General features: G+C 45.0%; 3 protein-coding genes and 1 long non-coding RNA gene across 4 annotated transcripts; 1 reads left to right on the top strand and 3 right to left on the bottom strand.

Annotated features, from left to right (window-relative positions):
• Positions 1 to 7,878: 7,878 nt before the first annotated feature.
• LOC125345456 (transcription factor 7-like 2) lies at positions 7,879 to 9,978 on the bottom strand. Its single transcript, XM_048337610.1, is given in 3 exon segments — positions 7,879 to 8,571; positions 8,684 to 9,320; positions 9,322 to 9,978. Coding segments are annotated over 3 exon segments (1,773 nt in total). The 5' UTR covers positions 9,961 to 9,978; the 3' UTR covers positions 7,879 to 8,074.
• A 10,382-nt stretch (positions 9,979 to 20,360) lies between these two features.
• On the bottom strand, positions 20,361 to 45,812 carry LOC125345451 (ecto-ADP-ribosyltransferase 3-like). The gene is given in 7 exon segments (XM_048337607.1): positions 20,361 to 20,618; positions 26,730 to 26,762; positions 31,213 to 31,245; positions 36,978 to 37,090; positions 37,092 to 37,675; positions 44,602 to 44,679; positions 45,726 to 45,812. Coding segments are annotated over 6 exon segments (963 nt in total). The 5' UTR covers positions 44,671 to 44,679; positions 45,726 to 45,812; the 3' UTR covers positions 20,361 to 20,487.
• On the bottom strand, positions 22,907 to 24,770 carry LOC125345452. Its single transcript, XR_007209733.1, has 4 exons — positions 24,728 to 24,770; positions 24,522 to 24,554; positions 24,213 to 24,245; positions 22,907 to 23,035 (listed from the first exon to the last, which is right to left on the bottom strand). It is a non-coding gene; the product is annotated as an uncharacterized LOC125345452 (long non-coding RNA).
• Positions 45,813 to 68,672: 22,860 nt separating the features above from the next.
• On the top strand, positions 68,673 to 70,792 carry LOC125345454 (C-X-C motif chemokine 10-like). Its single transcript, XM_048337608.1, has 4 exons — positions 68,673 to 68,764; positions 69,261 to 69,387; positions 69,594 to 69,680; positions 70,296 to 70,792. The coding sequence occupies exons 1-4, from the start codon at positions 68,704 to 68,706 to the stop codon at positions 70,312 to 70,314; spliced, it is 294 nt and encodes a 97-aa protein (XP_048193565.1). The 5' UTR covers positions 68,673 to 68,703; the 3' UTR covers positions 70,315 to 70,792.
• Positions 70,793 to 71,630: the final 838 nt, after the last annotated feature.

Raw genomic sequence — 71,630 nt, forward strand, 5'->3', positions numbered from 1 at the left:
CTGACATATCTATTAAACTACAAATTATTAAATATGAGAAAAGAATTCAGAATGAGAACAGCTACAAAAACCTTAATGGTGATAAAGTATAAAGAGAAATTCCAGCAGTATAATGGTTAGAAGATGGAGACACAACAAATGAAAGACAAAAATAATAATAATTAGAACTAGGAAAGTGAAAGGGAATATCAAAATCGAGAGACAAAAGATAAAAAGACAAACGACTACAAAAGCAATACTTGCAAAACCATTTGGTGTAAACCAACTGAACAACTCAAGGGGGGAGAGGGAGAGGAGGAGAGGGAGGGGGGAATGAGGGAGGAGGTAACAAACAGTACAAGAAATGTATCCAAGGCCTAACGTATGAAACTGTAACCTCTCTGTACATCACTTTGACAATAAATAAGAAAACAAAAACCAAATAATCAAAACTATAACAGAATTTGTTTTTGTACTTACAAAAGTAAAATACAAAAATCTTCCTAGAAAAAAGCATTGATAGAGTTCTATTAACCCTATGTCATATCTTGAGAAAATGTTGAATTCCAGTGGTAAAGGAGGCATTGTTAAGGAGTACAGGAGGCAAAGATAGTCACATGCACAGGGCCAGGCCAGTGAGGAAGAACCGCATCTCATCTTCGGCTTTCTAGGCAAAAAGGGAAACATTGCGAAGACAATTTGGAAGACAACACAGTCTCAGGAGAAAGTCCAGCTGGGCTATCCTCTAGTCTGCAGGAAGAGGAACACGTTCCAAACTGGGAGGAACTTGAAGGCACAGTTGCTGTGAGAGCCTTTGGTAGAGAGGACCCAGTATTTGCAAACAAAGCCATCCCATCATGAAATAAACACAGGAGCGAAAGCAAGGAGTATGTGAGTTACAGAAGGATGTCAAGCTATGGCAGCAAATGTCCACACTGTGCTGACAGACAGTCAGCACACAAAAACTCCACAGATACTCAAAACCCTTCTTGATGAAGTTTGGTGATCACGCATGATTATTCATGCAAGGAAGGGAAGAAGCAGAAGGTAGAAAGGGAATCAGATGAAATGCTGGATCATGCTCCTGGAGGCTGGAGCAGGGCGGGGACCAGGGGCCCTGAGAGTTACACTTTATGCAAGCTCAACACATTTTTAGTTGAAAGTACCAGCTACTTATTTAGTGTCTTAAATATGAAGTTCTTTTATAAAGTTCTTTCTACTATCTCATTACGGAGAGTCCAACAGTAGCTTCACAGGATTTTGCCTTATCTTACAGAAAGAATTGTGGTTTTTTTTTTTATCTGAACAATGATTCAGTTGATGCTAAAATGGTAACATTGATGCTAAAATGGTAACAGAGTAAAGCTGTGCAAGACATGTTTTGCAAATTAAATTACCCAGACCATTTTGTCCCAATATGTTATATGTAGAAAACACACAAGCAATGATGATAGGTCTGCAATATTATCAATAGCCTGAATTTGAGTAAATCCTTCACAGCTCCTTATCTCAAGGAAACAGAAGCAAATCCTTGTGAAAATAACTGATATGAATCAAACGGTTGCTTATTCAAAACCAGAGACATGTGCACGTCTCATCCTCTCCCTGCTGGTGAGTGTCCTTCCTGCCGCGACCCGCATGCCAGTCAACGATGTCTGAAGTTCAAGTTCAGGAGGAAACAGGAATTGCCATTGCATGCTTGTTACATAGAAATTATCAGTGAAGTGCCAGCTCCTGAGAGAAGCTAACTTGGTTTTTGGCATGTTGAGAGAGGCCAGTTGTTCAAAGAAACATGATAAAGGAAAGCTTTTAGAACAATGTTATGTAAATAAGCAAGAAGACTCTCGGGAGCTTGGGCTGTTCATCTTCGTAATTTCTCTAGCTTGTGATTTTTGCCATGAAACTTCTTGCAGTTCTGAGTGATCCCACAGCTTCTCCTTGGCGCTTCTCTCAGAGAAGCAACAGCTGTGTGATCCTGATAAACTCTAGGAAACTGAAAATGCACCCAGGCTGCTCTAAACTCTGGGTCCACAGTGTTTTTGTGTGAAAACGCCATTGCTCCCTAACCCTGAAAATGCGCGTGTCTAAAAGCCATGAACTGTAATGTCTCAAAGTATCTTAGTATTCTAGCAGTATAATAATCCTCACCTTTACTATACTTCAATTTAATAATAATTTTGGAAAAGCAACAGATAATGAAACTCTCAAGATAGATGAATGGATCAGGAAAATGTGGTACATATACACAATGGAATTCTATGCCTCAATTCGTAAGGAAACGGAAGGACTTGGAAAAAACTCATACTAAGTGAAGTGAGCTAGACCCAAAGAAGCATAGACGCTATGGTTTCCCTCATTGATAATAATTAGTACACTTCTAGGATAGTCCTAGCAGAAGATCACAATAGCTCAATAGCTATGTCCATATGAGCACGTAAGATGATGCTAAATGAAATGAACTTTAAGTTATGGAAATAAATGGTTTACCATTGTTGTTGTTATTTTCAGTATACCATGTGAAATTATGCCACTTTCTTTTGTCTTTCTTCCCCAGGGTTTTACCCCTGGTGTCACTGTAACTGATTTCGGTACCCTGGGTATTGTACATATACTTAATGGAACTAGAGAAGGGAAGGGGAACAGCAAAATGGAGAGACAAGAGGGTAAAAGGCCACAGCAATACTTACAAAACTATATGCCATAATCCAACTGCACAACTCATGGGAAGGGAGGGAGAGGGGTAGGGGGAAGGAGGGAGAAAAATGAGGGGGGAGGTAACAAGTTGGATAAGAAATGCACTCACTCCAGAGTCAGCCATTTAATCCATCCTCTTAGCAGTGACTTGTGTTCCCTTTGTGTGTCTTTGCTAGTGGAGATTGATTCCACACCCAGGTACCTGGATGGGTCTACATGTCCTATACACACCCGGTCCCATTGATTTGCTTTCATTCTCAGTGTATGGGCCAGGTATGAGGGTGTTGCTAAAGAGATTATTACCAGCAAACAAAAGAAAATGGTTCCAAGAGTATGCTTGCGGTTAACCAGGTCTCCAGATGGATCCTTTACAGTGTGGGTGGCAGGGCTGAACCACACGTCTCATGCTGCTTAGCATACCTGGCTGTGTGGAGCTAACTATCTCCACCTTACAGACCCAGAGTGCCCTTCCCAGCACTTTCAAGTTCACCATCAGAGCTACAGCCTGCTCACTTGGCTCCTCGCCTGTGATCCAAAGCAGTTAGTTCCTGGGAGATATTGAGCGATACTCTCTCCCCAGAAAGAATTCTATTGTGAGGAGCAGAAAGGGCTTGCTGCTTCCAATCCCCAACCCAGGAGTTACATGAGGCCAAGGTGTTCCCTTTAAGGATGCGGAACCTATGATCCTCCACACAGTCCTTAGCCACCCAAATCCCTATCTCTCATCTCTACTCATCCATTCCTATTTCTCTGTTGCAGAACCCTGACATGAAATCTGAGGAGACAGAGGCCTGAATTCCGGAACTTGGAGCTGTGTTACTTGCCTTACCCTCCCCCCCCTCCCCTGCCCCCGCCCCATATTTTTAGTTTTTAATTGTTTAGCGTTAGTAGTAGTTGTTAGATCAATATAATAATAAATATAATTTAGTATAAATATATAATACACTAAAATATAATCAAATATCAACACTACATTGAAATATTAATACTGTAATTATTAAATTAATCTTAATAAATCATAAAATATAAATTAATAATATGCAATTGAATATATTAAAATGCAATTAAATACTAATGTTAAAAGGTCATCCTAAAATTGGCAGATATACAGACACACACACCTAATCTATAACAACAAATTATATTTGTAATTAGTTGTCAAGGAAGCAATCTATTATTAAAATGTATCAAAAATAATTTGACAAAATTTAAATAAGATTTGATATAGTAATTTAGTAACATGCAATTGATATATTAAATAGAATTAAACAATGTTAGATTAAAATGCCAATACTAAAATTGTATTAACCTGCATGATTAAATAAGTTAAATATAACATAAATATAACTTAATATAATTAAATGACCAAGTATAAATGATGCTATTAAAATATTACAACTTTGCTAATACTGAATTAAGAGTAATATTAGATATAGTAGAAATATAATTTAATAATATAAATATATATATTTTATATATAAGTATATATAAATATATATTAAAATAATAAATAATGTAATAGGCTTTTTCTGGGTCAGTCAGGAGCCTTGAACTCAGGGTCTGGGTGTTGTCTCTGAGCCTCTTTCTGCTCAAGACTAGCAAATTACTAACTCAGCCACAACTCCACTTCCACATTTTTGAATGGTTATTTGAAGATGAGTCTCATGGGGACTTTTCTGCCCAGACCAGCTTCAAACTAAAATCCTCAAGATCTCAGCCTCCTGAGTATCTTGGCATGAGCCACCAGCATCCAGTTTAGCCATTCTTTTTAATCTTATACATCTGTTCATACATTATTATATTAAGTATTATTCACTTAGTATATTTTCCTATTAAGATCTATTTTATAATATACAGTAGATCATAGGACAAATCTTAAATAGAACTTAGTTCATCACCCGAGTGGTGCCCAACGCCACCAGGTTCTTCCACTCATTCTTTGTCTTCATTGAACATAGTAACTGTGTAGCTGGTACTATCATCTCTCCCCAAGTCAGCGCTTTTCTAGGTGTTTTGTTAACTGAAATCTGTTTTCCAGTGGAAGCCTTCTTAGGATTAATATTCCCAAAGGTCTTGATGCCGTGTATTTCATGACCTTAGTATCTGACGCCAGCTCAGCTGATATCAAATCCTGATCACTTTGTCTTTTTGGGGGGGGGGGGCGGGGGGTGTCTCCTAAGTCCCTTCACCACCTAGCTGTTTTTTCTGAATGCGAGCAATCACTTTCCATCTTCTAGTCATTTGCTCTTGTGTTCTGACATCACAGGTTTTTTTTAAGAGTATATGACTTTCTAGTATCTAACTTAGTAGATAGGATGTGTTATTCTTAAAAATGTGTTATTCATTTGTTATTCATTAGAATTATATTTGAAGATAACAGAAATATCCTAAAGATTAAAATATATATATATAAAACTTCAACCATTGGAACAACTGTAGAAATGGAGATATGTGTCTTGACACTATTAAAGTATAATTGAGATTTGTACCATAGTTTCATAAGATTTACTTTCATCACAAGGATGAGTGTAAAATTTACCTAAGATCTATTTGCATTATTTCTTATAACCACGTATGCATATACTATTATAAAAAACCTAAAAGTATAATTGAAATAAAAAAACCTAACAACTCAAATCTTTTCTTTGGACATACCACCTTCTCTTCTAATGGACAATCCTTCACCAATTCTTTCATTACTGTATTTGTAAAATATGTGCTTGCCATCTCCTGTTGTCATATTTTACTTGATGATGTCCTTCCATGCCTTGGCTCATTTTCTGTAGGGTGTTTTCCTTATTTGAGAAAAAGCGTATTTTCTAGAAATATACCTCACATCAAATCTCAAGAGCTCTCATGATTTCAGTGGCATTGCTGTATCCTCATAGTTTTCTGTTCCATTTTTGACATGAAATCCATCAGAGCTTTTCATAATGAGAACTTGTGCAGATTCTTTTCTTTCTGTGCAATGATTCCACTTTTTTTCCTGCAGTTTTGTCTGTGAACGTATCCCACTGTTTACTAAAACATCTCTCTCATCAGAATTTGTATCTTGTATGTATCATTTTACCTTTTTCTCATATCTTGTCCTTCTGCCCTGATATTTGCTCCTTTACATCAGGCATCTCTTTAAGGAAACAACTACCACTGTAAGACAAAAATCTGTAGTCTATCACTTTGAGTTTACTTATTTCCTGTAATGTCAGTAATTCAGTTGCTATGTACTCTATTCTTGTGTATTACATAGGTACTGAGGTATTTGTTCTTTTAATCAATGGTGCAACTGTACAATTTCAATTTATTTTCACTTGTTTTAGTTACAGAAGTAACTTTCTTCAACATTCCTTGTAGGACATTTGAGTTTACAGAATTATTTCACTTTCATCTTGGTATACTATGTCTCATTTTATGTAAGAAAAACTGTATAGCTACTGAAAGTTATTTAGCCTAGATTTCCTGACAAACAAGGATAGGATTAACTTTGCCTGTGATACAACTCTTTGCAAATGGCTTTTGCTGTGAACACAGATAATTTACTTTAATATCTTAATCTAATAACATTTAATATGTTAGTCTAATAACATTTCCCCTAAATTTATACCTAATTTAATTTTAAAAACACTAAATTGTAAATAAAAAAAATTTTTTTTGCCCATACTAAGTTGCTTTTATTAATCCAGAATGGCATGTTACAGGTACTGTACAGCATGGACATTTATTCATTACAAAAATGGCTTCCAAACCATTCAAAATGAACTTGGAATAAGAGCATAAAATGGAACGGTAACATCACAACTGTTAGGAAACATTCAAAGTATTCACAAAAAAGGAAAAAAAATATTATAGTTAGCATTTTAATAAACCAGAGAAAAATCGGAGACAGTTTTACAATCACTTCATGTCAACTACAATGGCACTGAATTAATAGGTCTTAGCTTTATACAGCATTTGCAACATCAACATGCCTAGTTTTTTTTTGTTGTTGTTAAAGTTTGCTACCTACTTGTATGTAATATAAGTCCATAGAAGCGGCAGCTGGATTTTTCATTTAAGAGTAATCTAATATACAGAATTTTGGCCCTTAAGGGTTTATACCTCTTCATTTAAAATGCTTTCTGGACAATCTGCTATCAAACACATTTTGTTATAGGTGACATTAAAACTACATACAAATCTACCTATGTAACATCACAGCAAAACATGATGAACGGAAAGTACAGCATCAAAGAGGGAGAAAGCTAAAGTCACTGAGAATTTTGGCACATAAAGTTTTGCACACAGTCAGTCCATGTCCTAAGGGTGCAGGGCATCTGACTAGGATTCCAGGGCCGGGATGGAACAAGGGCAGTTCCCACTGCTGCTCAACAGCATCTAGCATTTCCTCGCTACACTTCAAGTCTTGTTTTACTTAATGGCTTTTAAAGCAACGTTTGTGAATGCTACTGATCCTGGATGCAACTATGAATGTCCATTTGGCAGATTCTGGGCTTCAGACAGGAAAAACAAAAGTCAAAAAAGGGAAACAAAAAATATATATACACATTTTTATATATAAACTTAAAAACCTTGTACAAATGAGTTGTTATATATAAGATGCTTATGCTAAGGGAGGGGGAGGAAACTTTATACAGTTCCAAGAAAAAGGAAAAGAAAACATATTTAAAAAGAGACAACATACAAGTACAACAAGCAACCTCTAAAGCAATAAATACTACTGGTCCAACTGCATGATGATTCCATTAATTGTTGAGTAGCAACCCCCTCCCCACAAAAGAACAACACCAAGGAACAAGGTATATTAACACATTTTTAACCCTTTGTTTCTGTACATTTAAACAATAACAAGTAACATCACAATAAAAGTTGTTTCACACAGAGGAAAAAAAAAATAAAGGTAAATGGCACGGCATCCATGGTGCCTCTTGTGGTTCAAAAACCAGGTGTAAAATGATTGGTTCGCAAGCTCGTATTTAATACAAATAATACAGAACCAATGCCTCTGGAGGGCTGCTTCAAAATTGCTTCACTCTCTCTTTTTTTCCTTTTTGTTTTTTAATCAGTCTTTTAAAACTAAGCTATCAGAACTACATAACAGTTATATATATATATTTATTTTTAAATGCTACGAAGACTTTAAACAGCTGTTGATAAAATTTTGGTAGAATCATGAGGTTCTTCTCTCATCTACATATTTAAATGGAGAAATTGAAATAAGAATGGGTCAAATATTGACCAATGAACTCGATAAACATCAACTTATGTAGCCACGTGGCACAAAATTAAAAGAGTACAAAACAAAAGCTTTTCCAAGGAGGGGTGTGGAGGGGGGCGGGGGAAGAGAGGCGCAAATCAAGAACCAGGAAGAAAGCACTCATCTCAGGCAGGGCTGACACAGCTAAATCTATTCTAAAGACTTGGTTACCAGGGACAGAGGCTGGGGCTGGGTCCCAGTCAGCGAGTTGTGGGAATGTAAGGAAGATGTCGATGGCTGTGCAAGTGACGAGGCCGGGAGGATGGGCGGCTGCAGGGCGGGTGGCAGGTCCAGGGCCCCGTTGGGGCAGAGGGAAGAGGCCTTGCCGTGGGCGGCCGCGGCCAGCAGGAGCGCCGGAGGTGGAGGCATCATGGACAGGTGGGCCAGGGGGTCAGGCTTCAGGGAGAGCGAGAGCGGCTGGGTCTGCTCAGTGTGTGACTTGGCGTCTTGGGGAGGGGAGCCTAGCAGGTGTGGTGGGGACGGGGGTGGCGAGTCTAGTAAGCTTCCATCTGAAGAGGGCTGGCTGAGGCAGTTGCCTTCACCTTGTAAGTAGCGAACGCACTTTTTTTTTCTCCTGCAGGGTTTGCACCATAAAGTCTGTCGGTCAAGCCCGAACAGTGCCCGACACTTCTTTAGAGTATTTGCATCTGCAGGGGCCGCACCAGTTATTCTGCTGATCAAGGCCAAAGCGCGCTCGGCATTTCTTAGGAGCGCTCAGGTCTGTAATCGGAGGAAGTGAAAGGCAAGGATTTAGGAAACATTCGCTGTGTTCATTGGTCTCGCCTGGCTGCTTGTCCCTTTTCCTCTTCTTCTTCTTCCCATAGTTATCCCGCGCAGACCAGCCAGGGTACAGCTGCATATGAAGCTCTCGCTCTTTCCGAGCCAGCTCACAGTACTTTGCTTGTTCTTCTCTAGACAGCGCATGCCACCTTCGCCCCAGGATCTGGTTGATGGCTGCGCTTTCTTTCAATGTGCCTTCCGCCACGACCTTTGCCCTCATTTCCTTCATATACAACATGAACGCATTGAGGGGTTTCTTTATGTGGGGTTTCTTCTTTTCCTCTTCCTTTTTGGAGTCCTGATGCTTTGAGCTGTGCAGTGAGCCGACGTCACTCTGGGAGGATTCCTGTTTGACTGTTGGTGTGACTATGGCCGGGTGGGGAATGCCGGTCCTGTGTAAAGTATGATGTGGTGGGACCATGTGGGGAGGGAACCTAGAAGACAGGAAGCTGGACATGGAAGCGTTGACAGTCAGTGCTGTGGGGTAGGGGTGCCTGAATCCTCCCGTCGTGATTGGGTACACTGGTTGACCTTGCTGTGGTACTAACCATCCTAGCGGATGGGGGATCTGTCCTACAGTGCCAGGTGATAGCGGGTAATATGGAGATATATCCGGGAGGGTGTGGAGGCCGTGGGATTCCTGTTTTGGGGTCTACGTCGGCTGGTAAGTGTGGAGGTGGGTTTCCCGGGGTGAAGTGTTCGTTGCTGTAGGTGATGAGAGGCGTGAGCGGGTGGACATGGTGGGGGTGCTGCGCCACCGGCACTTTGTTGGAAACAATGTGTGCAGGCGAGGGGGAGCGGGCATCCTTGAGGGCCTGTCTGCTCTGCAGGCTCCCTGCTTGGACGTCAAGGAGGGGCCATTGCATCTGCAGGTAGGTTCAGGCGGTGGGTGAGAGCGATCCGTTGGGGAGGTAGGGGCTCGTCAGGTCGAGGATCATGATGAAGGGGTAGCCGGGATACGGTGGCCCCTTAAAGAGCCCTCCATCTTGCCTCTTGGCTGCTTCTTCCAAACTTTCCCGGGATTTGTCTTGGAAACTTTCGGATCGAGGCGGAGGCCATCTTTCCGCCTCGGAATCGGAGGAGCTGTTCTGATTGGTTTCTGATTCATTGACTAGCGACGACTTGACATCGGCTAAATCCCTCTCCGCCGAGGAGTTTTCCGAGCTCTTCTTCTCCTGCTCGCCCTCGTCTTTGAAGGAGATCAGTTCGGCGTTGGCGCCTAGGTCATCTCCTCCACCGCCGCTCAGCTGCGGCATTTTTTTTTGTCACCCACCAGCAGCAATTTTGGAAGAAAAATGAAGGAAGAAGAAAGGCCAGAAAAATAGTAACAAACCACCTCCCCCCCCCCAAAAAAAAAAGTTTTGTTTTTTTTCCCACCTCGCCAAAAAAAAAAAATATTGCAAGAAAAAGACGAGTACAAGGTGAACTTTTTTTTTCCCTCCTGCTTTGGGGTCTTTCTCTCCTGGGGAGGGGAAAAGAGGGAGGAGGGGAGGGGAAGGGGGGGAGATCTTCTGCACGGGTGAGTTTGGATTTCTTGTTTTCTCTCGTTCCCAAGGATCCAATCAATGTGCAAAAAAATAATAATAATAAATAAAAAAAGTGGGGTTAAGGGAAAAAAATCACACCACCAACAACAAGAAGTCAGATATAAAGAGCGGGGGGGGGGGGGGGGGGGAAGCCGAAGATACAGGAGGAGCTCGTGCTGCTCTGATTTGAGTGAGTTGAAGTTAGACTGAGAGCTTTTCAGTTCAAAGGCAGCGCTGATTGACAGATAGAAAAAGGGGGATCGAAATCCGGAGGAACGGAGTAGTCTGGGAGCGGAGATTATTGACCTAAATAGTAAATAAAATTTTAAAGAAACATTCTCTAATTTCCCTGAGTTTTTTTTTTAATTCAAGTCCCATACAAACATATCAGTGTTATTATGCCAAAGTGTTATTCCTCTTTAATAACAAGGAAAACATTGGCCTCAGCATTTATGGAGTTAGACAGCATTATGTGGAAGAGAAATAGACTCAGAACAAAGAGATCTCACTTAGAGTGGACACTTACTTAGCTTTATAATCCAAACTATGTGAACTCACAAAGACAAGGAAGAAGCGTAGTTACCAGGGATGTGGGGTTTCAGGAACTGGGAGTTACTGGACCAAGACATTAGGTCTTAGTGGTACAGGAAGAGTAAGTTCTAGAGATGTAATGTTCTTCAAGATTCCAAGTGCAGTATATGGTGCTTGGAATTTGGTGAGAGTAAGTCATAAGAGTTCTCAGCACACATAGAATATGAAGATGTGTGTTAGTGGGGTTCATTAGGTGAACAAACCAATCACAATTTAGTACATTCTTTAAAATATAAAATGTCAATCTTCAATAAAAATGAAAACATTTAAAAGTTAAATCTAGGCTCAGAGAATTTTTAATTAAGTTAAATTATCGCAGAAAGTTGTTTTTCATAAGTGTTAATAATAAAATGTTAATTTTAAAGTCTAAAATGTATTCCATATTGTATTCCGTGTGTGTGTGTGTGTGTGTGTGTGTGTGTGTGTGTGTGTATGGCTGAAACAATAAACGTTTTTCAAAAACATAAATCAGTGGTATTTGGATGATTTTTTTCCATTTGCTGAAGTGTTGCTTTCATATTGCAAATAAATGTCATGGAACATGTTATCTTATATGTAAATTTACTAGTCTTGTTTGCAATTTTATAAGAATAAGCTAGTTTGTAAAAACTGTTCATGATTGAGGGGTTTTAACAGGCTATTTCTCTTTTTTCTTTTTAGAGTAGTAGTCACTGAAGGCAGAGCCTTAGGCTTATTAGGCAAGTGGTTACTGCTTGGTCATCCTTTTGCTTTTAGTTTGTTTTTCAGATAGTCTGTCTTTCCCCAGGATGGCCTGAAGACTCCACCCTCCTCTCTCTTTGTCCTGAATAGCTAAGAAGATTGGAGAAAACCAGCATTCATGGTTAGCCAGACTAACTTACAAAGTGAACTGAAACTTCTTTATGCCTTTCTGTCTCAATCTTTTTGTGTTACTGCAACAGAACTTCCAAGAAATGAATATTTAATACAGAAAATTAGTTTAGTTCCTAGCATTAACAACTGAGAAACCCAATTACAGTGTTGGGCCTTCTTATTAGGTTGTATGTCGGTGATGCCAAGTAGAGAGCAACTGACCACTGAACCAGCCTTCCTACCAAGCTCCTCCTCACAAGAAGTTATCTACTCCCATTGTAATGGCAACAATCCATTGATGACATCTGGTCTCATGAGCATGTTTCTTCTGAAGCCTCCCAATACATCCCATCCCTGTTTCATTCAGGGAGAATGATCTTTGTAACACATGAAGTATATTTAAACCCGAGTGGCCACTCCAGCTTGTAGATTCCTCATAAAACTGAACACACTACTACCCTAGGACCCAGCAATATGACTCTTGAATGTCTATCCAAAAGATTACAAACCAGGATACAGTAAAGCCACTGGCACAACCATGCTTACTGCTACAGTATTCACTGTAATGTTCAATGGACAAATCAAGAAATCGTGACAATAGATGATAGGAATTACACTCATTTCACATTTGGCCTCTGACTACAAAAGATGAGAGCTATGACTACTAACTTTGTGAGGTTTGAGGGCTGTAGTGAACCCAGACATTATAATCCACAACCACTTTCAGGGAGCTGGAGAAAGGGACAATAGTAGTGATAAACATATTCATTCTTATTTCTGAGAACTTCACACTTTCAACCCCTAGAAGAGTGAGAAAACAGGCTTTTCACATCATGCACAATGATGTTTTATTTTAAGGCACTGAACAGAACAGAATGGGCTATGAGTGAATGAATCACATGTGATTCATACCAGTGATTAATATATAGGAAGCAACAAAGTCATTTTGGGGTTACTCATTCAAAAACAAATGCTCAAGACTTGTCTTTATCTGACAAAGAAACCAGATGTGGAACTGTGGTTCAAGTGGTGGAGCATTAGTCTTGAAGAAAGATGCTTAAGGACAGTGTCTAGGCTCAAAGTTAAAGCTGCAGGACTTGTATCAACACACAAAGAAAATGTGCCCCCAAATGTGTGTCCTGGGTTCTCTGAATGTTTCATACACCAGCTTGGGGACAAAACTACTGTGCACACTTTATACTAAACATGTAGTGGTATCTTCCATCATGTTATTATGCACTGAACACATGTACAGTTAGTGGGAGATTTTATGGGAGCCGTGGAGAAACCAATGTTCCGTGGCTCAAATCATGGCTTTTTCTAATTTATCACTCCCCAAACCACCTTGGAGATGATAGGACTCCAGTCTTAAAAAGGGCCAGAACTCTTGGCCTGGGCACTGTCCCTGAGCTCTTCGGCTCCGGGCTAGTGCTCTACCACCAGAGCTACAGCACCACTTCCAGTTTTCTGTTGGTTAATTGGAGAGAAAAGTCTCACAGACTTTCCTGCACTGGTTGGGTTTGAACTGTGACCCTCAGATCTCAGCCTCCTGATTAGCTAGGAAGACAGGCTTGAGTCACCCATGCTTGGCTGGAACTCTTATTGTTGATTAGTTTATCAAATTTCTTCAAGAAACCAACAACTTAACACTCATTACTTGTCAAGCACAGAAGTAACTGATGCCCACCACTTATGTCCAAATCCTTTGGATAATACTCAGGTACATCATTCCCACTCAACACATCAAGAAGATGAGAAACGTTGGGTCAGTGAGTGTCCAAGAGTAAAAAATAATTTCCCATTATACCTAGCTTACCTCTGCCATGAAGGATTTCTCTATAATTTACAGAGGTTTCTGACAAAGACGTTCCTATTGTCTTTTTTCCTGGGTGAGTCCTCTAATGCTTGCTGAAGTTGACTTCTTCTTGAAAGACTTCCTCTGATATACACATTTAGAGATTCTGTTCTGTGTCCAGGTGTCTGATGCCTATAGAAATGTAACTTCGGGCTAAATTTTTTTCTACATTACACTCTGAGTTTCTCTTGTGTATGCTCTCAAGTGCACTGAGAATGAGCTTGTAATTAAAAGTCATTGCACATTTGTTACGTTAGTTTTCTTTTCCATGGATGTCAGTTCTTTGAATACTGAGGTATGCCTTCCAGGTGAAAGATCTTGCATGTTTGCTATATTCATAAAGTTTCTCTCCTGTGTGTGGGCTATAAACACTCAGCCATGCTTTCTTGGTGAAGGACTTATCACATTTGTTACAGTCACACGGTGTCTGTCAGATATATGCTTTCCAATGCAAACCCAAGTATGATTTCTTACAAAACTTTCCACATTTGTTTCATAAATGAAATTTCTCTCCTACGGGTGTTCAAGGATGAAGTATGAGCTGTGATTTCTGGGTAAGACTGCACGTTTGCTACATTCATAATGCTTCCATTCTGTGTGGGTTCTTCCAGGTGACTTTCCACATTTATGCTCCTAAAATTTTTCACGTGCGCGAATTCTCTTATGTGAGCTGAGTTGTAAACTCTGAGTGAAGAACTTCCCACATTTGTCACATTCATAAGGTTTCTCACCTGTGTGAATCCTGTTATGCCTGCCGAGGTATGATCTCTGCGTGAAGGCCTTTCCACATTTGTTGCATTCGTAAGGTTTTTCTCCTGTGTGTATTCTCTGATGCAAAGGAAGTTTGGACTTCTGTCTGAAAAACTTTCCACATTTGTTACATTCATAAGGTTTCTCTCCTGTGTGTGTTCTGTGATGCGAAGTGAGGTATGCCTTCTTTCTGAAAGACTTCCCACATTTTTTCATTCATAAGGTTTTTCACCAGTGTGAGTTCTCTTATGTGATTTGAGGGTTGACATCCGGGTGAAGGTCTTTGCACATTTCTTACATTCATAGGGTTTCTCTCCTGTGTGTGTTCTCTGATGAACCTGAAGGAATTCTTTCCGGGTGAAAGACTTTCCACATTTGTTACACTTATAAGGTTTCTCTCCTGTGTGCATTCTCTGACGGAAAGTAAGGTGTGACTTCTGGCTGAAAGACACTCCACATTTGTTACACTCATACGGTTTCTCTCCTGTGTGTGTTCTCTAATGCACAGTGAGATTTGTCTTCTTGGTGAAAGACTTTCCGCACCTGTTACATTCATAAGATGTCTCTCCAGTGTGTGTTCTGTGATGCAGAGAGAGGGATGACTTATATTTGAAAGACTTCGCACATTTGTTACATTCGTAAGGTTTTTCTCCTGTGTGTCTTATGTGATGCACAGAGAGGCACGAATTATGTCTGAAAGACTTTTCACATATGTTACATTCATAACGTTTCTCTCCTGTGTGTCTTCACTGACGATCTGCCTTCTTGGTGAAAGACTTTTCAAGCCTGTTATAAGGTTTCTCTCCTGTGTGTGTTCTCTGATGTATGGCAAGTTGTGCCTTGCAGTATAAAGTTTTCAGATTTTTTTACATTCATAAGGTTTCTCTCCTGTTTGTGTTCTCTGATACAATGTGAGGTATGAATTCTGTCTGAAAGACTTTCCACATTTGTCACATTTGTAAGGTTTTTTCTCCTGTGTGTATTCTCTGATGTAAAGTGACAAATGACCTCAGTCTGAAAGACTTCCCACATTGATTGCACTCATAATGTTTCTCTCCCATGTGAGTTCTCTGATGTCTGCCGAGGGCTGGCATCTCAGTGGAAAAATTTCTACACTCCTCATATTGATAGGGTTTCTCTTCTGTGGGTGTTTAAAGTTGGAAAGTCAGGTATGACTTCTGAGAGAGAGATTTTGCACATTGTATATATTTATCAGACTTCTTCGGACATTTGCTCTGAGGTTTTTAAGGTGTGTTTCCCTACCTAAAGATTTCTCACATCCACTACCGGTATAAGAATTCTCTCCTGTGTATATTTTCTGATGTGTAGTGGCTATAGGTCTTAAGGCTATAGGTCTTAAGTGGAATGTGGAAATACATTCAGGTGTTTTGCTTTCTCCCAGAAGTATTTCTCCGCCAAGGAAAGCTGACTTAGCACAGTCTTCTCTATATTCATTAGGGCTGTAGGAGGGTTCTCCCAAACAAACTTGATTTTGTCTACAAAATACATTCCTAGAATGTATTTTCTTCTCTACCATATTCAAAATACTGCAGCTCATTTGGATGCTTGTAATTTTGACTAAAATGCCCCGAATATTTGAGGGTTTTTACAACTACAGGAAACACACCAGTCCTATATGCAGCATGGATTTCATCAGGCTTACTAGAGAGAAGCATGTTCCCATACTCAATGAGCTTCTCAGGCCTCATCCCTAAGGAATTCCCATTATTTCTAATTAGTTCTGGCTTATATTTCGAGCTCAAATTAAAAGTTGTCAATAATTTCATTCTTTCCTGCACTGTGTTACTATTTGTGACTGCTACTTCACACAGACATTCATCTGGACTTTCCTGGCAGGTCTTAATCACATCCTCCATTTCTTGGACATCTAAAAAGAGTCAGGAAAAAATATATAAATGAGATCCAAAGATTCATTAATGCAAAGGTAAAGACATTTTCTCCCATCCTAACCATTAGAGATATAAAAATATCAAAGTAGGAACTGATTTATGAGAAATATATACTTTTCTAACACTAATGAATTAAGAAAATAACTGCCATTTTACAATGGAAAATAAAGTTTCTCTGTGTTTCATTTTTTCTCTTTTTATATTAAAGGAAATATTTACTCAACCATATACTGCTAGAGATTCAAGCTGAATACTAACCATCTGCCTTTAGTATTTTTGAGGTTATTTTCCAAATATGGTTTAGTTCTATCATAACTGCTTTCACTTCTTTTTTTGAATAATTTATATATTTTGCTACTTTGTATCTCAACCATTAGGTGAGGAACAGCATTATTTTCTAGATCTGGAGACCACAAGGGAGTTTGGTAAATCCTTTTACCTTTCATCTAAGCAGGAATGGATCCTGACAGTAAGGATTTATACTTAGATCTCTTCAGTTCCAACTTCTAAGAATTACTTTAGGTATCTGTGGGAACTTTGAAATTTGTTTCTCTCCATCTTAGACAAAGTCTCATCAAAATTCCTTTTCTGACACTCCTGCCCCTCAGAACCAAAGATACTCCAGCTCACCACCGAGTTTATCATCCTTTCTATACGAAAGGCTTTGATTCTGAATCCTAGTCTCGGCCCACCAGAGACGAGCTATTTTCCTTAGGAGAGGAAATATTTGTTACTTCCTCATACCTGCATCAATTTACTCATGTCTAGTTTCAAAGACAACGAGATCTCTCACTTTCTACATTTTGAATTTTCTTTTTTTCGTTCTTTTCTGCCTGGGCTGACTTCCAACCACATCCCTCAGCTTTCAGTCTCCTGAGTAGCTAGGATTAGAGGCATAAGCCACCAATGACTGGTTACAAAGCTCCTTTCAAATTTTATGGAACTCAAAATTAATGGATTAACAAAAATGCAACATCTCGGGAAACTAAAGTGAACTGAGGAAGATAGTAGGGAGAGAGTGTCTATATATGTGTAATAATTAGAGTGTGATTGCCAAGGGAAGTAGCTGAGGAAATATGTGGTCGATTCAAAGCAAAATCTCTTGATAAAATTATGGAAGTGGTAAAAGTTTGAGGTGAATGACATGTAAAATAGAAAAAAAGAAAACAGAAAGCATGAGAAGTCTGGAATCATTGTGATGTGAAGGAATATCACTTAGGAGAGCCAGTTCTCCAAATAAAGTAGCTGGCTTACATACACTTGCAATGTAATCCTCTTTTCTTCTTATTTTCTCCTTCGCTTTAATAAAGCTGACTCTCCTCAGGGAGAACCTTATGGGAGACTCCAGTGAAAATAATTTCATATGACTTTTAATTCACTTGAGAACAAAATGAAATTATCATCCTATATTTTCTAAATAGGGTCTATACTCAAAAGAAAAAAATATACACATTCTACCACAGTTAATATCTCAAATGAACAAAAGATTCTTTTTTTTTTTTGGCCAGTCCTGGGCCTTGGACTCAGGGCCCGAGCACCGTCCCTGGCTTCTTCCCGCTCAAGGCTAGCACTCTGCCACTTGAGCCACAGCGCCGCTTCTGGCCGTTTTCTGTATATGTGGTGCTGGGGAATCGAACCTAGGGCCTCGTGTATCCGAGGCAGGCACTCTTGCCACTAGGCTATATCCCCAGCCCCAAAAGATTCTTAAGATGTGTGATAGTCTACTCCAGAAAGTTGTCACGGTTGCTTTACCTATATCAGAATAAAAAACATTAACTTCTTAACTCTACATAAAGTTTATTGATAAGATTAAACGACATGACTACAGATTTTTTACTGAATTACTGAGTCTTAACGCAGGTGTTTCTCCATGCTTTGCACCTGCATTAATTTCTGGACCGTTTCTTTGCCTTTTTCTTAGTTGTTTTTATTGTTGCCTTTGAATCTACAAAATGTTTTCATTTTCTGTTTGGATGGCAATTTTATGTTGTTTGTGTATTCATAATGGCAAATACTGGAAGGGGCATTTGAAGGAACAGGTAGGCGCAGTCATCTGAGCTTCTTCTACCGGCGTCTGAGTGATACTTTGAAGCAGGACATTACCCTCCAAAATGGATCAAGAAAAGGGATTGTCTATCTATCTACTTTATAACTATTATCTGTATCTATCCATGTATATATAGGAATTCTAAACTTCCATCAGAAAGATAGATATTCCATTTGGAACAAAATGGAAAGGTTTGGAAAACTGAATATTAAGTGGAGTAAGCCAGATCCATAGAAACAAAGGTTGCCTGGCTTCTGTCCTTCTGTGTGTTGCTTCGGCTTTTAGGGGAGGCTAGACAAGACCGGTCCCGGGGTTGTCGCTGTTTCCTGCGGGCTTGTGAGGGTGGCGCACCGTGTTGAGAGTCTGTCCTCGTCCTCCGAGTGGCGCGATGCAACTTCTCTGTAGCTGGTGCAGACTGGCTTACCGTTGGGTAGGAGATTAGGGATTTTTAAAGCTGATCTTTCCATTTAGTGGCTAGAGTTTTGCTGATGTGTGGCGTGTAAATGTGTTACTGTCCTATGCACTTCCCCCGTCCACATTTCTTACCCATTTGTTGCAGTTCAGCCGTGTGCGGAATTCTTCCTCCCTCGTATGTGTGTTCTGAGAAGGTAGGTGCATCTGTTCCACGCATAGCCAGGTCTGGGGAGAGGCATTCCCTCCCCTGCACTTTCCTTTACAGTAAGATGATGAGAACGGCTGTTCCCCCAGACAGCCTAGCGGGGGAGGACTACAGTCATGTACAGGAGGCTCCCTGGAGCCCTTTCGCTTTTCATCCTCTAGCATTACGTTCTTCACAGCCAGGAAGGCCTTAGGATCTGCCTTTAAAAATAAAGAAGCCAGCCCAGGCCCTGTGTGTGCAGCTGCTAATCCAATCTCCAGCAAGACCTCGCGTCTTCTGAGCACTAGGGCCAAGCACTTTAGACTATTTCAGACTGAAATCCTGACGCTTGGTGTGCTATGGCGAGGCGGTGCTCTGTGAGGTGGGCCGTCGTGAGGATGGAGCCGTCGGTCCATGCTTCTCGAGCCTCCCTCACCAGCAACCGCGTCTGCCAGCACGCACACCTTGGGCCTCCCAGTCTCCAGAACCGGGAGGAATGGCTTTCTATTCCTCGTGTCAGCTGTTACTGCAGCGGTCTAAACAGACTTATGAAGACATGGAGTTCTAAATCTAGGTAAGTGGAGAACCCACTTTAAGCCTTAGTACTGCCTTGTGTTCCATAACTACTTAGCAGAAATTCCCTGTGGAGCCCTCCACCGGCTAGTGGTTCTTAGAGTTTCCCTCAAGATTTTGAGTGAACGGGTGGCTGGCAGAACGCACGCACACTAAACACAACCCCTCGTTGAGATTTTCTGTAGCTTTAACTACTTTTTTTTTTGTGCCAGTCCTGGGCCTTGGACTCAGGACCTGAGCACTGTCCCTGGCTTCTTTTTGCTCAAGGCTAGCACTCTGCCACTTGAGCCGCAGCGCCACTTCTGGCCATTTTCTGTATATGTGGTGCTGGGGAACCGAACCGAGGTCTTCATGTATACAAGGCAAGCGCTCTTGCCACTAGGCCATATCCCCAGCCCCTTTAACTCCTTTTTGAAACACTGGCAAATAGGTCTTAGTTACCAAAGCCCAGGCCTAAAATCATCACTAAGACACACCACCATGCCTGAAGAAAAATGAGCATACTTATGCAGAGCTTGGCTTTCCTTGTTTGATCTACATATTCAGTGCCCTGTATACCTTCCTGAGTAAGCATGAGATTCAAGTTAGAGACTGTAAAGCCTTTTGAGAATTGTTGGGTGTATAAAATTATTAATGTTCATATACCAAGAGAAGGGATGGAGGGAGAAGCAATGCTCTTCCCTGAAGGCAAAATTCACTCACAGAGGTGAGAACATCTTCACAATTGTGATTGGTATTCAATTCCTGGCCACTGGCATTAGCGGTAGACTTTTTAGGTCCAAGACCAGGACTCCGTCTCGGCACCTGACGCTTTGTGTTCTACCAACAGAGCCACCCCCAAGCCCCAGCAGTGGACATCTTAATACAGAAAAAGGGTTTTTTATTGAATCCAATCAAAAGTTTACAGTTTGGAGTTTTTTCGATCTTATAAATATAGAAATAAGTGAAAAATTAATTTTGTGGTATTATACCAGGACTAACTTACTGAATGGCAAAATAAATTACACAGTTTTCATTTTTTCAAAGTGACTTTGACCAACAAGTGAAAAGCACATCATTCCTATTGAGCTCCACTGGGATCCTGTGGTATAAACCCATCCAACTATGGGGCCAAGAGCTCGTTGAGAGCAGCCGCGCCGAGGAAGATGACGGCTGCATGGAGCGGGAGGAGCGCTGGGCCGCAGGACGCCGAGGGGTGGCTCTTGGGACTTGGAGCGGGAACGGAGCCTGCAGCTGCTGCAATGAGAACACAGTCACTGGTCAAGCACTCTGCCGACACCGTCTATTCTGAAATAACAGACGTGAGAGACTGAAATACCTCCAGCCACGAGCAGGCTCAAATCCGTGCGGCTTATTACACATCTCAGAGCACATTTCCATCTGCTCTAAGGACACGCTGCTCTGGCTTTTACCTAGGATTCCCTAGGCTTGGAAACCTCTATATGGCCAAGACCGGTGTTTTTTTTTTTTTCCTACTTGGCAACAGTAGGGTTTGAAAGCTTGGCCTTACACCTACTATGCTGGGGCTCTGACCCTTGCTAGTTATTTTGGAGACAGCCTAGCAAACTTTGAACCTTGCTATTCCAGATCTCTAGTAGCTAGCTTGTAGGCATGAGGCACCAGCAGTTCAAGTTGTCTAGAGTATCTTGTCAGCTTGTAAGTCCTACAAGCTGATAAAACCTTGTTTCCTACATACACGTATCTGTGGAGAAGCTGCTTCCTTTTCATCGGAACTAGTGAAGAGGAGCCATGGAGACCGCCTATCAGATCATCTGCTTTACACCTAACACACCCTGGTTTATACCTGTGGTTTTGTTTGTTATATGAGGGAGGCTTGACTACTAGAAGTTTCTCCACATGGGTAAACCAGTCATAGTTCCTAAGTGGAACCAAGAGAAATAGCCAGTGCGTTGCGTAGGCACCTTCATACCAGCTTGACATGGTCACAAAAGCATGCGGAGACAGAGGGGGTTGTGTTCATACACTCATGCATTGCAGTTAGTGCTGCTCAGGTTGACAGACCTGTTGGACGACTACCAAAGGAATTGATTCTGCAGTGCTAGGCACTGCACATGCTAGGCAAGTGCTGTGCTGCGGAGCCAACACCCCCAGCCTTTTCGCCCCCTTGCTGTGTGGCACATGCTGGCCTCAAGGGTGTAATCCTGCCCCAGCCTGAGCAGCTTGGATTCCAGTGCCTCTGTTGCCACCACCTCCCCCCCCCCTCACCTAAGATTTAGTTGCAGCCGGAGCAGAGATGGAAGGCTACACTTCCTGAAGCTCCAGACAGCCCTACACAATGAAAACCCAGCCGACTTCCTGTGAGCTTTCAAGACATGAAACTACAACTTTATGTGACCTGATGGCAGCCTCACCCATAAAATACTTTCTAAACTGGCCACTGGTGGCTCGCGCCTGTGATCCCAACCCCTCGGGAGGCTGAGATCTGAGACTGCCAGTCAACACAGCCAGGCAGGGAGGACTCCAGTGAACCACCGCAAAAAGCTGAAGTGGAGCTGGGGCTCAGGTGGCAGAGGGCTGTGAGCAATGAAGCTCAGGGATGGCGCCCCGGCTTTGAATTTGAGGCTCAGGAGTGGCACAAAAAATGAAAATGGGTCAGACGCCAGAGGCTCACACCTGAAATCCTAGCTACTCGGGAGGCAGAGATCTGAGTGAAGATCATGGTTTGAAGCCAGCCCAGGCAGGAAAGTCTATGAAACTTAACCTCCAATAAGCCACCAGAAAACAAGTAGAGCGGTGGCTCAAAGTAGTAGAGGGCTAGCCTTGAGCAAAAAAAGACTCAGGGACAGTGTCTAGGCCCTGAGTTCAAGTCTTATGACCAACAAAATAAAAATAAAATGGTAACCCCTCTGTACACCACCTTGATAATGAAATTTTCCCCCCCCTTTGGGGAGGAGGAAGAACTGAGGCTTAAACCCCAAGCTTCATACTAGACAAGCAACTACTCTATTTCCCAAAGCACACCCTCAGCCCTTTAGGGTAAACTGCAACCCTACTTAGGCCTCCCTGCCCAGTCTCTACCTCCTGGGCAGTTGGGATTGCAGGCATGAGTCCCAATACCCAGCCTCTGACAGTTTTAATAAGCATTGACCTTAAGTTACCTACTGTCCCTTGTTTTTCTTTGATTTCCTTATACTTCCTGTATAGAGTGTCTTCCAATCTTAACTCCAAATGTATTTGCATATAAAAATGTAAACTCTGTCCACTGAGCCAGTGTATTTCTATATTGAGATTGTCATTTTTAAGTCATAAATTACAGTCAGGACATACTGGTTTTTATGGTACAGGTATATCTGATCTATGGGTCTGATCTGAGAATAATATAAAGGCATCATAAAACATTTGCTATTTCAAGAAAAGAGTTGGGTCGAAAGGATTGAGAACCACTGTATTGAGCAGTAAAATATCTATGTACCATAAAAATTTTAAAAATCAGTATTCAAGAAACTAAGTCACAAATAGACATATAAATGTTTGAGCATATCATCGTACTCACTGTTATTCACTAAGCTCGCAACTTTCTCCTACTGACGAAAAAGTACAATTTTCATCTGTTCTATATTGCAGAGACAGTTACCAAATGAAGAAATAATTCTTACTAGGATTGTCGATGTTTATTTGACTTCTCTCTCCTAAAAATAAAAACAGTGTCTAAGTTAGCTGCATTATGCACCTATTTAGTTAGCCAGAAGATACAGAGCTGGTTACAGGGTCTGCGTGGGCTGAGGAGGCTCGTGGTGGGCTTGAAAGCCAAGCGCCAGTGCCAGGAGCCTGGGGTAGACATATATATATATAGATATGTGTGTGTGTATATATGTGTGTGTGATAAAAATCTGGATGCAAGACAAGTGTGTAGCAGGAAGTGGACAAGTCTTGGGAGTTTGCGTCCTGCTTGTCTCTCTGTAACCTTGCTGTGTTTTACATCCTCATCTCTGAAGTGGCAAGAACAGGGATTCCTTGGGTAGAACGAGGTCTTGCACACTGCGCTGGCACTGCAGAGAGCCTTCTAGAAGAAGGCTACCCAGCTGTGTGCTGCTTGGGAGGCGGGGAACGAGCCTGGGCTCTCGATGGGGGCTCTGGTCTTCCTTTCTGCGGGTGGCAGTCCTGTGCACAGTCCGCCCCCCCAGCTCACCCGTAACAGTCCTGTGTCCTGTGCACAGTCTCTCCCCCCCCCTGCGGTGACAGTCCTGTGTCCTGTGCACTGCCCCCCCCCGCGGCTCTGCGGTGACAGTCCTGTGCACAGTCCCCCCCCCATGCAGCTCATGGGGCTCTGCGGTGACAGTCCTGTGTCCTGTGCAGTCTCCCCCCCCCGCGGTGACAGTCCTGTGCAGTCCCCCCCCCCGCGGCTCTGTGGTGACAGTCCTGTGTCCTGTGCACAGACCCCCCCCAGCGGCTCTGCGGTGACAGTCTTGTGTCCTGTGCACAGTCCCCCCCCTGCAGCTTACGGGGCTCTGCGGTGACAGTCCTGTGTCCTGTGCACAGTCTCCCCCCCCCAGCTCACCGAGCTCTGCGGTGACAGTCCTGTGTCCTGTGCACTGTCCCCCCCCCTGCGGGTGCAGCTCATGGGGCTCTGCGGTGACAGTCCTGTGCCCTGTGCACAGTTTCCCTCCCCCGCCCCCCGCGTGCTCCCGTAGCCCCCTCCTCGGTTCTACGCCGGGAAGCCTGGCGAGCAGCCCATGCGCTGGGCCTGGCGAGACCTCCAGGCTTCCCCGGGGTAGGGGCGACCCGGCCGAACGCCCCACGGCACCCTTAAACCTGCGCTGACACCAAGACCGCGGCCAGGGGCCTCCCCCACGGAAGGGCGATTACCAGGCTTCCCGTCCGGCCGCACCTTCTTTCTTCCTGAATGGGAAGGAGGAGGAATTCCGTGAACGACCAGCGCTGCCTTTGCGACGGCACCGCGGTCTCCTCCCGAAGGGGCCGCCCTGGACCCGGACGGTGGAGGCTCGCGGGACGGGGGGAGGGGGAGCAAACGTCAACGCAAGACGGTAACTTGAGGGTGGGGACGGGCGGAGGGAGAGATTAGGGTGGACAACAAAGGAAGCGCCGCCCCCCCACGCCCCCGCCCCACGCCCCGGCTCCCCGCGCGCCCCCTGGGCCCCGCCCGGCGCGGCTTACCGGGCAGCGAGAAAGGCTCCGCAGCGCTCAGTCCTAGAACACGGATTTGCAGGCGTTCGAGTCCGCTCCGCTCCGGGGGCGCCCCGCGGCCCCCCAGCCGCCCCCAGGAGTGCGGGCGCGGAGGCCCCCCCCACTCCCCCTGCAGGCCCGCCCGGCTCCGGACCCGGCTCCCCTCCCGGCTAGGCGCGCCGCCCACGCCTCCTTACCTGGGGCCTCGGTGGGGTCCCGGCAGGTCGCATCTAAGGGCGGGAAACGCACCGTGAGCGGCGCTGGCCGGGTATGCGCCCCACCGCGCCCCGACCCGGCCCCGCGGTCCGTCCCGCAGCCCTGCGGCCGCCCCGCCCAGCGTCTACTTTCCACTTCACTGTCTTGCGCGGATTTTGTCCCGGGGCCTTGGGATCCGGGGCAGGGCCTTGGGGGCCGGGGCGGGGCCGGGGCGGGGTTGGGGGGCTGGAACGGGGCTGGGGCGCCTGGGGGGCTCCGTGGGAACCCGGGCCGCCGCGCTCGCCTCCCCGCCCCCGCTGGGAAGGGGCCGGGCCTTACCCTCCTCCGCGAGCTTCTGACTCTCCTCACCTAGGCCAAAACAAACGCGCGTCAGTGGGGGCCCGGACGCGCGGGCAACCGTGGCAGAGCTGCGCCGGGGGAGGGCATGGGGGGAGGGCTTGGGGGGCGGCGGGCTACTGTGGCAGAGCTGAGCCGGGGGAGGGCTTGGGGGCGGCGGGCTACTGTGGCAGAGCTGAGCCGGGGGAGGGCATGGGGGGAGGGCTTGGGGGGCGGCGGGCTACCGCGGCAGAGCTGAGCCGGGGGAGGGCATGGGGGGAGGGCTTGGGGGGCGGCGGGCTACCGTGGCAGAGCTGAGCCGGGCGGTGGCGGGCGGGGGGTGGGGGGAGGGCGGCCGGCCGCGGGCACCGCCCTGAGGGGCGCACGGCGAACGGGCTGGGCCCCCCCACCACGCACGGCGGGTCACTCCCTACACCGAGGGAAGCCGGAGGAACGGCGGCTACAGTGGGCCCGCAGGTTGGCGGGGCTCGGGCTGGAGGCCTGGCTTATGCATCGCCCCGACGGTGGAGGGAGAGCAAGAGGCCTCGAGCTCGAGCCCCGCGGGGAGGGGGGGCAGCCCGGCGGACGCACAGGTCCCGGGGCCCCGCGGGGGGGGGGGGCAGCCCGCGTATCACAGGTCCCGGGGCCCCGAGCTCGAGCCCCGCGGGGGGGCGGGGCAGCCCGCGGGCACACGTCCCGGGGATCGCGCCGAGGCTGAGCCGCCTCCTCCGTGAGGAAAACCGCATGGCGGCCGCACGGGCCTAACACGGTGGCGAGGAGCTCGAGGCGAGGGAGGGGCTGGCGCGGCGTCCGTGGGTCCGCGCAGACCGGAGCGCATCGGGTCGCCCAGGCCGGGAGGGCCGGCTCGGGAGGGGGGGTGGGGGAGTGGGCAGCCGGCGCCTCTGACCTCCCAGGCCGCGGGGTCGGGCACGGACGCCGCCTTCCGAGTTGTATCATGTGTGGGCGTTTTCTGACTTGACGGGAGCGGGGCCTGCGCGGTGTGAGCCATGGCCAGCCTGGCGGGAGGCCGCGGGCACAGGCCCCGGGCGGGCTGCACACGCGCCCCGCACACGCGCCCCGGGCGGGCTGCACACGCGCCCCGCACACGCGCCCCGCACACGCGCCGGGGGGGGCACCCTCCTGGAACCCTGTTCACCGCCCAGGCCCTCCCAGGCGGGGGGCGCCCGTCCCTTCCTCCCGCCGCCCCCCCCTCTGCCCTCTGGGGTCATCGCTGTCTAGCACCGACCCATGCTCCCCTGTGAATGCGGCTGCGCTTCTGTGAAACCTCGCAGCACAGTTCCAAAGTCACTTGCCTCTGTTTTCTTAGAAATCTTAATTAGCCCCAGACCAATCGTCTTCTTTGTTCTGAACCAGGTTGGCTGTAGGCCGGGTTTGAACGTGCCTGACACGGCTTCCACGTGCACACTGCTGTCTCTCTGGTGTCTCTGGGTCACCGCAGATAGAGCCCCCACTGTGCCTCCCGGCGCGGCTCCCCCCTCCACCCAGAGCTTGCACACTTCCCAGATGCCCACGGAGATCAAGTTCCTTTAGCAGCGGCTGCTTCTCCACTTCCTATCTGCCACCATTGCTTTATCAACACTACTAAGAAATGTACGCGCTAAACAACCTAGAAAGGATTTGATTTTTTTAAATTAACAGCGTACACACCAGGGACGTAGACATAGATGGGTTGGATATCATCTGAAATGCAAAATTTTTTTTAATACATGCTCCTATGTCACGGTCTGTGAGTGTGTGTGAGTGTGTGTGTGTGTTGTGTGCCTGTATGCTGGTCCTGGAGCTTGAACTTGGGGTCTGGGTGCTGTCCTGGAGCTTTGTACCACTTAAGCGGCAGCTGCGTGGACTTTTCGATGAGGGCTAGCTTTGAACCGTGATCCTGTCCCCTCATCCTCCTCAGCAGCCGGGACTACAGCAGGGCTGCCTTCCCCTAGTGCTGGCTGGGGTGACCCCGGGACTCTCCAGGGTTGAGTAACCGCAGGCGAGGGCTGGAGGCAGAACTCTCCACCAGAAAATAGTAACGGGCACGTGGCTGCCCTACTCCATCTCTACAAACTGACACTTACAGGGTTATCATTCCCTCACCAACATTGTAAATTCTTTTTTTTTTTTTTTAGTTTATGCAGGAAATAAATGTTTATTTCCCAGACATTTTAACATATGAGGATGAGAATTTTTCATACACTTAGTTGACTCTAAATAGTCTCATATTTTCCATTAATACCTGTTTTTTTTTCTTTTTACCCAATGTATTATTCTCCCTCCAGTCTTTACAAGGACATTTGGCCTTCAGGAGCTCAGGCCTCTTCCAGCCTTATTCTAGGCTGTGCTTCCCTTCCCATCATTCTGCTTCACTAATAACAGGAGGATCAAGCAAATAACTGTAAGCTTCCAGAGAGAGCGAACATATCACATAGAAAAGAACAGCAACTAAAATGATTTCAGTCTTACCAAAAGCAATAAATAGATATTAGAAGATAATAGGACAGTGTTTTCAAAATTCTGAAGGAAAATGATCTCAAACCCAGAATTCTTTTTTTTTTCCTCAAATTTTTATTATCAAACTGATGTACAGAGAGGTTACAGTTTCATACGTTGGGCATTGGATACATTTCTTGCACTGTTTGTTACCTTGTCCCTCATGCCCCCCTCCCTCCCCCCCTTTCCCTCCCCCCCCGGTGTTCAGTTCACTTAAACCAAACAGTTTTGCAAGTATTGCTTTTGTAGTTATTTATCTTTTTTTACCCTGTGTCTCTCAAATTTGGTATTCCCTTTGAATTTCCTATTTCCAATACCAATAAACACGGTTTCCAATATACTCAGATAAGATTATAGAGACAGTGTAGGTACAACCATAGGAAGGTGATACAAGAACATCATCAATAATAGAAACTACACATACACATAGGACGTTGAAAGTAGTTACAACTGTGATATATCAATTGTTTCCATAACATGGAGTTCATTTCACTTAGCATCATCTTATGTGTTCATAAGGGTATAGCTATTGGGCCTTGTGATGCTCTGCTATGGCTTGCCTAAGCCTGTACTAATTATTCCCAATAAGGGAGGCCATAGTGTCCATGTTTCTTTGGGTCTGGCTCACTTCACTTAGTAAAACTTTTTCCAATTCCTTCCATTTCCGTACAAATGGAACAATGTCATTCTTTCTGATAGAGGCATAAAATTCCATTGTGTATATGTACCACATTTTCCTGATCCATTCATCTATGGAGGGGCATCTGGGTTGGTTCCAGATTCTCGCTATGACAAATTGTGCTGCGATGAACATTGTTGTGCTGGTGGCATTACTGTGATTTTGTTTGTGGGCTTTTGGATAGATACCCAACAGTGGGGCTGCTGGGTCATAGGGGAGTTCTATATTGAGCCTTCTGAGGAATCTCCATACTGCTTGCCAGAGTGGCTGAACCAGTTTACATTCCCACCAACAATGAAGTAGGGTTCCCTTTTGGCCACATCCCCTCCAACAATTGTTATTATTAGTTTTCTTGATATATGACATTCTTGCTGGGGTGAGATGGAATCTCAATGTTGTTTTGATTTGCATTTCCTTTATGGCCAGTGATGTAGAGCATTTTCTCATATGTCTGTTGGCCATTCTCATTTCCTCATCAGAGAAGTTTCTTTGTAGGTCTTTAGCCCACTTGATGAGGGGGCTATTGGTTCTTTGCGGATTTGTTTTGGAAGAAGGTAATTTTTTTAGTTCTGCATATATTTTAGAGATGAGGCCTTTGTCCGTTGAATGGCTGGTAAAGATCTTCTCCCAGTCTGTGGGCTTTCTGTTTATCTTGCGAGCTATGTCCTTTGCCGTGCAGAAGCTCTGCAGTTTGATGCAGTCCCATTTGTCCAACCTTTCTTTGATTTGTAGCCTTTCAGGGTCTTTGTTAAGGAAGTTCTGTCCTGTGCCAAGGAGCCCAAGTGTCAAACCCAGAATTCTGTTCTGAGACTATTTGTGAATTTTACTTGAAGGTAGAATATGTTTTAAAAATATCTAAAGTCTTGTGTAACTTTTGGTGAATCTCCATCAAAAAGACAAAGTAAGCCTGGCACTGGTGCTTATAATCCTAGCTTCTCAGGAGACTGAGATCTGAGGATTGCAGTTCGAAACCAGCCTGGGCAGGAAAGTCCATGAGACTCTTATCTCCAGTAAACTATTCAGAAAAAGCTGGAAGTGATGCTATGGCTCAATTGGTACATCACTAGCCTTGCTCACAAAGAGGCTCAGGGACAGCACCCAAGCCCCTGAGTTCAAGTCCCAGTACCATTAAAAAAAAAAAAAGACAAAGTAAACCAAAACCAAAGAAGGCAGGCAATATTGGAAACAGGAGATCCATTGTGAAAAAATGTTAAAAGGATTATTTAAGGAGAGAGCTATGTCAGGGTGAAAAGGGAGATAATCTAGAATGATGCAGGTCCAAGGGTGTAAGGAGTGACTTCTCAGTGTTTTATACCTGTCATCGTAGCTACTCATGAAGCTGAGATCTGAAGATTGCATTTTGAAGTCATACTGAGCAAAAAAGTCCTCAAGACTATTTCCACCCATGAGTAGAAAAAGCTGAGAAAAATACTGCTATGATGTGGATGTGGTAGTACTTGCCTATAATCCCAGCTACCTGGGAAATAGGGAGGACAGCAGGTTGGGGCCAACCTGGGGAATACTAGTGAGATCTCATCTCAATCAGTAAACCCAGGGTGATGTGGGGTGTCTATCATCCCAGGGAAATGGAAAGCTGTAGGTATTAAGATTAAGGTCCAAGACTTGTGAAAGCAAAAGTAAGACCCTATCTGAAAATAATACTGTGCAAAAAGGGATAGGGGCATGGCTCAAGTGGTAGAATGTCTGTCTAGTAAATACAAGGCCCAATGATCAAACCCCAATAGTAGCAAGTAAAAAAGAAGAGGTGTGGTAGAGGAGCTTCTATGTGGACAGTTATATTATTGTCTGTGGTGACAGCAGATGTTCTATTATCCAGTAGAAATATATCAGCAATGTATGTGACTAAAATCTTTCTAGTGGACATACGAATAAAATGAAAATAAAACAGATGAAATTAATTTTAGTGGTATGTTTAACAATAAATACTAGTTTCAACATGGAAAATTATATTTTTGTAGTTTTCTAGCAATATTTGTATTCTTGAATATAGTATATATATATTTATATCCAACATTGTAAATTCTTAAGAAAAACCCAAACGCCTTGATTTGACTGAGGCACGGATGGAGTCAGCTGAAGCAGAACGGGAAATTAGAGATACACAGCTCCCAGAACCTGCTCACGGTCATCTTTAGTTTTTCAAACCCACGAAGTCTGGTGGTCTTGGGATAACACCACCCTGAGGGCCAGGGATTTCCTGATTCTGTCCTTTCACTGGAAGGAGATAATGTTGACTCTGCAGGAAGTAGAGTGCTTCTCTAGGGGATTGCAGGGCTGGCCTAGGAGGCCAAGCTGGGCCATCTCAAGGATGACCGTCAGGCAAGAACCCCCTGCCGCCCCCCCACGCCCCCCCCCCCCAGTGGTGGAGATGGTAACAAATGTGGATATGCAACAACATGCCTGACTTCCTCCCACTCCCCTCTCCTCCCTCCTCCCTCTAAAGCCTCTGCACAGGGCCCCCCCCCAATACAGCGCTAATAGCTAGCGTGTGTAAAGGGGGGATGGTGGGGCCGCGACAGGCAGGGGAGGTGGATGGGAGGCGTGATACTGATCAAGATGAATTAGAAACACCCATGTTGAATGGGAACCCTTTGAACAACTACTTAAAGATAATATAAAAATGACAACAAAAATTTAAAAAGGTAAAATAAGAAGCCCCTTCACAAACCTGAGTCGCTTGAGATGAGGCTCTCTGAGATAATAATCCCTCCCCCGCTTTTCTTTTCTGAGGGCACAGGCCCTTGAGTAAGTCTCACTTCCTCTCCACTGACTCTCACCTCCTGAGGGTTAGCTTTCCAGAGGAAGGAGGATGACTTGTGTACAGGAGAAAAGCAAAATCGAGCCTTGAAACAATGGCGCTGATAGGGGCATAGTGGTGGCCCAGCTCCAGTACACGACGGCACTGACAAGGTCCCCGCAGCCCTTACAGAGACAAGCACTTAGTGCACGCGTTACCTGGATTCGTGACGCACTCCTCGGTTTTCAGTCCTGAAACACAAAGATACAAGTTTACATACAATACAGTCTGGTAAAACGTTCTACTTAATCTGTGACTATTGTGAATCTAAGCTGTCAACTTCCAGTCTGTTAGATTCATAATTTAGTGGAATACAAATTTCAGGGAAAAAAAGGGTTTTTTAATTCAGCCACCAAATAGCTGCGCCTACCTTTTCTTTGTATCCACGGAAATTGGCTACAAGGCATACCTTTTCCAACTAAGCTGTGAGGTGACTGCAGAGTCATGAGGGGGACTTAGTCAAAGGACCCATCTAAGCTGGCTTTATTTCTGACCCACAGCTTAAGTTGCTAAATTTCTAAGTAGTGTGTTATGTGCTAAAGCATGACTAATACAGTTTAAAGGCTATTTGTCTACCATACAACCAGTTCTCACCAAACACTCACCTAGGTGTTGCTAAGGACATAGTTTATAGACATGCTTGAAATCTAAAGTCAATTACCTTTAAGTAATGGAGATCATCAAAGATAACAAGAGCTGATGCTTCTCACAAGAAGAGATGGAGGATAGATAAATTTGAAATAGATCACAAGCTCCCTCACGACTGTCATCCTAGCTGCTCAGGGGGCTGAGATCAGAGGATCACGGTTCAAAGCCAGCCCACAGCTACCAAGTAGGAAAGTCTGTGAGAATCTTATCTCCAGTGAATCACCCCCCCAAAAACCCACAAGTGAAGCTGCAGCTCCATTCATGGAGCACGAGAGCCTTGAGCAAAGAAGCTCAGGGAGAGCGTCCCGGCCCTGAGCTTAAGCCTGAGGCTTGGCATGCACTTGTGCACTTGCACGCTCACAGATGCACATTCACACCCCACACACAATGACACCTTTGAGAAACTCTTTTCGCAGACAGACGCGTAGTTACATCTTACTCTGGGGAACGAGATTCTGACTGAACCCAGGATTTTCGTCACCTTTAATAGCTTTGTTGTTGTGCTAGACACCGGACACACAGCCTCTGCAAGGCTTGCTTCGTTCCCAGGCCTCAGAAGCCGGGCAGTGTGGGCCCCGCGTTCCCCCCAGTGACCTGTAGGTGTCAGCAGAGGAATCCATAGAAATCAATCCCAGTTCCTCAGCTTCAACCACCACCCCGCAGGGCCGAGGCTGAGTCCTCAGTGCTCTTCAACAGGGTACATGTGAGTCTTCACAAAGCCTCCCTTGTGGTTATTCTGAACTTTTAGCTTCCGTGTAGCCTCGGGCCACTTCCTTTCCCCATGTACACACACACACACACACACACACACACACACACACACACTCTACGTGGGTCTGAGCCCTGGCTGCATCTCTTTTGTTCTACTCACAGCTAGAGTCTGTGGGTTTCTCTGCCCACTCCAGCCCACCGGCTAGGCACCAGTGCTGTCCTTGGTGGCCAGGGCTTTTCTCTAACCAGCTCTCCGTGGAGCATCCAAGGAGATACCATTTCTGACATCTCTGCAAGTTGGTTTCTACCTAGGATCGATTAGGACAATTTAACATTGGGGTGGAGGAGGGAAATCCGAGTTTGTGGTTTTGCCAATTTCCACCACACAGCAGTGCCTTTGAGGCAGGCACAACGCACAGGGACCCTAAGCAAAAGGGCCATAAGCAAAACACACTCTCCACATTACCAGGAAAGCTGACAAAACTGGGCATGTGCAGATGCCTGTTTGTTATATCAACTGCACTTGTCAACTGACCTGTTCATTAGAGAAATCACCACCCAAACTCCATCCAATGACCTACCCTCCTGGTTTTTGTTTCTTATTTTGGTGTCAGTCCTGGGTCTTGGACTTAGGGCCTGAGCACTGTCCCTGTCAAGGCTAGCACTCTACCACTTGAGCCACAGCACCACTTCCAGCTTTCTCTGTGTATGTGGTGCTGAGGAATCAAACCCAGGGCTTCATGCCTGCTAGGCAAGCACATTCCCAGCCGCTTGGCAACCTTTTTCTGTCTCTCTCTCACTACATTTCACATCTTGCCTGAATTCTTCTCTTGGCAATGTTAATGACTGCCCTGACTTCCCGTGATGCCTTCTCCACTTCCTGTGGTGTCAAGTTACCCACGAACAACCCATCTACAATATTCTTCAGAGAGAGAGAGAGAAAGAGAGAGAGAGCTCTCACAAAACTAATAGAGCTTGTTGTAATAATGATCAGTTATCGTTACTATCTTAATTATGTAACTTAGAAGTGAAACTTTGGGATCACAAGTATGTATGTACAGGAAACTGTATAGTGCGTATGGGATTTGGCCTCCAGCATCCCGTGGGGGTCTTGCAACATAGCCCTTCGATAAGAAGATAGGGAACTATGTAACTGGGCTTTGGCCAGATTTGAGCTACTCCTATTGAAGAGAAACCTGAAAGAAAACAGGTGCCTACAATTAGTTCCCATGAGCTAACTGGCTGGCTCTAGGTGGCTTGGCTGGATCAAGTCCCCTATGTGGTTGCACTTTTCCTTTCAACATTCCTTCACACATTCCAGCCAGTCATGACGGCACACGCTATCATCTCAATACGCTGGAGGCAGAGGCAAGAGAATCACACACTTAAGGTCAGCCTGGGCTACACAGCAAGTTCCTGGCCAGCCTAAGTGCCTCTGAGGTCTGCTACACGAGATCAAGGCCCTCCTGCCCTGAGGTCTACTACAGGTCTACTGCTCGACCCTGCAACAGTGGGCTCGACTCAGCTCTGCAACCACACTCCCAAGGCCAACTGCTCACCAGTCTGTGGAGTGTTGGAGAAGAAGGCAGGCAGTGGACGCAGCCTAGTGTGTTGCAGCAGGACACCACCAGACACAGGTCAACACAAGCCCTCCCAGTAGTCCCTGAAGATTCAAATATTCTTCCTACAGCCCCTACCATCTCCGTGACAAGGAAACGAGACTATTCGAGGGTGCAGGTGCCACCCTAGCTTAACAGTCCAGACACTGCAGAACTGGCCCAGGAGTGCGGCTTCTCTCCCTTCGGTGGCCTGGGCCTGCATCCCACTCAGGAAAGCCGAAAGCCCTGAGTATTTATAGTTCATTCATAATCCGCCCAGCCCCGATACACTTTACCAACCCAGCATTTTGTTTGCTCTCAACGCTCAACGGGGGCTGGTGGTTACACAGCTGCAAATTATAGAGGAAAGAGCGTCGGATCCACAGGAGGCCACTTCCATAAGAGAAAGAGATTTCATGAACCCTTTACTCACATATATCAAGGATAAAACCTTTGTGTTGAACTAGGGAAGGGGGGGGGCGACACCAGCACGGAAAGACACAGGGTCAAGGGTGAACCAATGCAACAGCAGTACTTACAAGACAGTGTGCTCTAAACCAACTGCCCAACTGGGGGGAGGAAGCGGGGGAGAGGGGAGGGGGGAGAACAGTGAGGGAGGAGGGAACAAGTTGGATGAGAAATGTACTCACTGCCTTACGTATGAAACTGTAACCCCTCTGTACATCACCTTGACAATAAACAAATTAATTAAAAAAGCCTTTGCATTTTCATAACTTTGGAAAGAAACAAAATATTCCAAACCTTCCAGGAAAAAACCAAGTCTTGGGCTGGGGGATGTAGCTCAGTCGGGGGTTGCTTTTCTAGAATGCGCAAGGCCCTAGGTCTGATCCCTAGAACCATAAAACGAAACAACAAAAACTCCCACAACAGGTGTCACTGAAAAGTTGAGTGACTAGAGTAGTGTTGTACTTTTTAATAACAGCTCCAGAATCTAGAAATCACTCAAGGACCTCTTTAAAGTTACAAAGAAAAAGAATCTCTGAAACCGAAACTCAAATCTACAAAAACTATCATTCAAGCTTAAAAGTAGGTTTTTGGTGTTGGACAAGGCCCCATTTCTCAGAGCCCTTCTGCAGAGCCCCACAGCCCGTCCCACCACGCAAAGCAGGAATGGTAAGGAAGAGGTGCAAACCCAAGAAGCAGGGCGAAGCCCGGCCCGGAGGGCAGTGGGGAGAGACCCCAGGATGCGCTGCAGGCCCACAGAGCTGGATGACAGGGGACAGGGGGCGGGGGAAGATTCAGTAGAGAAGGGGAGGAGGAGAAGAGGGGGAGGAGGAAAGCCAGGAACAAAAAACTATCTGATTTACTTAAATGTATTATGAGATTTCTGTCAAAGGATTTCCGAGGTAAATTAGCTATGGGATATAAAAAGGCAAAGAAAGAAAGAACTGGTAACTGACCCGGGGAAGAGAGGCACTTCGCATAGCAAACAGCTCCCTTGGGTTTAGCTGACTCGTCTTGGCTCTACTTGGAGAAGTGGAGTGGGGGAATGGTGGTTGTCAAATACATGGTGCAAACTGACCTAACAACCATCTCTTCCCCTCCTCCACCTCCCTTCCTCCTCCTCCTCTTCCTCCTCCCTTCCTCCTCCTCCTTCCTTCCTCCTCCTCTTCCTCCTTCCTTCCTCCTTCTCCTTCCTTCCTCCTCCTCCTCCCTTCCTCCTCCCTTCCTCCTCCTCTTCCTTCCTTGCTCCTCCCCCCCACCCCCGCATCTCCTTCTTTTGAGGCAGGTTCTCTATGCATCTCAGGCTGGCCTTGTTGCTTCTGCTGAGTTCTGGGATGATAGGCATGTCTCACCACACCTGGTCCCTGCGATAGCCATTTCTAATTCTTGTCTGCTTCCTGTACACATGAAGGCTAACAAGCTAATTGTGCCTCTCCTTTCTAAAACTTTCTTGTGGCTACGGGTGACCAAGAAACTTTAGTCTTAAAGCTTTTTCCCCAAAGCCTTTAGTAGACTTTACTTTGGACTGAATAGGTAGCTCTGTCTATCACCTGCTTGTTCGCTATTGGACGTGGATTGATCCTAGACAGGCAGCAACTCACACTAAAAGCGTGCACACACAATCCAACACTGGAGGATCACAAGGACAGAAGAGCCCGAGTTACTGATGACGGAGAGGGCCACTGCGTCAGATAGTCTAGCTCTACACTGAGGAAAACTGTCAGCGGGGTTTGCTGTCGAGGAGGAACGGGGTAACGACTTCTTCACAGATACAGAGAACATAAGACATCTTCTTTAGTGGGAATTCAATGGAAAATGTCTAATTTTTTTTTGTCAGTTGTGGGGCTAGAACTCTGGGCCTGGGCGCTGTCCCTGAGCTTTTCGGCTCAAAGCTGGTGTTCTACCACTTGAGCCACAGCACCACTTCCCTAAATGTTTTTAAATACACAAATAACATGCTAGTTACTCAGATATACAGTAGTTAATACTTGAAAAAAATGAAATAAGTAAACACGGACACCATGGAGGAGACAAATCCAGCGCTAGACGGGGCAGGGCCTGTCGCTTTCCATCATAAACCTTAGAGTAACCTTGCATCGTAACCTTCCCATCATCAACCTACCGGTTGCCGACACCAGCCCTATGGACATTTGGGCCAGATGATTATTCACTCTCCTTGTGGGTGGGGCTTTGCTGACCCCACCCACTATTTGCCAACAGCAATCCCATTTGCCCCCGTTGTAACTATGTTCTTTCTTTTTTCCAGACCATGCCAAAAGAGCCTGCAGGAGAAACTTGCCTGTTTGAAAGCTACTGCCTTGTAACAGTACCTCTCGTTCTTTTAAACTTTCATTCATCCTTTTTCTCTGATGTGATGGCTAAGCAGCCGCAGGAAAGGGGCTAGGCATGGGAGCTGCCTGCCTTGGTTCTCCTTTCAAACACCTCTGTCTTGGACCTGACCCCTCTCCCTTCCCCGAGGAGCAAGCCACAGAGACGCTTACCACCTAGAAACGAGCACTCGTAATGGCTGCAGGTCTTGTTTGTGCTCTGAAGGAGAAGGTTCTTCCCGTTCCCTTCTTGTGACACTTGAAACACCTCGTTCAGCGGCACTAACACTGCTTTGGTCAAGGAATGTCTCCACGGCCACGCCGAAGCACGTGTGGATGGTGAGCCCGACGCGCCCGTCGCCGGCGGCCTGGAGTCCGGCCGCCCGTGCCAGGGTGAAGCTGCCCAGCCTGGCGTGGCCCTGCCTGGGCTCGGCCGGGGCGGCGGGCCTCGAGGCGTACACCGCGGGCGCGTAGCTCTCTGCACAGTGTCCTCGCAGCAGCTGCGGGGCTCTGGTCAGGTAAAAGTGGAAGGCCTTGAGCTGGAAGTCATAGATGTAATCTTTCCGGGATTTCCCGGCCACCTCCACGGCTTTGTTGAACAGATGAGAAATGGGAGTTTGTTCTTGAGCTTCGGAAATGTACAGCAGCAAGGCTATCCCGTGGTTGTCCTTAAAACTCCTAGGGACAGAGACCCGAGGCTTCCGGGCCTCCCACTTGCTTCTGGCATTTTCCCACGCAGCTCGGAAGAGCTGATGGCTTGCTTTCTCCTCCTCGAGCAGCTGGGGAACATATTTCATCTCCATCCTGTTAGAACATTTCAGGTATTCATCGTCAAATGCATCACCAGCCATGTCTAACATCTCAACCTTCACCTTCAAGGGAAAAGGAAAGTGATACTCTTGAAATAAGGGATTTAGTGAATATGATTTTCTTTCCTGCCATTATCCCCAGAGAATCTCTCCTTACGTGTAACCAGCTTTGGATATAACTTTGATGAAGTGTACTCCATTGCTATTGATAACCCTTCTCAGCTGTGACGTATTTATAAAGAAGAGTAAAGGCCAGAGGATGAGAGGTGTGGGAGGAGTGTGCCTATAACTCCTTTGTCTGAGCTCTGTGGTGCAGAGGAAATGCAAGCACTTGGTGGCACTCCTAGCTCACGCCCTCGAGACTGAGACTAAGGTGAAATACTGTATGTAAATACCGTACATAACAAATAAGCACATGGTCACTAACGTATCTTTTTTTTTTTCTCTGAGAATGCTCTCTCCTTTGTCCATACGGCAGGGGTGGGGTTTACTCTTGGTATTTCCAAACATTCTGAAACAAGGAAAAGGAAATTTTTCATCCTGCAAAATGACAAGCTCTGCAGGCAACACCGGCTTGGAGCTTTCAGTAATTATCCTTCTCGTCCCATAGGGGAGACAGAGTAAAGAAAGGCAACAAAGAAGGACTTGCAAAACAGAGAGAGGCAGGAAAGAAAGATGAGGCCTGAAAAACACAAGGCCCTTATGCCAGTCCTAAGAACCAATAAATCCCCTTCTTTCTTGAGCAAGTTTGAACTGTGTTTCTGTTACATGCAACAGAAATGCCTCATGCATCCTCTGAATGATGCGCATGCTCCTAGGCCACAAGAAGCAGAGTAGTGTCACATTAATTTGAAGCCAGATATAGGTGGGTTCAATTCTATTTCTATTACTAACCACATGCTAACAACATCTGGAAAAGTTACTCGCCATTCTGAGTTTAAAATTTTCATTTGTGAATTCGGGTAAGAGTATACATTTTTTTTGATATAGTAGGATTTTAATCTAGAGCCTTACACTTGCTTGGAAAGTGCTCTGCCACTTGAGCCCTGCCCTAGCCCCTTCACACTAGCTTCACCAGGGTCAGCCTCTGACTATGGCTCTCTTATCTATGACCTATGTGTCTTGCAGACATATGCCCACCGTGTCTTCCTTATTGATTGAGATGGGGGTTTTATTAACTTTTTGCCCAGGTTGGCCTCAAATTGTGCTCCTCTCCATCTCTGCCTCCCGAGTAGCTAGTATTACAGGCAAGAGTCACTACATCCAGCTGAGTAAGTAATTTTAATTGTCAATTGTTGTGAGAATTATATTACGTACTGAAGGGGCTGGAAATGTGGCCTAGTGGTGGAACGCTTGCCTAGCCTGCATGAAGCCCTGCATTCGATTCTTCAGCACCACATAAACATAAAAAGCCGGAAGTGGCGCTTGTGGCTCAGGTGGCAGAGTGCTAGCCTTGAGCAAAAAGAAGCCAGGGACAGTGCTCAGGCCCTGAGTTCAAGCCCCAGGACTGGCAACAAATAAACAAACAAACAAACAAACAAAAAACACCCCATACTGAATATATTCAAAGTAGTTAGCTCAAATTTGAACTACATCAATCAGTCAACAAACTCATGTGGTTACTGATTATTATTTTATGACAGGGATTATATGTTATCTGTTTTTCTGAATAAAACTCCTAACTTATGTTGAATGCTTGAAATCCAAGAACCTAGCAAAGAACCTGGAAAATATCAGCATAAACTAAGTAAGAGCCCTATAATCTGACTTGATAGATCAAAAACTATGATGAGCGAATCTGCCCAAGAACACTACCTATGTATGGGTTTCTACAAAGAAAAATGCTTGTTTTCTACTCTCCCATACCTGTATGGGCAGGTATGTGAGCATAGGAGACTCAACTGGAGACTTCATGGAGGAATCTAGTGAGGCGCTGAGAAGGCTACAAGTTCCATATAAATGAGTTATTGGGGGAGGTACATGCAAGGGGGAGGGGAAAAATTCTTTTAAAGTAAACCAAAAACGGTATCATTTCCCTACTATTCCTTCTCTCCCTAAAAATCAAACTTCTTGAGGGAAGTACCTAGTCCAGCCGTCTCCCCATCGCTTCCCATTTTCATCTCAACCTTCCCCTTACTTCCCCCGCCCCTGCCCCCATTCCTCTTCCCAGGGAGCTCTCACTCTGGCTCTTGGGAAAAGGCTTTTCTTCTTAGGCTCCTCTGCAAGGCCCATGCATTACAGCTGCCCACTACGCTGGCATGTCTCAAGGCCACTTGTTTTTCTAACCTTCAACTCTATCCCAGGGCAATTATGCGTATGTTTTCCTATCACCTAAGTACTCTGACTTGTCTTGTAATTGCCAGGTCTATGTACTAACTGCCTACTTAATGCCTCCATGTGAATGCCCAAGAAAAGATGCTGCTAACCTAGCTAACTGGAAGCAAGAGTCTCACAGACTTTCCTGCCCGGTCTGGCTCTGAACTGTGATCCTCAGATCTCAACCTCCTTGCTACTTAGGCGAGGATCACAGGCGTGAGCCACCAGTGCTTGGCAGCCACTGCCATTTTTAAAAGATGAGGAAACTGGAGAATGGTGGAAGAAGTGACTTTGATCAAGATGCACTGTACACATAAATGGGCATTTTAAACTGAAACTCCTTCGTACAACCATTTGGAATAATAAATATGAAGAAACTAGGACACAGAGAGATTGAGTCTCGTATGGAGTTGGGACTTGGCTCTGGCAGTCTTGGTGCCAAACTCTTGTCCTCTGAACCGAAAGGCTCTGTTGCTTTTAGGACATCTTCACCTTTCTAATGATTTAGACCACTGCCAGTTATATGGCACTTTTAACAGAGTGTAATTTTTTTTCAGGAGAGTACTTTATATGCATATAGAAAAATAATGAAACCCATTAAAAATGTTAAAAAAAATAGAGGAGATGAATTTGGTTAAAACAAGTGTACAAATATCACAATGAAACCCCTTATACAAGCAATATATGCTCATATACATTAATAAATCCTTATGGAAAGTTAGACAGTTATAAACTCCACTTTATAGATTAGAAAACTGGGACAGAATTAGAAGTTGCTTTGGTAAATAGCCACAGAACATTCTGCTAGGGAAGTCGCTAAGACCCCTGTTATTCCTGGGTTTGTAGGTCAAATTCTCCTCATGGGAATTTGAGCTTCAGGAGATCAAATCACTGCTGTCTCAGAGTCAAGAAATTCACCTTCCGCTGCAGCACAGAATGTACCAGATTCAGCCTGGCACCGAGGCCTGGTTTATCTTTAAGACTTGAACCTAAGACATCAGGCCCTGAAACCCCTTCCCATATTACTCACGTCATATTAAGAGCTAATCTGGTATGTTCCTATCTTCCTTCTGCATTAAGCTAGTATCCACATGTTTAATTTTAGACATAAAACTTTTCTGGCCAGATACCACTGCTGATTGTGTTCTGAACAGTGTGTTCTTTGAGCAGTGATAAAACTCACAAATGCTACCACTATTCAGAAACAATTGAATGGATGCTAAAAAGCAGGCACAAAAGTTTAGCAGAACAAGCTGATTATTACTTTCTTCCTTTGATTTATTCAATGAGAACTGATGACATCCAACTGCCAAAAATTTATTATAAACATGTGGAAATTACTTAAGTATTTCAAAACAGTAATAAAACACATGCATTAAAATTGTTTTGCAAAAAGCATACTGCAAATGCACATTAGAGCCATAAGGAACCACTTCGTGACCACTTAGATGCTTAACAGAAGCCAGGCCTAAGCCACAGGGCGGCATGTGCCTGTGTTCTGTTACTTGGAAGGTGAGAGACAGGAGGAATGTGGTTTGAGGCCAGCCCAGGGAAAAAGGTCAGCAAGATCCCTTCTCACTAACAGTCCAGACGCAGAATCCCAGCTAACTGGGAGACAAAGGTAACGAGGAGAATCATGGTCTGAGACTAGCCTGTGCAAAGCATAAAAACAACAACAAAAAACCCCACAAGACTTGATCTAAAAAATACTGAAAATCAAAACGACTAGGGTATGGCTCAAGTGGTAGAGCACTTGCCTAACAAGCATGAGGTTCTGAGTTCAAGTACCAGTACTGCAAAAGAACACACAACCAAAACCCAGGAAAACAATGCATAACACAGGCTACAGAAAAACCCAAATACACTGCTTGTGCAGCACCACAGCAAACACTTTGGCAGTAGCTCAAAAAAGTTAATCATAAAGCTACCAGCTTACCTAGCAATTTCACCTTAGGTATATAACAAAGAGAATTGAAACTTACACTCACAATAATGAGTGATTCTGTTATCATGGCATGGAAAACATGACCTCAGCTAATCTATTTTCACTTAAACATATATTTTCTACATAAGTAAATTACTGTATAATACTACCAAATAGTGCTTACATTCCTCCCCCATAAGTCTGTAATTCTAAAAAACCTAAATAATAAGAGAAAATTTACACTTGAAGGAGAAAGGGAAAAAGACAGAGGATAAATAATTTTGAGATCTGCTGCAACTATTAATGAAACCAGCATAAAGAACCTGAAAGCAGGGGCTGGGGAGTGCCTGCCTCATATACATGAGGCCCTGGGTTCGATTCCCCAGCACCACATATACAGAAAAGGGCCAGAAGTGGCGCTGTGGCTCAAGTAGCAGAGTGCTAGCCTTGAGCAAGAAGAAGCCAGGGACAGTGCTCAGGCCCAGAGTCCAAGCCCCAGGACTGGCCAAAAAAAAAAAAAAAAAAAAAAAAGAACCTGAAAGCAACGGGGCACTGAGGTAGGGGAAAGAAACAAGCTCCGCAGGGGGAGGTGGAATACTAGCTAACAAGAGGGAGCTGACCAATGAGGGTGAAAGGATGGATACTGAACAAGTAGATTGACCAATAAAACGTCCTGAAACGGTATTAGAAAGCCTGGTGGAAGGGAGTGTGATAGCAGTAGGATTGATTGGAATACATTGTATATGTGTATGGAAATGTCACAATGAAATCTTCTCTTGTACAGCTAATGTATGCTAGTAAATAATAAGCTATGAAAAAATAAAACCTATGCTCACCACAAAACCTGTACACAAATGTCATAGCAACATTTTTTCCAACAGCTACAAAGTGGAAACAACCCAATGTCCCCCAATTGATGAACGGATAAACAAAATGTGGTACAATCAGACATTGCCATTATTGTGCAGCAGTAAAAAGAACGAGATATTAGTATGTGCTATAACACAGCCCTTGAAACATAATGCTAAGTTAAGAAACTAGATATACAAGACAATCCATTGCAAGAGTCCATTCAAATGAAATGCTCAGAGTGGGTAAATCCATGAGACACCAAGTAGCTTGCTGGTTGCTGGGGTGTGGAGGAGAAAGGAACGGGAGCAGACCACCAACAGGTGAAGGGATTCTCTGAAGGATGATGAAGGTGTTATGCAAACACATAGTAGTGATGCTTTCACAACAAAGTGAATGCTTAAAAAGAACAGAATCTAAGTTTAAAATGATGAAATGTATGGCATGTGAATTACAGTGCAACTTAAATGAAATAGAATGTGCAAGCAACAGAATACACAATGAGTCTCTAGACAAAGGATCAAAATGTCAAGTTCAAAAATGGGTAAAATGTGAAGAATTTAAAGTATTTTAAGGAAGGCTCTTGATCAGAGCAAAAAAATCAAATAAGATACCTGTTTCATATTATATGTAAAAATACATTACAAAATATTAAACATTTAAAAAGAAAATCATAGTTCCTTTTCCCCTCCCCCCTTTTTTTATGCAGTACAGGGTTTGAGTTCAGGAACTTGTGCTTGCTAGACAAATGGGTATTCTATCACTTGGATCATGCATCTAGCTCCCAAAATAATAAAGTGTGTACCAGGAAAACAAAACTATGAGGAGCTGGAGCTGGGTATGGTGGCACAGCCCTGTGATCCCAGCTACTCAAGAGGTGGAGATTGGGAGGACTGGGGTACAAAGTCACCCTGGAGCAAAATCAAAGGGTGGAGGGAGAGCCTATCTCCCAGTTCAATGAACAAGCAGACATTGTAGTGTTCTACCTAGGGTCTGAACTTTCAGGGAGGAAGAGGTAGGAAGACTTGACTTGAAAAGTAACCAAAGCCCCCAAAAAAGCTGGGGACATAGTTCAAGTGTCTATCAAACACAAGGCCTTGAATTCAAACACCAGTATTGACTGAGAAAGAGAAAAAAAAAAACTATACACACAATCTATGGCGAAAGAGTCATCAGCTTAACAAAAAAATGTAAATAAGTAATGCAATATTACCTTATTTGTAAAAGACATATATATATATATATAGGCATGTAGAGACATGTAACACAGTAGAGACATGTAACACAGTAATAACTTTAAAAGCAATGTAAGGGGCTGGGAATATGGTCTAATGGCAAGAGTGTTTGCCTCGTATACATGAAGCCCTGGGTTTGATTCCTCAGCAACACATATATAGAAAATGGCCAGAATGGCGCTGTGGCTCAAGTGGCTGAGTGCTAGCCTTGAGCAAAAAGAAGCCAGGGACAGTGCTCAGGCCCTGAGTCCAAGGCCCAGGACTGGCAAAAAAAAAACAAAGAAAGATAAATAAATAAATAAAAGCAACGTAAGAAATATACTGTGTATGGTACAAACCTTTTTTTGGTGTCAATTATATACACACAGAGAGAAAAGTTAAAAAGGCAATATATCACAACATCTCAAAGTCTTTCAGAGATATTGTGAATGACTTTTGTTGTCTTCTTTGCTTAATTGTAATTTTTTATCTTTTTAGAGCATACACAGGAGCATGCATACACACACACACACACACACACACTTGTAAAATGGGGAGGGGGGAAGCAACTTGCAACACTTCCATTTACCTATCCATCCGACCTTCTCTTATCTCCATACAGATGCCCCAGCGATGTTATATCAAGTGTTCATTCCAGAGGCCATGCTTCCCATTCTCAACATTACCTGGAAGATGTCCATTAGAATCAAGGCTGCCAGCAGCTTAGTGACCATTTCAAAACGGCACATCTTCATTTTTCTCTTCTAAATGAAGAGGGAACAAAACTCCACTTCAGTAGACTTACTAACGAGGTTTAGTGGAACAAGGACACTGTAGATATTTTAATGATAGGCAGACATTTTGAGGGTCCGGAAATGACCCACTGTAAGCACCTAATGACCACAAATGCCAGTAAACCATTAGGTCTGTCTAGCACCTTCACCCAGGGATAAGGAAATAAAAATCCAGACAACTTCAGTGATCTGCTCAGAATGAAATGTGTCTAGTTCTGTACTCCTCCAGACATGTTTCTTCTACTAGAGTTTCTAGGAGATATACTGTTTTCCTAGCTATGAATGTCCCATTAATCCACACAGTCGAACTGTAACCACAGTCTCAACTTGGACCTGTGCTCCCAGTTTCTAAGGGTTCTCTAAGTGTTCTACACACTACCTTCCATTCTTCTACCTTCTTTGTAAGCTCTATCATGCCCATTTGACTGGGAGGCAGGAGATGAAAAGGCAGGTTATACAAGGTGACTGACTCCCTTCCTCAAACATTCACAATCCACTTCTGAAGGCAGCAAATGAGAATAAGAAGAAAATGAGTAGGCACCAATTCTAACAAAATTATATAACTCTACTGGCACAATGCCCAGTATTCAGCCAGTGTTTATGATACTGTAAGGAGTAAACAGAAGGGTAAGAGGAGCTCAAAGGCTAACACTTTCCCAGTCATTAAACAATTCAATTAAAGGACACAACAGGCTGGTTCATACCTCCAATCAAGTTAACATTATCCTAATTAAATAGGAATGAATAGCATAGGAGAATCTGGGAAGTCTTTTTATTTAGCTCTTTAGTCCCAGGTTCTCATCTTTCTTTAGAAGCAGTTTTTTTAAAACTAAAGATTAAAATATAGTACCAAAATGTCACTTTTGCATTAAAACTTCCATTTCTAAACAATACTTGGAATATAGTATTTGGTAGCTAACTAACACCAGGCAGTATGCGTCAAGCAGGCCGTGAATCAGGGTTTTCTCAATAATGCTTCATTCTGTATTGAGTGCAAAAAAGTTAAAATGTTTTACCTGGCTTTTATGCCTTTGAAGGAAGTTCAAATGACGCCAGGTCTCACACGGATCCCGTCTTAGCTGCAGTGAGTGTCTTTGGGATGGGATGTTGTTGACGTGAGTGCTGAGAAGTGAATGCTTGTCTTTTTATAAACACCCCAGCAGCAGCTTGGCAGAGGCACATTACCCCATTTGTGTTCTGTTATTTATATCTGGCCCCCACACTATGCTTTGGAATGACTGCTGTTAACACTTTAAATCTCTAAGAGGCTGGTAAAGCCACCAGCAAGTCCTTGTAGATACGCAGCAAGTCCAGCCACAGTGCTGAGCTTCCTCAGAAAAAAATCATTTCCCACTGTCGGCCCTTGACATGGGATGTCAGAGTGAAGCACAGCTGCACATTGGCTCCAGGGCTCAGGGGACTGACAGGGCTTCCTCCCTCCTGTAACGGCCATGGCTGCTGCCATTCATTCATTCAACCAGCTTACAGCATTTCAGGTAATGGGCCAGGCATACAGGCAAGTAAAACAAAGTGCAGAGAAGACTCACAGTCGAACACACAAGCGTGCATACTTAATCTGGATGCCATGCCGATCTTAGGCGTAGGCCGTGTGCTGTGAGAACCCCAGGAGAGAAGGGGCCGGTGACGCCCACAGCTGTAGCAGTCCTCACCAAGTGAGGTTCATGCAACACGCAAGGGCACCTGCAGTAATGCTAAGCAACACGTAGGGGTTCATCGGCTACAGATTAAAAAAAGAATCTCAGGAGGTCCTAGGAAATGTATGCATGTTTTCATTAAAATATATTAACAGATGTTGGTAGCAGTATTATCCACAATAGTCCAAAGTGAAGACCATCCCAATTCCTACCAGGAGAATGGACAAACTGAAATAGTTTATACAACAGGATTTTATGTTGTATTAAGATGAACAAACTCTAATGATGTATAACAATTTGAATAAATCTTACGAGCAAAATTTTGCACAAGGTATATGCTACATAGTTTATATAGAGTACAAAAATCAAGCAAAACCCATTTATGTTACTAAAAGTGGTAATTCTGGGTGGTAGGCAGGAACTAGATGCAGAACAAGGGAAGCATCTAGAATGTTAAACTCCACTCAGTGTCCAGTATAAGGCAAAGCTGTAGCATATGTAATGGCATAGTTTTGTGCACTAATTCACACCCTCACTTGGTAAAAAAAAATTGAGGCAAGATTTCCCCAAATCAGATAAACTTATATACAAGATGAAGAAAAAGGGAAGCACAGAAATGGTGGGACAAAGGGTGAACCAACGCAACGGTGATACTCACTAGACACTATGTTAGAAATGAACTTTACAACTTGGGGGGAGGGGAGAGGGAAAGCAAGAGAAAAGGAGGGAGGGGAAACACTGTTCAAAAAGAAATGTACTCATTACCTTACTTACATAACTGTAACCCCTCTGTACATCACCTTTACAATAAAAAAAAAGATTTCCCTACAAAGCCCAAGTTTGCCTCAAATTCAAGATCGTTGCCCCCTCCCCCAATACTAGAATTACAGACAACCTAGCTAGATACCTTCCTTTTGACATCTGATAATACACAGTCTGCCATTCTCATCTGCAGTAACTGGCTTCTGTCAGTGATACTTCCGTTTGTGTTGTTATTCTCACTGGGACATGCACTTCTTCTCAGCAGTGTGGAACTAGAGTTGTCCAAGGAGCCAAACTTACCAAAGATAATACTTAAGAGATGACAGATAGAGCAAAAGTTTACAACAATTCAATGACCATCAACTGTTAGCTAGGTCATTTAGAATAAGGACAACCCTCAATGAAATAAGCCTTTACTTGCTCTCCATTTTGACTAGTAATGATTTCTTATTTCTGTATTTTCCCTTCATGTTTGATTGTGTGTATGTATGTGCGTGCACGCACATGAGCGCGCACATGCATGCTATTACTGGGGCTTGAATCATCTGGTGCTCTACCACCTGAGCCACACCTCTGCTCCCAGTTTTTTTCTAATTGGAGATAGTCTTGGGGATTTTTCTACCTTGGCTGAATTCAGATCTCAGCATCTGAGTAACTAGGGTTACAGGCATGAGCCACCAGTGCCTGGCTTAGGTTCGACTTTTGTTTTGCTGAGAATCTTGGATTTATCTTCTAGTATTATGCTAAAATAGCTTTCTCTGCTATCAAAATTGTACTACTAATACTGCAGTACTCCATTCAGGAGAAGGTAGCAGTTAAAAAGTATAACAGCTCCTAAATGATAAGTCTGCTACCAAAAGATCAGAGTTAGAGAATATAAGGCTTCAATAAATCTTTCTTTTTTGGGGGTGGGAGGTGGGGGGAGGGTACCAGGCATTAAATTATGGACCTTCTCCATGGTAGGTAAGTGCTTTACCACTGAGCTTTACCTACAGTTAAAATATCACTATTTCTGAGTGTACACTTATTAATACGATTGCTGCATACAATAAATTTTATATCTGATGCAAGAGATATAACCTTCCTAGAAGCTACTGTGTGCACTATAAAAATACTGACTTTAGGAAGTGGCACAGTCGCTCAAGTGGTGGAGCGCTAGTCTTGAGCAAAAGAAGCTCAGGGACAGTGCCCAGGCCCGGAGTTCAAGCCCCAGGCAAAAAAACAAACAAAAAACTCTTACTTTAAAAAATGACACTTTTTTTCTTTCAACCAAAGAAGGTTGTCTGAAGGCCAGCTCAATAAATTGAAAGCTTTGGACCACAAAGAACCACCACAGTGGGCCCTATTGTAATCCCCAGAAATCAAGGTGTTGTGAATTCCTTAACTAGATTTGTGAAAGGGAGATGAAATACTTTGTGGTGCTCTGCTATACACTGTGCAATTGATTTTTTTTGTCATGTGGTTATGTCTATAGTACAGTGGTAAATGCCTCTGTGTCATTTATTAATGAACCTGATCATTACTACTGGTATATCATCAACAAATGAGACTTTAGTTACAATCTCCTAATATACCATTTTAGATAGCTCCAGATCTTTTTTTTTTTTTTTTTTTGGCCAGTCCTGGGGCTTGGACTCAGGGCCTGAGCACTGTCCCTGGCTTCTTTTTGCTCAAGGCTAGCACTCTGCCACTTGAGCCACAGCGCCGCTTCTGGCCGTTTTCTGTATATGTGGTGCTGGGGAATTGAACCCAGGGCCTCATGTATACGAGGCAGGCACTCTTGCCGCTCGGCCATATCCCCAGCCCAGCTCCAGATCTTGTCTAAAAAATAAACACAAAACCAAAAAAGTTCATTTTAGGAAACTGTTTGGGACATATTGTAAACATGTGTGGAAATGTAATAATGAAATCCCCCTTACATAACTAATGTAAACTATTTTTTTTAAAAAAAAGCTCAGCTTACAAACACTAAGAATACATACAGAGAAAGAGAAATTGTCAGGTCAATAAGCTCAGCATAGTTTCAAATAAAGTTGTGTAGGGATACTGTTAAAAGAAATATCTGCACAAAGGCACAGCACAAATAACTACTATTTCTCTATTACTATTTTTATTTATCCCATAAAGCATCAGTCCAGTACCTGCTGATACTACTGTGGACGTTAAAAACATTTTTGGTGCTGAGATTGAACCCAGAGTTTCGAACCTAAAGCTTTGCTAGTACTCTTGTCACTGTTACATGTCCCAGAAACAGGGAGAAATTTTCAGCATTCACACAGTCTGCAGATAGTAATAAACAAACACAAACAAGGAGTAAGAGGCTACATAGATCTTTTCTAAGTATCTGTGTTGTTTGGGAGTTCATGAAACAATGTGACATCTCAGTAGGATAAAATTAAGAGATTATGTTTCATGTGCTGCAACATGCTTTGACTTTCATAAGTTACTATTGTTTGATTTTTCTCTCCAGTATTTAGTTATCATTACTGGCTATGAAGGGTTCGTTTTCAAAAAGGAAAAAAAATAAGAATTTGGATGAATTTTAACAATCAACAACAAAATATCTTGCCTTCATTTGGGGAAGATGAAGTATCTCTTTGTTCCCAAAGAAAAGTGTCTGCAATGTTTCAATGGCCAAGGACGCGCTTACAGGAGAGTGGTGTGGTCCAGAGGAGTCTACAGTGATGATAGGTGAATGAATGCACAGTGCACGTGTCGTACTGACCTAAAGCACAAGGCAGATCACCCCAGTAAGGAACCCCGAGTATCACCATGGACGTTGTGAAGGCCCATGACCGCCAGAGGGCAGTATCCCAACACGGTACCTCCACTTCCACACCAGAACTACGCGATAGCTCTGAGGAAGACAAGCCTACGATGTAAATACTCAAAGAAGATTACTTCAACTTGAAAGCAGCGGCTACCTGGAAAGATGAGGATGTGTAGCACTGGTGAGCATGGGAGTTTCCGAAGGAAGTCGATTTCCAGTTCAGCAAAAGCTCCCTTCTGGCCCATGGTTTCTCACCAGCACTGTAACCACTCGGGTACCGGAGAGACTGCCGTCGCCACCCTCAGTGTGGTCTCTTGCAAGGGTGATATCAAAGGCCGGCTCAGTGTCTTGGGGCGCAGGTGGCAGAGCCCCTCCTTGTAGCTTCCTGTGTCCAGTGTCCTCTAAAGTTTCCCCCATATGTACTGTGCTCCTCAATTCATTGTCAATTAGCCAATGATATATAAGCATGTAATTACCCAAATCATCCTTGGAGATGTCCTCAAGGGTATTTTAAGACAACTTTCTAGTCTTCACAATAGATCCATCCTTTTGCATTTTCCCTTCTTTCTATGAATCTATCTTCTCAAATAAGCTTTTTTTTGGGGGGGGGCACTCCTCATTCATTTCCCTGCTGCTCCCAGCTTAAAAGAGTATGAAGTGCAGAGAATGCACTCTAGATGCATTTAACAGAGACAGCAAGTCATGTTTTCAATTCTTTCTGAATTATACCTTGAATCGAGTATTGCTGTATGGTCCATCCGGTCATGAGAAAAGAGCAACCAATCACCGCTTGAAAGGCCAAGTTTAGAGCCTATTGGAGCACTAGTGGGTGGCAAAGGGTCCTCCAGTCACAAAGCCCTCCAGCCCTGAGTGCAACTAACAGACAGATTATAGACCCCAAACCACACAACGTGCATGGAGTTCACCTTAACCAAGCAGAAAGCAAACGAGCTGTGAACACAACCAAAGTAAATACACTCAAACCCAACAAAGACATTAAATACATACAAGCCAAAACAAATCAAATGTGGACACAATCAAGGGAGATCAAGAACCAATCATCTAGGGAGAGTAAGACTTTTCTGGAACTCACCAAGTTAAAAAGCATGTGTAAACTAAAGAATGCCCTCTATTATCAAGGCCTTTTCCTTAAACCCAGTCTCCTTACTTCATTATATATTTATAAAGATCTTCAACAAGTCTTTAGCATGCAATAAGCTTCATTCACACACGTTTAGAGAACATCTACTGTGGGCTGAGCACTGTTCCAGGTTTGGGATATATCAGCAATCAAAACAAAGATACTGGCTTTCAGGAGACTTTCACCTAGCAAGAAGTAGAGGGGAGGGAGGGCTGCAATAAATAAACAAAAGATAGATTAGCTAAGATTACAAGCCCGCGCCACCAGTGCTATCATTTGGGGCTATGTGGAGATGGGATTCTCTCAGATTTTTCTGCCTGAGTTGGTTTCAAACTGAGAATCTCATCTGTCAGTCTCCTAAATAGCTACAACTATAGGTATGAGTCCCTGGCTTCTGGTAATGGAAATGTGAGCAAGGCAGAAGGAGGCGAGGTTGCTGTCCCAGGGTGATCTGTAAGCGAGAACCCTTACAGAGGACAGCTAGAACAGCACTGCCAGCAGCCGCTCATACACAAGCCCTTTAATTTAAACACAACTTGATGACAAACATTTTTTTTGACTTCTCAGGGCCTGGGCACTGTCCCTGAGCTTCTTTTGCTCAAGGCTAGCACTCTACCACTTCTGGCTTTTTCTGTGTATGTGGTGCTGAGGAATCGAACCCAGGGCTTCGTGCATGCTAGGCAAGCGCTCTATCCCTAAGCCACATTCCCAGCCCTGAATTTTTTTATTCATTTTACTTAAATGTACATTGAAAACAAAGCCAGGCACTAATGGCTCATGCCTATAATCCTAGCTACTCAGGAGGCTGAGATCTGAGACTGTAGCTCAAAGCCTGGAGCCCAGGCAGACAAATCCAAGAGACTCTTATTTCCAATTAACCAGCAAAAAGTTGGAAATGGAGCTAAGACTCAAGTAGTAGAGCACCAGCCTTGAGTGAAAAAGTGAAGTACAGTAAGATCAAGAAGTCCTGAGCTCAGCCTCCGGTACCAGCATACACACACGAAAAACCCCAAAACCCTGAAACTAAAAATGTATTTGCTGGAAATTTATTTTTAACAATTTAGGTATGTGTATCCACTTCTCAATTTCAAATTTAATCAACTCTACATGAAGAAGTGTTCTGATGAAAACTGAGATTCCAAGTGAGAAGTGCTATTAGTACGAAAAACTCGAAGGATTTGAAATATATAATAAGAAAAGTAAAATATGCCCCTTAGATATTCTACATGAACCATATTATAAATTCCACTCTCTCACAATATGTCTACAAAAAGGTTTTCCATCATGTACGAGGGTTCCGTTTCCTTCCTCCCCCTCCCCCCTCCTGTTTCGAGGCGTGGGTCTCCGGGCAGCTCAGCGAGGGCTGAAGGAACAATTCCCTGCCCCACGCTCTCGAGGACTGACCGGGATTACAGCCGCACACTGCCATGCCCAGCTCGTTATATGCTGAGCTCTAACAAACAGCTTGCTTGCTATGTCTGAGGAAAACCAGGGAGGCTCCGAGGTGAGTGTGGCCAGAGAAAAGGGATGAAATGGGTTGGAATGGAACAGCCTTCCAGGAGCAGGCTAACCCAATTCCAGGACACCGGGCCCGTAGGCAGATCCAGTCCACTGTTCCTTCCTTCAGACGTCTCCTCCACGCAAGCTTCTCTGCCGGCATTCCGCCAGAATTTCTTCCTCACTCAAAACTGATAGACATAGGTTTAGAGGAAAATATGTTTCAAATGGGATGTAAAACAAGCTATCGTTGTTATCACCTGTAAAACAACCAAAACGAGGCCTTATGGACTGAAGATACAAGCAAGATTCAACTGGACCCAATTTACTCCAGGCCCTACGGAAGCGATCTATGCCAAGAAAATGTGCATTTCCTTCTCAAATGCATGGAAGGGACACTATTAAAAAGGCAAGCATTTCCCCTAACACAGAAAAAGCTCTGGCCACGGACATGTTAATATTATTAACTTCTCTCACGCTAGAAACTCCCAGGAAGTGACTGCTGTTCCCACACTGGGGAAGCTTAAAATAAAACTGAAGATCATGGTTTTTGCTATAAATATATTATTTTGGAATAGGAAGTCTCTGCTTTTAAAAAAGAGGAAACAAGTAAAAAGCACAATCTCCTTTGTAGATATACAGAGTAGATGATGACACAAACGTGTCTGGTAGCATTGTCATCTATGTCTTGTCATTTGTAGTGACTTTTCCTTTTTTTGTTTTCTCTTTCATTTCTTTTTGTAGTGTGTGTGCGTGTGCACGCACGTGTGTATTAGTACTGGGGTTCACATTCAGGGACTTATGCCTGTTCTTTCCTGCTTGGGCCAACTTTGAACTGATACCCTCCTATCTCTGTCGGGAGCCGAGCTAGCAGCTAAGCTCATCCTGACCTCTGGCTGTGCCGATGTCGCCAAGATGACGGGAGCCAGACCTGCAGCTAGGGAGCCAGACCTGCAGCTAGGTAAATTATCACCTCTGGCTGTGCTGTTACCGCCAGGATATGCTAAAGGCAAGGACATCCATTCACAGCTACTGTCCGGAATTCCTTTGCTATGTCCCCACCTTGCTATGTCCGCTGGAGTAGATTCCTATGTTAATCAACCTTGTCCTGTGTTTACTGTAATCAAATGTTGCAAACTTCAAAGACTCTTTATGTTCTGGAATGTTAACAATCCTATGCTATTCCCTGGTTCCAAAACTGCATATAAGCTGGGAGTTGGAATAAACTGTTGCTGCAGTCTTGAGGTTCAAACTTACGGCTGTAGACCTCCCGTACCCCATCTTTGTCTCTTGTCTTTTTTCTCTTGCCTTATTTTTCCTTTTCCGTATCCCTGCCGCCCCTCAGTCAGGATTTCTGTTCCCCTGCCGGCTGGCCCGGCAGGTATCTCAGCGTCCAGAGTAGCTGGGGTGTAGGCGGGAGCCACCGTGGCACCCAACCCCTAGTCCTACTGTGTGGGTAGCTACACCGTAAAAGACGCGGCCAGAGAAACAACTGTCGGGCTTTCACCTGTACCAATTGGTGGCTGGGTACAGAGCTGGAACAAGTGGATGACAGAGCCCAACCTGCTCTTGTTGGGATACCATCGCTATGTGGCCTAGTGTACGGGAGCAGCATCTCACCCGTCTTCACGGTCTGTAAGGAAGGCTCCATTACCCTCTTTAGAAAGAGGAAAGGAATGACAGCTATTTGACACGTTGAGTAGGAAGCAGAGTCCGAGACAGCGGGTCAGCAGCCCTCTCCTTCCCTCCTTGTGCGGAAGCAGGAAGGACGGCACCTCCGCCGGCCTCACTCGGAAACTGGCGGGCCAAGGCCTCCGCTGAACACAGCAAACTCCACAGGAGATCGCCAAGCACGGAACAGCTTGAAAAAATAGAGCAGGGGGGGCCTGGCAGACTCTCACCTGCTACCTTTCCCTGTTCCAAGCCCCTTTGTTCTGAACGCCTTTGGGGTTTGAGCTTAGTGTTTAGAAAGATGTGCGAGATCAACTCAGCTGGCAGCTAAGTTTTGAAAGGGCCGGGCTACTTAGACTTTTGCCTCTACCTGTGAGATCGTCCCAAAGCCTGAAAACACGCCAAGCAGCCAAGTGGAAGAAGCATCTCTACGGCCACCAGAAAGCCACGCGTGGCGCTGTGGTACACGTGGCAGAGCGCTCGCCTTGAGCAAAGCTCAGGGACAGAGCCAGACCCCGAGTTCAAGCCCCAGGACCAGCACAGAAAAAAAAGAAAACCAAAGAAAGAACTCTGAAAGGAGGGGAGCCAGAAATGCAGAAAGTGCACAGAGCCTGTGGTCCCCGGTGAAGGCAGCCGGGCAAGGAAGTCAGAAGCAGAGAAACAGCGCGGTGAACTGGCTTTCTATTTAAAAAGCAAACACTCTCCAGCCGGATTTCCTAAACTTAAAAACACACACCGTCTCTAAGTGTGGAAACGCGTTGCTCTTGTGCTGAATCCAAGAGAAAGTCACTTGTGCTAGGGATTCATCAAATATCTGCAACAACAAACAACACCATCCTTCCCACTCCTTTGGCTCAGTTCCTATCTCTCTCTCGCTTCCCCCGTTCACGAGCCTCCCCTTGGCTGGAACCTTCCTCACGCGTGGTCAGCTTGTCTATACCCGATGGGAAATAATACCACTAAGCCCCACACCACCTCCCACCTCGCAGACCCAGCTCTTCCAACCCCGGGGGATGGCCGCTCCCTCCCTCCAGGCCACGGCGACCGGCCCACGCATGTCCTCCCACTCCTCGGGAGCTGTCCCCCCACGCGCGTCCTCTCCCTCCCTCCTCGGGCGCCGTCCCCCCACGCGTGTCCTCTCCCTCCCTCCTCGGGCGCCGTCTCCCCCACGCGTGTCCTCTCCCTCCCTCCTCAGGCGCCGTCCCCCCCACGCGTGTCCTCTCCCTCCCTCCCAGGGCGCCGTCCCCCAAGCGTGTCCTCTCCCTCCCAGGGCGCCGTCCCCCAAGCGTGTCCTCTCCCTCCCAGGGCGCCGTCCCCACGCGTGTCCTCTCCCTCCCAGGGCGCCGTCCCCCCCACGCGTGCCCTCTCCCTCCCTCCTCGGGCGCCGTCCCCCCCCCACACGTGCTCCCTCCCTCCTGGGGCGCCATCCCGGCACTGGCCCCCACACTCCCTCCCTGGCACACGCCTGCTGCCCCGGCGGCATGGTGAGCGCGAGAGGGCATGGCTTCCTGGCGGGGCGGCCACCCGGGGCCACGCACCGCGAGAGCGGCCTCTGCGTGGAGGGAGGCCAGGGCCACGGAGGGCGCGCGTGGGGAGGGGCTGACACAGGAGGAGTCCTGCGCGGCTCTGGGGCGAGTGCACACACAGGCACAGACGTGCGCGCACACACACAGAAGCGCACACACAGACACGCACACACACAGACGCGCACACACACAGACACGCACAGACACAGACACGCACAGACACAGACACGCACACACACAGACGCGCACACACACAGACGCGCACAGACACACGCACACACGCACACATGCAGGCACAGTCGTGCACACAGGCACACACACACGCGCGCACAGGCACAAACACACAGGCACACACACGCGCGCACAGGCACACGCGGCGGCAGCCAGAGGAGATCCCCTCGGATCGGCGTCTAAGGCTCCCACGGAAGGCGGTCGCGCTCCACCGCTCCTTGTAATGGAGCCGCCAGGCTTCCCGCGCGGGGTGACGCGGCCGTCCGGCATCCCCGCTCCTGCGCGCTCCCGCGCGCCCTCCCCGCTCAGCCCCCCGTGCCGGCCCCGGCCACGCGGGCTCACCCCCCACTCATGGCGAGAGCCGCCGTCTAACCCGCGCCCCCAGCGCCCACGGCCCGCACGCCCCTGTGGGGCACGGACGACCCGGGGGGAGGAGGGCACGGGGCCCACGGCACCGCCCCCGGTGCCCGGCGAACTGGAACTATGGCCGCTGAAAGCGCCAACCCCTGCGCACGGGAGCTCCTCCTCCTCCTCCTCTGTTTGTTTGTTCATCTTTGCGGTGTGGCCTCCCCTTCATGGCTTTCTTTAGCATGTCGCTTTCTAACTCTTATTTTCTAATTTTCAACGCGGGCCGCCCCTGAACTTTTTTTTACTCCCGGCTGGTGCTGCGCCACTTGAGCCACAGCCCCCTCGCAGGTGTTTGGTGGTCATTTTGGGGAGACAGTCTCACAGGCTTTCCTGCTCTGGAAGGCTCTGACGCATGCTCCCCAGATCCCAGCCCCCTCCCCCCCCCAGCAGCTAGGACGAGGACCCTAAGCTACTGGAACCTGGCTGTCGTTGAGACAGTGTTCAGCTGGGCGCCGGTGCCTCACACCTGTCAGCCTAGCTACGCAGGAGGCTGGGATCTGAGGATCTCAGTTCAAAGCCAGTCCTGGCAGGAAAGTCCATGACTCTCAGCTCCAATGAACCACCAGAGGACCTGAAGTGGCTCTGTGGCTCAAGTGGTAAAGCGCTTAAGTCCTTGAGCTGAAGAGCTCAGGGACAGCGCCCAGGCCCTGAGTTCAAGCCCCACGACCAACACACGCACAAAAAAAGAAGAAACCGAGTTCAAGCCCCACAACCAACATGCACACAAGAAAGAAGAAACTGAGTTCATGCCCCACAACCAACATGCACAAAAAAAAGAAGAAAATTTTAAAGTGAGTTTTATTATTGTTAAATAGTTGTACAAAGGGGGTTCAGTTCAACAGGTCAATATATGAGTGAGTACAATGCAATTTATTTTGATTTTTTTTGAGAAGCTATGGCCTTGCCTAGTACCTAAGTGCTCCTTTAAATAGAACCTGCAGGATTTTTCTGATTGCTGAAGACCTTATAAATTTCCTAAGAAAAATCACAATAGTACTATATTAAAGGTTCTCCAAAAAATTGCCATGAGCCCCCACCCAGGCCTTTATTGTGTTATAAAAAGAACAACAGGTCCTTGCTGGGCACTGGTGGCTCAGGCCTGTCATCTCAGCTACTCAGAAGGCTGAGATCTGAGGATCACAGTTTGAAGCCAGCCCAGGCAAGGAGTTCCACGTGACTCTTATCTCCAACTAAACACCCCAAAGCCAGAAGTTGAGCTCTGGCTCAAGTGGTACACCAGCCTTGAATAGGAAAGCTTGCCGACAGTGCCCAGACTTTGAGCTCAAGCCCAGGATTGGCACCAAAAAAAAGAACATCCACTTCTGTACTCTGCCAATCTGTTTAACGCGGTCACATTACCTTAAAGGCCCAGCATGTCTGGCAATCACTTTCACAGCAATGAGTCATCAACCACTTATAAACTCAAACGAGGTTTTGTTAAGTCATGCGGGTTTATAATATGTGGAAATTGTATATAGTTTTATTTATAATGTACTTTTCACTAATTTTACTGAATAAAATACCTCAGATGTTAGCTTTTTGCAGGGAGGCAATATATAGTAATCAGAGACCTAGTTGCAACTGTAAGTTGAGAATTATCTTTAAATGACTTGCACTGACCTCCTCAAGCTAAAGTGGATGTGTGTGTGGGGGGGTGTATGTGTGTCAGTATTTGTGTATGGATGTGTCAGGGACTCAAATCTAGGGCTTTGCACATGCTGGCAATGTGCTTTTCCACTGAGTTCCATCCCTAGTCCAACAGTTTATATTTTTTCCAACACTTAACATTTTTATGTTAAGTGAATAATTTGAAAGCATTCCTAAAACGTGAGCTGGACCATGGGTTGCAGAACATTTAAACTGGGAAGGATTTTGATAATTACAGACACTAGATTAATTGTCTGAGATATCCCTTTATATTTAAAGGAAAACTTTTTTTTTTTTGGCCAGTCGTGGGGCATGGACTCAGGGCCTGAGCACTGTCCCTGGCTTCCTTTTGCTCAAGGCTAGCACTCTGCCACTTGAGCCACAGCGCCACTTCTGGCCGTTTTCTAGATACGTGCTGCTGGGGAATCGAACCCAGGGCTTCATGTATACGAGGCAAGCTCTCTTGCCACTAGGCCATATCCCCAGCCCCGGAAAACTTATTTTTAAACTTATTTATTTACACTTATTCAGGGTAGATTTAGGAATATAAAACAGAAAATAGACCAATTAGAGAACAAGAAGGCCAACACTACTAGTAAGACAAAAATGTATTTAAAACCTTTTGCACTTAAAGGAATGATGAAATACACTGATTAGTGAATAAATTAAAAAAAAAAACCAGTTGAGATACCGAAGCTTGAACTCAGTATTTGTTAAGTGAGTAGACAAGCAAATGAGCTACTACAGAAAGGGTGAGGCTTTCCAGGAAACTGTAAGGCAGGAACATCAGAGGAGGAATGCCGTTTTGTATGGCTAAAGAAAATGCAAAAAATGGTTACAACACAAAACCAACCCCTCTCCTGACTCTGCATAGTTCTGGATCTATTAACTGAAGACTTGGAGAATTAAAAAAAAAAACAAAACTTCCTCCCATTCAAATTCTGATTCACCTCTGAAGTAATAAAAACATGACGAATGTCTTTTTTTTTTTTTTTAACTATCCATGGTAGAACTCATACAACTTACATACCAAACAACAGAGCTAATACGTGAAGTAAATGCAGGAAATGGATATAAATACAGAAGGATGGGCAGACTTTCCCAGACATGAAATGACAAGCAAAAATATAACATTAAAGGTATTTATCATCAAATAATATACACCCTGTCTGTGACAAGTTTAGGATTTAAAAGCCTAAGTCAGATGATTAAATGAATGTCTTTTTGTGAATGTGTAGGAAAGACCAAGGAAGGGTGAGAGGGCCTGCCTCCCTGAATGAATGGCAGCCAAAAGTCCACACAGGGCAGCAATCCAAACCTGACAAGGAGAAGCTACCCTAGAAGCCTGGCTCCCCGGCGGGGCCTGGACACAGCCTGCGCAAGAGCCCCAGCTGGGCCTCCCTCTGTCCTCGTTGATACAGCTCTCTTTGCGTGTTGCCACACCCTCAATCCTTTGTGGATGGTACTGGAGTTTGAACTCATGGTACTGCACTTTCTAGGGAGGTGGGGAACCATTGGGGCCATGTCCCAATCCTGTTTTGCTTCTGTCATTTTTTGTCCAGATCTTCCAGTGTTTGCCTCTTGCGTGGCAGGGGTTACAGATGCCAACCACTTTGCCTGACTTGTTCTTTTAAAGCAGAGTCTTCCTAACTTTTTTCTTGGGCTTTCCTCTAATTTTGATCCTCTATCTCTGCCTCCGGAGCCGCTGGGATTACAGGCGTTGAGTGACTGCGTCTGGCTATCCTCATTTTTAATATCACAAAGGGACAATGAACAGAAACAGAAACTTTTGGAAGCAAGAAGGAACATGACTCAAAGGTGGGTGGGAAATTCCTGTGGCCATTAGAGGGTTGCTGGTGTATAAAATGCTCTTACCTTTCACTTCAGAACTTGCTTTCAGATTTGGCGTTTCTACTCTCTCTACAAAGAGAAAGCTAGATGCAGCAGCACTGAAAAGGAACATGAATCTGAAGGGCATGGTTGTAGTCCTGTGCTATTCTATGCTGCAATTGTTCAAGGTATGTGGTGCTTTGTACGCTTTGTACGCTTAGGCTTGTGAGTTCCTTTGGTAATGTTTCACATACCTTTTCTTCCACTTTTCCCCTATGATTCTCATTTGACTTCACATCCATCAAGTTACTTCCAGCTCTGACACCGAAGGCACTCGAGGTGATTAGCACACCTGCTGCTAGACTGCAGGCATGTTTTTATTTGGCCACAGCCTTTATTTTAGCAATAACTTTATATTTCTGGTAGGAAGACCTTACATGAGATTATGTTCACTTCCTGAAAACTTCTTAAGCATAAAAGCAAGAGCTAAGCAGACGTCACCACTAACCAATGCTCTTCATGCTTCCCTTTTTTTTTTAAATGAGCCATGGGGCTTGAACTCAGGGCTTGGGTGGTGCTGTCCCTAAGTGCTTTCTTTGCTCAAGGCTAGCACTCTACCACTGTGAGCCACAGCACCACTTCCAGTTTTCTGGTGGTCAACTGGAGGTGATAGTCTCACAGATTTTCCTGCCTGGTCTGGCTTTGAACCATGATCCTCAGCAGTCAGCCCCTTGAGTAGCTGGGTTTATAGGCGTGAGCCACTGGCACCTGGCTTCCCTTTAGCTTTCAACTGCTGTTGACAAACTAAAAAGACAATCTCCAGCATTAACTTAAATCTTTTCCCAGCAGCAGCAGCATGGAGTACTACTGGGCAAACGACTGAAAGAAGGGAAACGTGCCTCACCTTGGCCCCCATCCCAGCATGAGAAACCGTAGCAGGTAGTGACTCACCAGCACTCTCGGTAACCTCTGCCTCCCCTGTCCTTGCTGCAGGCTTCCCGCTGTTCAGAGGCCGGCTCTGTCTTTGCCTAGGCCCCAGGGCTAGTGCAGTGAAAGTGGCTCACATTGAGAAGGTCGCCATCCTCTACCCGAGTAACAGCTTCAACCACATGGAGATGATGTGAGGGCCAAGCCGGGGGGGAAAGGGGGGGCTTCTCGGGCTGACTTCTCCCGCCCAGAGGTGACCATACCTTTGGCCCTTCCCTTAACAGTGTTACCCTGAAAGCACAGAAAGGACAGCGCTGCCTTGACCCCAGGTCAAAGCAAGCAAGCTTCATGATTAAGGTAAGCGGCCGATGCCTTCCCTGCCGAGCGCACTGCACCCCAGACAGACCTCTGCACGAAAGGAAAGAGAGGGGCCACTGCGGAGCCTTGCGGTGCTCCTGTGGACACTCCTGCTCCCGTGGACACTGCCACCGGCGCTCCTGTGGACTCTGCCACCGGTGCTCCCGTGTGGACACTGCCACCGGGGCTCCCGTGTGAACACTGCCACCCGTGCTCCCGTGTGGACACTGCCACCGGGTCTCCCATCCTCTCGTGTGGACACTGCCACCGGCGCTCCCGTGTGGACACTGCCACTGGCGCTCCCGTGTGAACACTGCCACCGGTGCTCCCGTGTGGACACTGCCACCGGGGCTCCTGTGTGGACACTGCCACAGGCGCTCCCGTGTGGACACTGCCACCGGGGCTCCTGTGTGGACACTGCCACCGGGGCTCCCATCCTCTCGTGTGGACTCTGCCACTGGTGCTCCCGTGTGAACACTGCCACCGGGGCTCCCGTGTGGACACTGCCACCAGGGCTCCCATGCTCTCGTGTGGACACTGCCACCGGGGCTCCCATGCTCTCGTGTGGACACTGCCACAGGCGCTCCCGTGTGGACACTGCCACCGGGGCTCCCATGCTCTCGTGTGAACACTGCCACCCGTGCTCCCGTGTGAACACTGCCACCAGTGCTCCCGTGTGGACTCTGCCACCGGGGCTCCCGTGTGGACACTGCCACCGGGGCTCCCGTGTGGACTCTGCCACCAGCGCTCCCGTGCTCCCGTGTGAACACTGCCACCGGGGCTCCCGTGTGGACTCTGCCACCGGCGCTCCCTTGTGGACACTGCCACCGGTGGGCCTCGGTTAGGACAAAAGCCCCCTCCTCTGACAGATGGCGGTGCATGCCAGTCCTCCACGACGGAGGACAAACTGCCCTAGAACTACAACTCCTGTTCTCTCACTACAGCAAGCTCAGAGAAAGAGTTTTTTAAAGAAGAAAAGCCTATGAAGTCCCGGGAAAGAGGCTTCAAAGCCTGGATCAAGCCCTGTGCCCTGGAGTCCCAGCCCCTCGGAGGCTCGAGGAAGTGTGAGGTCCTCCTCGGTGCTGCGCGCACAGTTCCACGTACCAATCAAGGCGAAGAGCCAGGGACTGCAGCACATGGGGATCTGCTGAGCTGAACTGCAGACTTCATGTAGTTTTCCATAAAGTACCTTTTAGCATTGTTAAGTTATTCCAAGAAAGAAACAATTTCCAATAAAAAGCCTGAAGAAAACTTGATAGCAGGACACCCTGCCCCCCCCAACTGCATGTCTTAAGTGGTTACTTGGGCAGAAATGACTCTTCCTCTTGAGTCAGTGTCTGTCGACCAAGCCCCACCACCATCCTGTTCCTTGACCAGCACTGCCCACTTGTCCAAAATGTATCTGACACGTAGCACATTTCTTTACTAAGTCCTCTCTTTCCATTCGGAAATAGTCCCTGAATAAAATGTTTTTACTGCTTTCATTAATGTCCAAATGCTTTCTTTTGCACCTTCCAAAATGCAAATATGGCACTCTTCTACTTTGCAAGATTAAAGTATAGGTCACACTGCTTAGGAAAGCGTGAGCCCCTCTCCAGACACGGCTGCTGGTTATCACTCCCTAGCAGTCTCTATTCTACTCATATGTAATTATGCACAGTTTCTGTAATGTTTTCTACTTGAAAAGCTCTTTCTTTTCCATTCATGTATTCTTTTTTTTGGCCAGTCCTGGGGCTTGAACTCAGGGCCTGAGCACTGTCCCTGGCTTCTTTTTGCTCAAGGCTAGCACTCTGCCACTTGAGCCACAGCGCCACTTCTGGCTTTTTCTGTTTATGTGGTACTGAGGAATCAAACCCAGGGCTTCATGCATATGAGGCGAGCACCCTAGCACTAGGCCACATTCCTAGCCCTCATTCATTTATTCTTATTCATCCACTTGTTCAATATCTACTCACCTCTAAGACTTAGCTCCAAAGTTACTAACATACACTGTCACATTTTCATACATACATATATATATATGTATTTTATCATATTGACCCCGTTGCCCACTTGTCTCTCCCTCTATCTTCCCCCAGTCCCTTTCCTTGCCTCAAATAGTCCCCCTTGTACTTTCATTGCTTTTTAAAAGAAATCTAGACTCACACAGAAGAGAAAATGTGAACTTTGTCTTTCTGAATCTGGCTTAATTTCTGAAGTTTGCTTAACATGATGATCTCCACTTCAATCCATTTTATTTTCCAATCACATGATTTTGCCATTTTTTAGACTGAATAATACTCCCTTCCACATGTATGCCACATTTTCTTCACTTGATCATCCATTCATGCTATGCTGGTTCTATAACTTGTGTGACTATGCCATCATAAACGGGTATGGCGTGGCCCTATGTAGATCTCTACCTAGCGTGGCAGAAAAGGTGTGCTTTAAAATGCATGCACACAGAAGCTGGTCTCAGTTCACCCACGCATGACTACGAGAATCACCACCCGCCTTTCAGCACCCACTTTGCCCTCAGGTCAGGCTGGTGAATGAGCTGGAACAAGTGTCACTGGAAAGTGTGCCTACGGACCCTACCACACACTGTAAGCAAAGGGAAGCTTTGGAGAGCTGCACTGAGGCTGGAGGAGAAAGCTCAGCTCCCTTCTATCATGCATTCTGGAGTACCCTGAACCGCCAAGGGAATTCCCAGTGTACACAAATAATCACAGATGCCCTCCTGTTCACAATTCTCCTTCTTCTTCTAACACCATCCACAGCAAACAAGCACATGCACTGAGGAGTTATGCATTCCCTCCATTAGTCAACACATGATCACAGATACTAACAATGAATAATGAAAGGACTTTCAATGACACAACACCTTCTATACTTACACCAGAATTCTTTAAATGAAGATTCTGGCTTACAACGAGATAAGAATATCCAGACTGATTGCACCTACCTAAATCTATGCTAACTCCTGAGGAAACGAGTCTTTTTCAGTTAAACTTTGTTCCTAAGTCTAGGGAAAGTAACACCCGTGTCTAAATATGGAAATCTGATGGGCCAATACAAATGCTTTTTTAAGAAGCATAATTCTTACTTATGCTACTCAAGTCTGTAAATTTGGATTCATTCATCCACCCATCTATCCATTCATCTCATAGTCTCAATGCCTCCCAAAAGCCAGGTGATATTCTGCTTGCTAGGGATACAGCTGTCAATAAAAAACAAAAAGATCTCTGCTCTTCTGGGGCTTACATTCTAGTGAGATCTGAGAATTCACAGTTCAGAGCCAGCCCAGGCAGATGAAACCCAGAGATTCTCTACAGTTTGACAGCACAAGGATGGACACAAAGGTATGGCTCAAGTGGTTTGAGTACTAGCCATAAGCAAGAAAGCTGAGCAAGAAGGCAACATCCTTAGTTTGAGCTCTGGTACCAGAACATACATGAAAAGAATTATTCCAGTATATGCAATGTCTGATAATAATCTGAAAATAGAATCCAATTCACTATGGTATGTTTTAAGTAAGAAAAATACTGCTTTAAAAATACTGTGAGGGGGCTGGGGATATGGCCTAGTGGCAAGAGTGCCTGCCTCATATACATGAGGCCCTGGGTTCGATTCCCCAGCACCACATATACAGAAAATGGCCAGAAGTGGCGCTGTGGCTCAAGTGGCAGAGTGCTAACCTTGAGCAAAAAAGAATCCAGGGACAGTGCTCAGGCCCTGAGTCCAAGGCCCAGGACTAGCAAAAAAAAAAATACTGTGAGGGCTGGGAATGTGGCTTAGTGGTAGAGTGCTTGCCTAGCATGCATGAAGCCCTGGGTTTAATTCCTTAATACTACGTAAACATAAAAAGCTAGAAGTGGCTCTGTGGCTCAAAAGGTAGAGTGCTAGCCTTGAGCAAAAAGAAGCTCAGGGACAGTGCTCAGGCCCTGAATTCAAGCCCCAGGACTGGCAAAAAAAAAAAGGAAAAAAGAGAGAGAGACAGAGAAAGGAAGAAAAACATAAAAATACCGTGGCTCATACCTGTAATTTTAGCTCCTGGGGGCTGAGCTGTGACGATCGTGGTTCAAATGCAGGCAGGAAAGTCTGTGAGATTCTTATCTCTAGTTAACCACCATAAATCCAGAAGTGGAGGTAGAGTGCTACCCTTAAGCAAAAAAGGCTCAGTAACAGTGCCCAAACACGGACTTCAAGCCCCAGGACCAGCCCAAACAAAAACAACAACAAAACTGCAAGTGAACAAAGTCTACCTGTGTGATCACTTACTGGTAACTCACGTGTGAATATCTGTAATATGTGTGGATAATGTATGTATGCAACATTTTTTAAGCATGAAATTCAGTGTCAGACAGATCCACCTTAAGCTTTTTCTAGGTGTTTCATTTCCAAAGCCCCCAAATAACCACAAAGATGACTTTGGTCAATTAAACCGGATGCCCAAATCAAGAACATTTTCCGCTACATTACAAAGTACTGGAAAACATAGACTAAAAAGCTAGAGTTCAGGGCTGAGAATATGGCTTAGTGGTAGAGCACTTGCCTAGCAAGCATGAAGCCCTGGATTCGATTCCTCAGCACCACATACACAGAAAAAGGCAGAAGTGGTGCTATGCATCTAGAGGTAGAGTGCTAGCCTTGAGCAAAAGAAGCCAGGGACAGTGCTCAGGCCCTGAGTTCCAAGCCCCAGGACTGGCAAAAAAAAAAAAAAGTCAGTGTTTATATCATAAGATGTCCGAAACAATGTCGGACAGGAAGATAATGGTATGTAATATTTGATAAAAAATTCCATGCAATGAGGAGGACATATTTCCTCCTTGATATAAGGTTTTCAGTTGATTGAATCAAGTATTTGCCCCACACCTTCTTTTTCCTTTGCCATAAAGGCCATAATCTTGACTGAGAACTTAGATACAAGTAAGATGACATGCTGCACTGTTCAGAATACTTTCCACTCACAATGTTGGAGTTGTTTCTGAAATATTTTGGCATCTTTATTCTTGATCTAGGTTTTGTTCTGCATAACCAACTATGAGCAGACCTCTCCGTTTCCTCATCATCTCAAATGATGGCCTCAGCAGAAGCACAATCTTTGTGGGTTCTGTCAGACTATCTCAATTCCTTTTCTTCCAGCTTCCCATTCTGTGCCCACTAACTACTCAAGTGACAGCTCAGCCCTGTTCTGCCAGTTCCTGGAACAGATTAACCTAAGATTTAGCACGCCAGCAACTTCCACTTTCCTCTGGCAGCCAGTCACTGATGACAAAACCGCACCTGAGAAGGCGGCTTTTACATGCCGGGGATTTGCAGATGTGGGCTTCACTCCTGGCCTCTGACACTAGGTTTTCAGACCCCTGCACACCAGGCTTACTAGCCTGATCCTAGGATAGAATCTCTGCCATTCCTTGCCCTCTCCCCACCTTGTTGTAGCCTACCTGACCATGAAGGACTTCCCTTGTGTTTTCCTAGGTTCCAAACATTAACAATTTGAGCCACGGTGCCACAGGTAAGGCCTGTGACTTTTCATCTTAGATTGCCTATTGCCACTGGCTTGCAAAGACCATAGTCCAAGGACGACAGCCAAGTATAACAAATGTTCCATGATTCACATGCTTTCTACTAACGCCATCTACAATAACAATCAGCCTTGGACTACCAAGCGCTAAGAAATGGGATTCCACCCTATTTATCATCCAAAGGAAATCATGCTAATTTAACACTATGCGCTTTCAAAAGCTGATGGGTTTTTTTTCTTTTGCTCTACATTGGACAGTCTCCTAGAATTAAGCTCTGTATTAAATAAACTCACCTCTCTTTCTCTCTCTCTTCAAGTCCTAGGACTTGAACTCAGGGCCTGAGCACTGTCCCTGAGCCTCTCTGTGCTCAAGGTTAGCACGCTACCTCTTGAGCCACAGCGCCACTTCTGGCTCTTTCTGCTCATGTGGTGATGAGGAATTGAACCCAGGGCTTCATGCATGCAAGGCAAGCACTCTTGCTACTAGGCCATATTCCCGGCCTCTAAACCCATATCTTCCATGTTTTGAGCTGTTCTCCCAGAGTCTGTATCTACTTATAACTCCTTTTAAATTTATATACTCAAAAAGTATACATATTTCTGGTTATGCAATAAAGAATCCCTTTATAAGAAAAGAGAAAGAAAGAAGGAAAGAAGGAAGAAATGAAGGAGGAAGGAAAATGGGAAGTTGTCTTAGATTACCCTTCAGCCCTTTAGTACTTTCAGGGAAGTCCAGAGGACATCAGATTGAATAGCTTCTCCATTTCACAGATGATGAAAATTAAGGCTCAAAAAGAGAAGTGACTTAAGTTTTGTAATTGCACTTGCTGCAGTAGTGGGACACAAGGTCAAAGCTCAAAGAGAGATGGAACATAAAGAGAGGAGACAGAGAGGCACAGAGAGAGAATGAGAGTAAGCAACTGTCCTTATTTGTCTTCTGGATCCAGCCATGCCTCAACTCCACTTGGGCTTCCTAGTGATTAGGCCAATAAAATCCCTCTTTTGCTTAAAAAAAGAAAAAAGAATCCTTTTATAGCAATGAACACTTTTCTCATACCATTCTAGATGTCAATTTTATATAGTTTTCATCCCAGGACTAACTCTTCAAACAAAATTTATTTTGACACACCAGAAATCACATTCTAAATGGGCAGTGTTTTCTCTCAAAACAGTTTTGATGAAGACCACGTACTTGTTGTAATGTAATGTATGTGTGGCCACAAAGCGTTAATGGAATCTTTGAAAATGTCGAGTTCTGTATCTTGACTTTTCTCTACGGCAAGCAGCCCTACTGCTCTACAGAACTTACTGAAGAGCAGCGCCCAGCTACATCACCTCTCAGTCACCACATACAAGAAACGAGAAACTGCCATCTCTGAAGATATTTTAAAACAGCCTCTGAAAAGTCACAACGTATCTACTGAGAAAATGCATCATAGTTCAAGTCCCTATGACAACTTTTTTATAGCCCAATTGAAGGATGCCCTCCACTTATCATTTTATCCATCTATAAAATAAAATGAACTTCCTGACATAGCAACTGCAGGTGCAAATAGCAGTGTGTAATAATACCTCTGAGTCCTAAAGAATAAACAGTGTAAAACATGCCTATGCGAGCCTTACTGCTATACATTAAGATGGATGCAAGACACAGCAGTAAGACATACTTATGCTTAAACTGTACTCAGACTTAAAAATTAACTTGGTATCTATGGGAGATGAAGGATAAAAATTCAAAGTTCCATTTAAAAAGCCATTTCCATATGCAATAAAGCTCTGACTTTCAAGAAACCACTCATGGTTTGGAAAGTGAAACCTAACTCATTATTGGAGGAAAAAAAAGGAGGCAGAGGGAAATTCCGTTACTCTAAGAACACAATAAATAAAAATAAAACGTTTGATTTTGTAACAAGAAATTTTCCCCAAGGTGGCAGGTTTTGCTGACTCAACTGTAATGTTATCCAATCAGAGTTGGGAAGGGAAAGTGATTTTACAGATAAATACTGCTCAGTGCTTTGTGAGACACATTCTGAGCTTAACACAGAAGAACTTCACATCCCAGCACCATGAGCCAAACTGGCATTCTTACTTTCTGCCTTATCATCCTGACTCTGAATGGGATTCAAGGTAAGAAATATCAAAGGATATTTACTTTATAAAATCAGGAGTAAGGCTGGGTACAAATTCTAAAAATATAGAAGTAATGTATTTGTGACTTTCACTGTGTTCCTATAAATGACGGGGAAATAAGCAGTTCTCTTTGGTCATAGTTCCTATGAATGGCTAACGTGAGAGAAAGAAGTACAATGAGCATGAGAAAGAAGAGGAAACAAACAAAAAGGAGTTTGAGAGCAAAACTGAAGGGGAAGAAGGACAGGATAAGAAAGATACTTCCCTCCCTAAGTTTAATAATACAAGCAGCACGGTGGGGAGGGGATCACAGTCAAGTTGCAATTCCCTCCTTCCAGATCATCAGCTATGACGCTGTTCAGACCCATGTTACAAAGGGGTTAGGAGACGCCGTGACAACACGGGCTCTGGACTCAAGTTCGACTCAGGCTGCGTCGCATACCTAGAAAGAGGCACTGTGCTAACCAACCCTGCTCTGCCTGTTTCCCCGCAGGAATTCCTCACTTGAGAACCGTGTGCTGCCGCTGCATCGAAGTCGGCATGCAGTCCGTGCACCCAAAGACCTTAGAAAAAGTTGAAATTATCCATCAGAGTCTATCCTGTCCACATGTTGAGATCATGTAAGTACGCCCCCACCCGCTGGCCACTTTCCTAGCTGTGATGACGTATTCACCACAAAAGGTCAGTAAAGGGCTTGCGATGATTCTAAAACAACTACAGAAGAGAGAGAAATATTTAGGGTGAAAGTGTCCAACTTGGGAACTGGGTAGTGAATGTTCTGTTGTACCTACATTATCCTAAATATTTCTACCATTTACTTCTACAGTGCTACTATGAAAAATGGAAAGAAACAATGCTTGAATCCAGAATCCAAGGCCACCAAGAAATTACTGAAAGCTGTTAGCAAAGAAAGGTAGGTCTGCTGCTTGAAAAGCTGTTCTTTGGGAAAAGGGAATCTTGGCAAGTTAGAAATATCAGCCTTTGCTATGAGATCCTTACATTAAAAATATTATCACTATGATGCCCTTTCCGAACTACATTTATATATACAATGGAGTGCTGTTATGCGGCACTTGTTTAAAGGGGGCAGCAAATAACTTCATCCTTGACATAGAACTATAACTATCCAAGCAATGCTGCCACATTTCCCCCAACCCTTTTCTGGTATAAAAAAGCAGCCCCGGGGCTGGGAGAGCTTGCCTTGTATACATGAAGCCCTGGGTTCGATTCCCCAGCACCACATATACAGAAAACGGCCAGAAGTGGCTCTGTGGCTCAAGTGGCAGAATGGTAGCCTTGAGCAAAAAGAAGCCAGAGACAGTGCTCAGGCCCCGAGTCCAAGGCCCAGGACTGGCAAAAAAAAAAAGCAGCCCCTATAGTTCATCATGACTATGTAGCTGCAGGAAAACTCACCAAAAATTTTACTTTAAGATCTGTGGGTTACTCTATGAACTCACTATATTTAAGTAGAAACACGACTGAAACAAGGGTCTTTGATACCCAACATCCATATTTCCTCTTCCTACAGGTCTAAAAGATCTCCTTAAAACCAGAGAAGCGAATCACTGCAGTGCTGACACAAACGGACCTCAGAGACTCTCTCTCTCTCCTAACTGCTCTACCGTACACTAGACCTAATCGTCCCTGGTTTGCAGTTCTAAAAGATGACCATCCAGGCACCAAACTAGCTTCTACTACTGCTAAAGGAAAGAAGATGGTTCAATGCCCTGAATGAGTCCAGTAGGAGCTCAATTACCCCACAAGCTACGCCTGGTGCTACATGCTGAGCAAATGTGCCAGGTCCGACACATGCTCCTCACTTCTGTCTTCTAAGAGTTACTAAAGGAGTTTTTTTTCCTCCTCTAGGTTTATCAGAGTTATGTGATTGTCAAATAAAGCTAAAAAGTATGCAGCTCAAGCAACAATACAATCTGCTTCTTAAGAAGCAGTCTTTACTTCGTTGGCTTCTACTGCATCCTTCTAGGGGGGCCGTGTTCTCCCAGCAGTTATATGCTGACAATTCCAGACACGTACAGGCAGCTAGACATGTGTGGAAATGGGCAGGGAAATATTTTGTGAAAGACTGAACAAAGTGAAATTCTTCAATCTGTTTTTCTTACATTGTTTTCATTGCACACAGACTAACCGGTGTAATTAAATATTTTATGAGTAACTAAAAAAAACTTCAAATCTAAATATAATTTCAAATATTTAAGAAATGGGCTGGACAGTCTTTTAAAGGTGTGCAAATATTAAGAAGAAAATGTAAATAATGAAAGATGAAAAGGTAATAAAGTGATTATTAACTAAGATGTGGCACCTTGTGTTATCTGGCTGGAGTATCAATGTCTTGGAGAAGTTGGGGTGGGCAGAAGGCCCCTGAGCGGGAGAACTGCCAAACTCCTCCTGACTGCAGTCTCCTCAAGGCCCCTCAGAAAAGCCCTACGTGACTGGGGTGGCATAAGGGAACTTGTTCCGAGCCTCACACTCCACAGCCAAGTTTCTAGAAGACATCTCCATCTGCGTATTCCACAAAACCTTCAAATTCCAAATGCCTTACATTCCCTTCTCTTAGATCTGTTTCTTTTCTTCTATTTCCCAGGGTAAATGCATTCAGTTCCCAAGCCAGAAGCATGAAGCAATTCTATACTACTTCCCTTACCTCCACAGCCAGTTGTTTGGAATATACCTATAATACAACTAGTTGGCAAACTTTTAGTGCCTAGAATACACGAACACACACACACACACACACACACACACACACACACGGCCAAATTAGAAAGAGAAGTGAATAAAATTTTCATAGAAGAAAAGGGCATGAACTCCTAATATGAAAAGATGCCCAGCTTCGTCGGTAATC

Source organism: Perognathus longimembris, unplaced genomic scaffold, assembly GCF_023159225.1.
Source record: "Perognathus longimembris pacificus isolate PPM17 unplaced genomic scaffold, ASM2315922v1 HiC_scaffold_5664, whole genome shotgun sequence".
NCBI classification, from domain to species: domain Eukaryota; kingdom Metazoa; phylum Chordata; class Mammalia; order Rodentia; family Heteromyidae; genus Perognathus; species Perognathus longimembris.

What these genes read in the sequence shown, in the direction of transcription:
- LOC125345454 (XM_048337608.1), top strand. Translation starts at nt 68,704, where the DNA reads ATGAGCCAAACTGGCATTCTTACTTTCTGCCTTATCATCCTGACTCTG. An exon ending in GACTCTGAATGGGATTCAAG is followed by an intron (nt 68,765 to 69,260) that starts GTAAGAAATATC and finishes GTTTCCCCGCAG; the next exon opens with GAATTCCTCACTTGAGAACC. An exon ending in TGTCCACATGTTGAGATCAT is followed by an intron (nt 69,388 to 69,593) that starts GTAAGTACGCCC and finishes TTACTTCTACAG; the next exon opens with TGCTACTATGAAAAATGGAA.